The sequence below is a fragment of the Cantharellus anzutake genome, assembly GCF_015039405.1.
Source record: "Cantharellus anzutake strain C23 chromosome Unknown EI90scaffold_131, whole genome shotgun sequence".
Taxonomy (NCBI): domain Eukaryota; kingdom Fungi; phylum Basidiomycota; class Agaricomycetes; order Cantharellales; family Hydnaceae; genus Cantharellus; species Cantharellus anzutake.
Window position 1 is genome coordinate 147,503 of NW_024067081.1, and position 72,089 is coordinate 219,591.

Consider the following 72,089-nt stretch of genomic DNA (forward strand, 5'->3'; position numbering starts at 1 on the left):
TCCAATAAAAATCCATCCTCACTCTCGGACTCCTCACCCTCCTCACCCCCCTCCAGCCTAGTCAGCCATCTAATGACGGCCTATAGAGGGGGGGCCATTTAGCCTTCAAATGGGCCTAAAAGGGGGTATTTACTAGTGGATGTCCTGGGATGATTCTATAATTCAATCAAATGCTTCACTAATAAATAATCCCTAAGGGTCATCTACAAGATCTGATTGGCTCAGTTTACCCTGAAGCCAGGTTTCGAACCGTTTTGATTGGCTGCTCTATCTTACCTAATCCTGCTGAGGGTTCTAACTTGCTTGCGTCTCAGTTTTCTCCTTCTCTCCTCAAGCCTTTTATATGCCCCAGTGTATCTTACATCATCCTATCACCCTGGCAGCATCATTGATGCCATTACTCCATTGACAACTTCATCTCAACTTTGACTGGTGATGTTCAGTGCTTCACTGGTTGACTGGTGAATTGGCTCCCTGGTGCATTGTAGTCATATTTCACCTCATTTGCTGGCTTTATCATGGTCTTAGACAGGTTTCTGTTGTAATGACATCGCTCCGGAATCAGTACTCCAGATCAGACATGATGTGGCTTGCATACCACACATGGCCAACAAACTTCTGCAGGCATCTCAGCCCCAGTCTTCACCTGCCAATCATTTCCACATTTGAATAGGCACTTTCATTCACACCACATTGGTGGCATTCTCGCCCTGCAACCACAACAGCCTCATCTTGAGCACTGCAGACTTCCTCTTGACATTGCTCTGATGTCATGTTGAAAGTCAACAGCTACAGGAAATCCAGCAACAGCATGAGAAATCCCACACTCACCTAAAACCCAGCTGCTTTCAGAGTGCCTTCGCTCACCTCACATTGGTGGCATCTACCACTTCGGCAAGTGGCACACCCCCTCACTGTCATTTTAACCCAGGTGACAACTAACCACTTTCTGGCTATATCTGACAAACACCCTCCGATGTCATCAATGACAGAGCTTTAATTCCGTCTCTTTATGTATAAGTACCAACTCATTAGTTTACATGCTGTGTCACCCCTTTGTCTGACTCTTTGCTTTCACCGATGCTGCCTGACTTCTCACTGGGCTTTGACTTCATGCTCTCATTGGTTGATTTCACGACTTTCGGATTCTCCAGCAACTTTCACATTGTCTCCGTTCGCCTTGCTCAGGCAGTATATATGTACACAAGAATCACTCATCTTCAGCGCTGCGGATTTGGCTTGTGAGCAAGAGACTGCACAGCAATGTCCATTGGACATGCAGATGGCCTTAAACCCTGATGTGCACCTCAACGATGACTGAGATGGAGCAAAAGGGAGTGGCAGTGCCTGTTCCCAGTGCATATCTGAATTCATTTCCATGTTTTTAGATACAATCTCACTCTGAGGGAATTTCATCACCCTTGCCTTTGCCCATATCCAATTGGGAACAAAGAAACAATGAAAGAAATATGAATGAATGGGGAATATATGATAGCGGATCTGAAATGGGAATTGTGAAAGTTAACTCCGCAACACTTCGCCACAGAGCCCGCCTATCCTCCCGTCAGCAACCTCCTCGTCTCCAGCTTTTCAACGAACCCTTATTTGTCCCAATTGGTGCAGTAGTTCTTGAGATGTGGCCATTGACAGGTGCTGTCAAGACCATGTGAGACTCTACTCTGTGCTGAACCATCCAAGTATGGGGTTGCCATTCTGGGAAATACTCCATGGGTGAAGAAGGAAGGTAGAGCATCACTAATGGGTAGAAAAACGGCTGGGTTGTATGTGTGGTTATGGAGGTCTGGAGAGGGGGTGAAATTGGCAGCATGGTTGGGTGTGGGAATTTGGCTTGGGGCTGTCAGGAATGATGGGAAAAATATAGAAAAAATAAGGAATGGGTGTATGGTGTGTTGGATAGTGATAGAATGATTATTGGAAGTGTCAGTGGGTATGTAGCGTGTGTTGGTGGGCAAATTCCACAGAATCCGACTTTTTGCGGTGCATGGAGTTGTCCCCACAACAATGGACAAACTGAATGGATGAACCAGACGCTTGAGCAGTACCTGCACATCTATAGTAACTATTAGCAGGATAATTGGTCTGAACTCCTACGTTCGCATACAATAACGCTCCAAATGCCACCACAGGTGTCTCTCCATTCTCCACCAATATGGGCTACCATCCGAACATCACTGTTCATCTGGAGCAAGACTTGACATCAGTATGTGCCCAAGAGTACTTGGTGGATCTTGACTCCCTCCATCACTTCCTTCATGAAGAAATGCACCACGCACAGATCTGTTACCAGGGCCTGGCAGACTCCTGCAGGAGCCCTGCCCCAGCTTTCAAGGTAGGAACTTCGGTCTATGTGAAGACCAAGTACTTCTGCTCTACCTGACCTTCCAAGAAGCTCTCTGAGAAAAATCTTGGCCCTTTCGAGATCATCGCCCACATTGGAACCCACTCCCTCACTCTCCACCTCCCAGAAAACATGCAAGCCATCCACCCAGTATTCCATGTCTTGCAGATCGAACCCTCTGTCCCAAATGTCATCCTGAACCATCACCAACCACCCCCACCTCCAATAGAAATCAAAGGTGAAATGGAGTTCGAGATTGAGGAGATCCTTGACTCCAAGATCAACCGATGTAGATGCAACAAGTTGCTCTACTTGATCAAGTGGTTAGGTTATGAAGGGACCAACGAGGAGATGCAATGGCTCCTTGCTGGTGAACTCAATCATGCCTCTGACTTCGTTGAGGCATTCCACTCTTGGTACCCAGACAAGCCTGGACCCGAAGCTCCTTAGGAATCCTGACCCCTCTCCCATTTCTCCTTTCTCTCCACTCCTCATTTCCATTTTAATTTTTTTCTGTAAGTACAGCTCCCCTCCCCTTACTGGTTCTGGGCCTTCAAGGGTTCAGGCCTAAGAAGGGGATACTGTCATATCCATCCACAGCCATCACCCTCCACCACCTCTGATCCTTCTGGATTACCTCTGCTCCTTTATCACTAACCTTGGAGCCTCTGTATTCCACAATCCCCTCCGACACCCCCAATGGTCATCACCCCCTCAATTCAATATATTACCTACACCTCCCTAAGTACAGAGCCCTGAAGGCCTCCAGACAGCTCCAATGTCTGCTAGTGCACCCCCACCTCTGCTGGGAAATTTAGTTGCCTGCCCTGCAAGTCTACCTTCGGGCCCATCCCTCCTTTCTGTTTCTGGGTTATAGCCTGTCACTCCACTAACCCTGTAACCTGACTCATCAGTATATTCAGTCAGCTAACCTGTAACTCCATTGAGTAACATTTGAAAGTGTAATATCTCCCATGGGCTCCATGGATTTCCATGGGTTTCCATGGACTTTCATGGGCTTTTGTGGGCTTTTGTGGGCTTCCATGGATTTTCATGGGGAGCCATGAATGCCCATGAACACCCATGGAAGCCCATGTACAACATTATCTTCAAATTTCCATGGAATTCCATGGGTATCATGAATGCCCATGGATACCCATGAATACCCATGGGAGCTCACACAAGTGTTATTAGAAGGGTCCATGAATGTCAATGAATGTTCATGGATGGGAGGTCCACAGAAGTCCATGACAGTGCATGAACAACAACATACTTGTCAGGACTCACTCAGGGGCAGCCTGACCTCAGAGTTGGGTATGTGCAGTGTTCTGGGCAGTGGGTGTTGGAGTGACAGCAACTGATTGGGCCACGTGATTCTGGACTGGCAGACATCCGGAACATGCTGTTGCATTCTTTTCTTTTTTCCTCAGTTCAAAATAGTTGGGAACTGAGGTCTGTCCTTTCCCTTCACTCTTTCTTATCATTTAATTCACTGTATATCTACCTAGTCTGACCTATCTTTTAGACTTCACCCAGTGGCTATTATGTTAGTGGGGAGTGAGTTGAGAAGAAGGGTGAGTTTCCCTATTCCTGCTAAGCTACTCTAAAAGGAGGTGGACTGTGCCAGTTTATAGCCTGACTGCAGGCAGAAGCCAGGTGCATTCCCACAGGTCCATATGTGGGCTCCTGGCTGTAAATACACATGGAAAAATAGGGAAAAATGGGGAGAGACTGGGGGGAGGGGTTTCAGGGTTGTATGGTCAGGTGAGGTACCCTGACAATACTATAGTAAGTGAAAATATCAGTTGAAATTGCAGGACTCCATAAAATATAGAGACCCATGGGGACCCAACCAAAAGCCTTTATATGTCTTCCCAGGAGTCTGTATAAATGTTATAACTATGGGGCTGAATTGATCCATTTCCATAGGTTTTGGGTGCAGGATAGGGATGATTCTACAGATAATGTGGCAGAGGTTGTGAGAGCTTGGTTTACAATAACATGGTTGGGTCAGGTTTTGTGTGATGATAGTTTGTTGGATAATAACTATCTACATGGCATGGGATACTGTACTCCACAGAGCCCATAAGAGGCTAAAAATGGGAAAATCCCATTTCTATAATTGTTAGAGACTGGATGCGAGACAATGGATACGTTTCCATGGCAGAGGGCTTTGGCCTCAGTGACTCAGACCAGGAGCGCTGTGCCAAGTTACACGTCTGTGCCCTAATTTACTTGCTGGCAGTGAGAACTAAAAGGGGGATTAACTCTAGTCGATTTTATCACTAGGGTGCAACCTATCTACAAGTTATGTATATATAGTTACAGCGAGGGCGGGCCCATGAATGGCAGGACCAAGTGGAACGGAGTTAACGGAGTTAAATGTTAGCCAACTGAATATTACCAACGAGTCAGGTTACGGGGTTAGCGGAATGGTGGGCTATAACCCAGAAACGGAAAGGAGGGATAGGCCCAAAGGTAGACTTGCAGGGCAAGCAAGTGAATTGCCCAGCAGGGGCGGGAGTGCGCTAGCGGACGTTGGAGCTGTCTGGAGGCCTTCAGGGTTCTGTATTTAGGGAGGCATAGGTAATATATTGAATTGAGGGGGTGGTGACCATTGGGGGGGTCGGAGGTAGTTGTGGAATCTGGAGGCTCTGAGGTTAGTGACGAAGGAGCGGGGGTGATCTGGAAGGACCGGTGGTGGGAAGCGATGGCCATGGATGGATATGGCAATAATAATAAATATGAACTTTGATTTTTGTGCCACAACTGTGAGTGCCCACCAAATATGTTAGTGTGCTTGTTTAAGCACTGGTGTAGCCTCACACTCCCAGTCCATCAGTACATACCATAATGAGGCTACATATATATATTATTAATGAGGGGATTAAGGTTAAGGGTGGGGAATACAATCCTTACAAGTGCATCATACATGTGAGGAGCCCAGGGAAAAACATGCATACATCTCCATCAGTTTTGATCACAGCAAAATTTATGTAGGTGGTATTGGCGAATATAGACATGTCAGTGCTGCCTGTCTTTAGTAACTTTCATCATTAATTATGGCAATATTTGCTTCACACTTGATTGAAAAATGGAGATCCCCCCCTCTGCTCTGCCCATCTGCACATCACTGTGGCAGCATTGAGTGTCAAATCCTTGTAACAGAGCAAGATACCAAGCACATAGAAGCTGTTATGGCCTCTGGGAGTTCATGAGCATCCATGGGTGTTGTCATATCCATACAATACCCAATCCCGATCTGACTTCCGGACCTTCCTCTCCACCACCTCCAGAGTCCTACCTTACCCCTGTCCGCTCTGACACCCACCTTCAGACGTGACGCCACTCCTTACCTCCTCACCTCCCACTCCTCTCCTCACCTCCTCTCACTCCTCTCACCCCTCACCTTCTGTCCCTCTCTTACCCTACCTCCATCCGCTCTGATACCCACCTTCAGATGTGACCCCACTCCTCTCATCATTCCTCTCATCACTCTCCTCCCTCCTCCCCTCTTCCGCCAACCTCTGCCAAAGTTATGACCTTCCACCACAGTCCCATATCCCATACTCAGACACCGCTTGTACCTTCGCTCTGAGATCCTGTCATGGTTCCGACCTCGGACTTTGACTCCACCTCAGCTTAAGTCCATTGCATTGGTGACCTCATAAACACCATTGCCAATATTCCTTGGACTTTCAACCCTGCCTCCACAACCTCCATAAGCTCCGCAACCTCCAAGCTTCACGGACCATACTCAGCACTTTCACCGCTGCAAGAGGGCCTGTGGCTCTCGATGCCAACTAAGCTCGTGGGGGACAACTCTCCCTAAACTCCTACTTTCTCTCTTGACTTCACTTATGTAACTCAATCCTTAACTCCATGGTGGGTTCTCCAGGATTCCTCAAGGTCCGGGCTCAGTGTCCACTACTCACTTGTTGTGAGCTAGATCACTGCCCTTATTCCTACTGTTGGAATTCCACTCACTCACTGTCAGGGGCTGCGTGTCAGTTCACGACGATGAGGGTGTTCCCGAGAATCCTAGTCGTTGTTAACGCTGAGTGTCATATCCATCCCTGGCCATCGACTTCCAATCCCTCCGATCCCTCCAGTCTACTTCCGCTCCTTCTCCACTAACCTCGGAGCTCCTGTATTCCGCAACCCCCTCAGTACCCCTCGATGGTCACCACCCCCTCCTTTCAATTTATTACCTATGCCTCCCTAAGTACGGAGCCCCGAAGGCTTCCGGACAGCTCCGACGTCCACTAGCGCACTCCCGCCTCCGCTGGACAATACACTCACTTGCCCTGAAAAGCCCACCTTTGGGCCTATCCCTCCTTTCTGTTTCTGGGTTATCGCCTGCCTTTCCGCTAACCCTGTAACCCGACTCGTCGGTAATATTCAATCGGCTAATGTCTAAACCCTGTTAGCTCCGCTCCACTCGGCTCCACCATTTGCGGACCCGCCCTCACTGTAACTATATATATACTTAACTTGTACATAGGTTACACTCCAGTAATAAAATCGACTAGAGTTTACCCTCTTCAGTTCTGGTTGCCAGTTAGTAAGTTAGGGCACAGACGTGTTTACTTGGCACAGCGCTCCTGGCATAAGTCGCTGAGGCTGAAGCCCTCCGTCACGGAGACACTCCCTCGTCTTGACCTGGTCTCTGACACTGAGGTGCCACCCTCAGTGGAGATAGGAGTTATATACATGGGTACCGCTACCCACTAGAGTGCGGCTACAACAAGATAGAAGATAACCGATAGAATGACGACATGAAAAGATAGCTATTCATTCGGATAATCATAAGCGAGGTGTGGGAAAGGGGTGACATGTGGATGGAAGATAGGAAGTGGGAGCTAAGCAAGAGCTAAGTGAGATTACCTGTGTTCTTCAGATCACTCCGGATCGTCTTACGGCAACTCCCTTCCGGCATAGGGAGTCAGGGTAGCTGGTTAGGCCATGCCCTGACACTCACACCCACTCTAGCACATCCTAGCACCTTAGAGAATTTGGGGGAGGGGAGGACTTCTTTTCCAGAATCCCACTAAATATTGACCCGTTTGACCACCTTCATCCCCATGAGAACCAATTCAATTGTGGGGTATGCATGTCCCCAAAATGGGCTCTCGGCCAAAGCCAGGCCAGCCGTTTCATTCACAAACCGTGAACATTGTTGTAGGTAAGGCATGTTGATTGACGTCCTCAACATCAGGATAACCATACGTTACACTACAGACCCGTCCTCTATTCCTTGGGTGTTCTACTTCCTATATATTTCCATAAGTGGCATATTTGGTAAGCTCAAAATCCATTGTTGGCATCATTCCCAGCCCTGCACCTAACAGAACGCACTACGTTCGCCTCCAATCTCGTTATAGATATCATTAAAAAGGACCACTCTTTGTATTTAACTGAAATCCACTGGAGGCGCTTAGCGCATTGCTAGTGCACCACGGTTAACGACAGGGATCCCCCCAATCAACCCAGCCCTCTGAGTACACCGTCTACATAGAGTAACGGTTTCTCCAGGCCGTTCTGTATATTCTGCGCGAAGATTTGGGGCTTATCCATGGAGACACCTGCAGAGGGCCAGAGGTTGCACCTAGCACCGCTGGTACTCGTGGTTGTGTGGTTCGTCTGGGCCACCCGCCGCAAAAACCGATCCCCCACCCCGATTCCGTGCCATACATTGACAGCTAACACCTTCCTAGGCCCCCATCAAAATCTTTTACCCAAACGGTCGCACCGACATGCAATTCCCCTCCCTGCTTGCTTGCACACCAACCCTCAGATCTCGCTGTCTGCGCTCATACACCCTAAAACACTCTGTGTGTCATCTTTTGTTATCAAATGGGTGCAAAAGATCTCAGCGAGCAGAACCATTGGGTGTTTGCCACGATCCTCTACACCCTCATATTACACACTATCCTGTTGTCCAATCCATATCAGTGGGAATTCGCTGTCCGCTGTCCAGTCATATCATACACACACCTTCCTAGGCCCCCATCAGAACATCTTACCCAAACAGTGTATTGCATTATGCACCGACACACGATTCCCCTCCCTACTGTTAGAACTGGGCGAGGGCAGACGATTCCGGAGGGGAACCGGAGACTTAGCAAGGAGGGATCTTGGCCTCAGTGACTCAAGCGGAGCGCTGTGCCATTGCTGTTTGTCCATTTGGTCCTTAATTTCATAGGCAGTGAGCAGGAAGTCTCTAGGGGGCATTTCAGGTCGATTTTAGACTAAAGGCCTAAAATGAGTATGTACAAGCGCCGATATATATAATGGAGAGGGCAAAGGCACAAGGGAACAAAGGGGGTCCGAATCGGAACGAAGGCATCCAAACAGGAACAAAGGGATGACAGAAGCGGAGTGGTACCAAAGGTCATAGGGCAGAACCTGTGGTACATCTGAAAGGAGGTAAGGAGGGAGAAGCCCAGAGGGGCAGGAGGATGAGGGGAAGTGGGGATGATGACTAACTGGCTAGAATGGGAAGAAGCAGCAGTCCAAATAGGGATGAGGGGGAAATGCGAAAGATACATTACAAGTGGCAAAAGTGTTAGAATGGGGCGGATTCGGACGACTCTGGAATGGAATCGGAGACTTAGCGTGGAAGGACCTTGGCCTCAGCGACTCAGGCGGAGCGCTGTGCCATTGCTGGTTGTCCTAGGGGTCCCTAATTTCGGATCTAGCAGAGGGAAGGTCTCTTGGGGGAATTCATGTCGATTTCGGACTGAGGTTACAAGTTACTAGGTACATTGTATATAAGGAGGGGTCCGGAATCAAAAGGAACAAGGGTAGGACGAAAGGAGACAAAGGGAGATGGAAGAGGAAAAACTCCGAGGGTCAAGTGTTTGACTCAATGGTGTTTCCCAAAGGAGGAATGAAGGGCCAAGGCCCAAGAAGGAAGGAAGGAGGATGGGAGTTGGGAATGGCTAGCTGACTGAATAGAAAGGAAGCAGCAGCCCAAATAGGAATGAGGGAGAATAGCGGAATTGAAATGGACAATGCAATAGTTGCAAGGTCCGGAGTAAGTCCGGAAAGTCCGAACTCGGAGGTTAAACTCCGGAATATTGGCAAAGGTAATTAAATGGAATGAGCTAACCAATACAATGGGTATAAGCGGAGGTGGGGTCAAAGTCCGAGGTCGGAGCTAAGACCGGAGGTTCCGGAGACGAGACGTGAACGGGATACCGGAGCGGAGGTCCGGAGTCGGGAGCATAGGGTTTGCGTACTCATCTGGAAGGTGTCGAGGTTGGGGTCGGACCCGGAATGTTCCGGAGTCGGACCGAAGGTGGTGTTGGAGCCGGAGGTGGGATAACCTCTTGGGAGTCGGCAAGGAGAGAGTGATGGAAGGGAAGTAGGGCTCCGGAAGTCGGAGTTCGGAGTTCCAGGAGCCCGGAGCAGAGGTCGGGATTGTATGGATATGACAGAAAGTGCCAAAGATGATCCATGGAGCTCAGAGGTTGTGGAGCTTACAGTGGTTATGGAGGTGGGGTTGAAAGTCCGAGGAATATTGGCAATGGTGTTTACGTAGTATGAGGTCACCAATGCAATGGACTAAAGCCGAGGTGGAGTCAAAGTCCGAGGTAGGGACTATGACGGAGTCTCGGAGCGAAGGTACGAGCGGTGTCCGAGTATGGGGTATGGGACAGCGGTGAAAGGTCATAGCTTGGCGGAGGGTCAGTGGAAGAGGGTCAGAGGCAGGAGAGAGGAGAGAGGAAAGGGGTGAGGAGTGGGGGAGAGGAAAGGTGTCAGGTCCGAAGGTGAGTGTCGGAGCGGATGGGAGAAGGGTAGGAGAGTGATGGAAGGGTGGAGGTGTCGTGAGGAGGAGTGGGAGGAGTGATGTTTGGTCCGAGATGAGTATCGGAGCAAACGGAGATAGGGTAGGAGAAGGACAGGAGGGTGGAGGTGGCATGAGGGGTGAGGGGAGGTGTGGGGGAGGTGTGGTGTCAGGTGTGGTGTCAGGTGTGGTGTCAGGTGTGGTGTCAGGACCGAAGGTGAATATCGGAACAGACAGCGGTAGGGTAGGACTCCGGAGGTGGTGAAGATGGAGGTCCGGGAGTCGGTTCGTGTCAGGGATGCATCCAGGGTAGAGGGGGTCCGGATGTATTGCCCGGCAGAAGGGCCCTCACAGGGTGCAAACCGGGCGTGCGTACTGGCAGGTCTGAGAAGGGACAGCAGTCCCTGGCCACTTAGACTGAAGTGGAGAATGTGTTATTGTTATTAAAAGGGAAAACTATACTACTTACCTGAAGTGGAGGATGTGAGAAGAAGGTTACTTCTTCGGTTCCCACTTCAGGTACATTTATGTACATGCGGCTTGAGTCACATTGTCATATCCATACAATCCCGACCTCTGCTCCGGGCTCCCGGAACTCCGAACCTGACTTCCGGAGCCCTACTTCCCTTCTGTCACCTTCTCCTTGCCGACTCCCAAGAGGTTATCCCACCTCCGGCTCCAACACCACCTTCGGTCCGACTCCGGAACATTCCGGGTCCGACCCCAACCTCAACACCTTCCAGATGAGTATGCAACACCTATGCTCCCGACTCCGGACCTCCGCTCCGGAATCCCGTTTGCGTCTCTGTCTCCGGAACCTCCGCTTATACCCATTGTATTGGTTAGCTCATTCCATTTAGTTATGTTTGCCAATATTCCGGAGTTTAACCTCTGAGTTCGGACTTTCCGGACTTACTCCGGACCTTGCAACTATTGCATTGTCCATTTCAATTCCGCTATTCTCCCTCATTCCTATTTGGGCTGCTGCTTCCTTCTATTCAGTCAGCTAGCCATTCCCGACTCCCATCCTCCTTCCTTCCTTCTTGGGCCTTGGCCCTTCATTCCTCCTTTGGGAAACACCATTGAGTCAAACACTTGACCCTCGGTGTTGTTCCTCTTTCCATCTCCCTTTGTCTCCTTTCGTCCTACCCTTGTTCCTTTTGATTCCGGACCCCTCCTTATATACAATGTACCTAGTAACTTGTAACCTCAGTCCGAAATCGACTTGAATCCCCCCAAGAGACTTTCCCTCTGCTAGATCCGAAATTAGGGACCCCCAGGACAACCAGCAATGGCACAGCGCTCTGCCTGAGTTGCTGAGGCCGAGGTCCTTCCATGCTAAGTCTCCGATTCCACTCCGGAGTCATCCGAATCCGACAGTTCTAACACACATGATGAGTGCCATGTCACCCTCGGAGACAGCCGCAGGCATCTGGGTATCCCCATGGGGGATCCCGAGAGCGTCCGCTGCATGCGCGCGTGCTGGGCACAGCGGGAAGCCGTCTGGGGTGTGTGGGCCGGACGGGTCAATAGTACATTGATACAAAGGAAGGTGGTCCGTGTAGATAGAAGGAAATAAACAAGAAAAGGAAGATGAGAGGAATGAGATAAAGAAAGGGGAAGAAAGAGAGAAAGGAAAGGGGAGGAGAGGGAGGAAGGAGGAGGGAGAGGGTTGGACAGCGGGGAGCGGGTGTGGTGTGGCTGGGTGGGTCCGGGTGGACCCGGGTCAGGCGGGTGTGCCCTGACATCACCCCCTCCTTAAGCCGCTTTGCCTCGAAGCGGTCAGGTGGTTCTCTCTCTCTCTCCCCGGGGCTAGGGGATGCGTCCTGTGGAATTCCTCGATCCGGTCAGGGGCATGGGCTAAGTGGTCCCGCTGGAGCCACTGGTTCTCTGAGCTTGGCCAACCAACAAATTTTACCAGATACCAGAGTTTCTGGTGTAGCCACTTGGAGTCCAATACCTTCTCGACCTCGTACTCTTCTTCCCCATCTACGAGTTCCGGGCCTGGGCGGGGGTCAGTGGGTCAGTGGGTCGTTCTGCGATATCATCCAGGCAGTGTGGCCTGATGTTCGTTACGGATACAACCAGGTGAACTCCCTTCTGTTGTGCGGTGAGTTGGAGTTTGATGGCAGCTAGGGAAACGACTTTGACGATCTTGAAGGGGCCAAGCCATTTGTGGTCCAGCTTTTTGGTTGGACGGTCGGTCATGTAGTTCTGGGTGCTGAGCCAGACTTGGTCACCTTCTCGATATTCTGGGGCCGCCTCATGGTCTCGGTTGTAGTAGCGGGCCATCTCGTCTGCTGTGTGTTCCAGTGTGGCCTTCGCCTCCTCCTGCATTTTCATCATCCTTGATGAAAACGCGTCAGTGGCTTCCACTTCGGATGTACGTGTGGGTTCCATCCCCATTCTGGGGTGCTGGCCGGTATCGAGTTCGAAAGGGGTTCAGTGGGTGGATGAGTGGATGTGGTTGTTGTAGGAAAATTCCGCTAGCGGGAGCCAATCTGCCCAGTCATCCTGTCAATGGTTGACAAACACCCGGAGGTAGGCTTCGATCTCTTGGTTGACTCGCTCGGTCTGTCCGTCTGTCTGGGGGTGGTAGGGCATTGAGGGGGTTAATTTTATGCCTAGGAGGTCTGCGAGCTCCCTTGAGAAGTGGGAGACGAAGGCGCTTCCTCTGTCGCTGAGGATCTCCTCAGGGAGCCTGTGATGCTTCCAGACGTGCTCTAGGAAGAGCTGCGTGATACCCTCCAAGTCTACGGTTGTCACAGTGGGGACCGCGTGGATACGTTTGGACAGGCGGTCCACCACCACCAGGATGGCGTTATATCCCTTGGACTCTGGGAGCTCTCCCACCATATCCACTGAAATTACCTGCCAACGACGGGTAGGGACTTTGTTCGGGGTAAGCTTCCCAACCTTTCGTGAGGGGAAGGATTTGATACGGTTACAGGTGTCGCACCCACGTACATATCGCCCAACATACTCTGCCATCCAGGGCCACCAGTAGTCGCGGGAGACAAGTTCCAGGGTTTTCCACCGCCCTGGGTGCCCTGTCGCCTGCACGTTGTGGTGTAGCCTCACTAGGTCGTGGCGGAGTTGGGGGTCTTTTGGGACATATACCCTCCCCCAGTACAAGACCAATTCGCCTTGCCTTTCCCATTCATCTGACCTTAGCGTTCCCTCCCCTAGCTCTCGCATGGCTTTTACTACTCTTTCATCATGGTCCTTTGCCCTGCGTATCCGATCTAAGATGCCTACCTCCTCACCTTCCACCGAGAATGCCTCTGTTGCACGGGCCTCAAACCAGGCTGGTTGGAGGAGGGTCAACCCTTCGTTGTCGTCTTTCCCTTTTGGGTGGTCAGCATGACGGGAGAGGGCATCCGGTTTTCCCATGAGCTTCCCAGGACGATGGACAAGGGTGAAGTGGAAGTGGGAGAGGAAGAGGGACCATCGGGCCTGGCAGCGATTTAGCCTCTGGGCCATCCGGAAGTACCCCAGGTTGCGGTGATCGGTGTAGACCTCGACCTTCTCTTCAGCACCCTCTAGGAAGTGTCACCATTCCTCAAGAGCTTGGACGATCGCGAGCATCTCTTTGTCATACACTTTGTAGTTACGTTCCACATCCGTAAAGCTCTTGGACATGAATGCCACCGGGTGGAACTCCCCATCGGGTTGGAGCTGGGAGAGGACCGCACCGGTTGCGAAATTGGAGGCATTGCATTCGAGTTTGAAGTGGCCGGAGTCAGAGGGGAAGGAGGGAACTGGGGCAGTGGTGACAGCTTCTTTGAGGGTATGGAAGGTGTCGTCTTCGTTCGTGCCCCAGTTCCAGGTTTGGGCCTTTCGGGTCAGCTTGTGGAGCGGGCGTGCCTTCTCAGAGAAGTCTTTGATGAACCGGTGATAGAAGTTCACAAACCCCAGGAAGGACTGCACTTCCTTCACTTTGGTTGGGGTTGGCCAGTCAAGGACTCCACGGACCTTTACAGGGTCCATGGCAACACTGCCCTCCGAGATGACGAGGCCGAGGTACTCGATCCGGGTCCACTCAAACTTGCATTTTTCTGGCTTCAGGAAGAGCCTCCTCTTTCGCAGCATCTCCAGGACTTCTCGGACGACCTTCCGATGCTCCTCCAGGGTGGCCATGAAGATGAGAATGTCGTCCATGTAGCAGATAACGACTTCCCAGTCAATGAAATCCCTAAGGATCATCATGGTTTGGAAAGTCACGGGGGAGTTACACAGCCCAAAGAACATTACCATAGGCTCGAACAGCCCTCGGTTGGTCGCAAATGCTGCCTTCCACTCGTCCCCATCCTTGATCCAGACATTGTTAAACCCCCAGCGCAAGTCCAGGGCAGAGAAGTATTTGGCATTCCGGAGGCAGGCGAGGATGTCCAAGATGAGTGGGAGTGGGTATGAGTTCTTTATGGTGATCTCGTTCAGCTTCCGGTAGTCCTGTACCAGGTGCAGTGATCCGTCCTTCTTTTTGACAAAGAAGACTGGTGCACCCATCGGAGACTTAGACGGTCGTATCTGCCCGTTCTGCAGGTTCTCGTGCAGGAACTCGTCCAGTTCTTTCTGCTCCAGGCGTGAGAGGGGGAAGGTCTTCCCTCTGGGCAGTTTGGCATCTGGTACCAGATCTATAGCGTGATCCCAGGGCTTCCGGGGGGGCAACTGGTCGAAGGCTTCTTTCGAGAACATGTCCCGGAAGTCCTGGTAGTGCTCTGGCACCAGCGTCTTGAACGATGCGGGCTCTGCATCCGGGTCACGGGCCTCCTGGGCCATCCACTGGGAGGGGGTTGTGGTGGCCCTCAGGTCGTGGCCCCAGCCGGGGGGGATGATTGCAGCGTAGATCCCATCCCCCGGCTCTAGTGCAGGGTCCTGGTCATCTCGTGCTCGCGGCTGTCTACAGGCGGACAGGCAGCGGGACATGACGACTTTCTGTCATGCCCAGTCTACCTCTGGGTTGTGGTGTAGCAGCCATGAGTGCCCTATGATGAGGGACTGTCGTCCCAGGTTTGCAACCACGAAGCGGGCACACTCTGTGTGCCGCCTGAACGTCAGGAGGGCTTCCAGCTCTTCGGTTATGGCTCCATTCTCATTTGGGGTTCCGTCAACGTTACGGACAGGAATGGGTTGCGGGAGAGGGGTTGTCTCGAGCTTGTGCTTCCGGATGAACTCAGGGCTTACGGAGTTCCCGGTGGCTCCTGAATCTAGGAGGGCCGATACTGACACTGACGCGAGGGAGGTCAGGGCAGTTAGTTTCACTGTAAGGTTGAGGGATCTGGGGGATTGCTTGGAGAGGACATAGATGGCTGGCAGGGATACTGCCACTTCGGGTGCCGTCTCTATGGTTCTCTTACTCTCACGGGTTGAGGATGCGTTTTTTCTCCTCTTCTTTGCAATAACTCGGTGAAGTTTTGGCATTGGCGTTGACTCACGCGCGCTGCAGTATTTACACGAGCTATCTTCTACGGGCACCCGGGACGCATCCCTCACCGGTCGCCTTCCTGAAAATCCCTCTGAGCCTCCGTCTCTGGCTCTGTCCCTTCTGTCTCTGGCTCTTCAGTCAGCTGCCTCTTCAGCCCTTCCATCAATGCCTGAAGGTCCTCAGGGTCCCAAAGACCTTTATAAGACCAGTGCTGTCATATCCATACAATCCCGACCTCCGCTCCGGGCTCCCGGAACTCCGAACTCCGACTTCCGGAGCCCTACTTCCCTTCCATCACCTTCTCCTTGCCGACTCCCAAGAGGTTACCCCACCTCCGGCTTGGACACCACCTTCGGTCCGACTCCGGAACATTCCGGGTCCGACCCCAACCTCAACACCTTCCAGACGAGTACGCAAAACCTATGCTCCTGACTCCGGACCTCCGCTCCGGAATCCCGTTCGCGTCTCCGTCTCCGGAACCTCCGGTCTTAGCTCCGACCTCGGACTTTGACCCCACCCCCGCTTATACCCATTGTATTGGTTAGCTCATTCCATTTAATTATGTTTGCCAATATTCCGGAGTTTAACCTCCGAGTTCGGACTTTCCGGACTTACTCCGGACCTTGCAACTATTGCATTGTCCATTTCAATTCCGCTATTCTCCCTCATTCCTATTTGGGCTGCTGCTTCCTTCTATTCAGTCAGCTAGCCATTCCCGACTCCCATCCTCTTTCCTTCCTCCTTGGGCCTTGGCCCTTCATTCCTCCTTTGGGAAACACCATTGAGTCAAACACTTGACCCTCGGTGTTGTTCCTCTTTCCATCTCCCTTTGTCTCCTTTCGTCTTACCCTTGTTCCTTTTGATTCCGGACCCCTCCTTATATACAATGTACCTAGTAACTTGTAACCTCAGTCCGAAATCGACTTGAATTCCCCCCAAGAGACTTTCCCTCTGCTAGATCCGAAATTAGGGACCCCTAGGACAACCAGCAATGGCACAGCGCTCCGCCTGAGTCGCTGAGGCTGAGGTCCTTCCACGCTAAGTCTCCGATTCCATTCCGGAGTCGTCCGAATCCGCACATTCTAACAAGTGCCTGTGCTATACATATATTCCTCAGTGCCGAGCAAGCACCAGTAATCGCCCTTCTTCACCGCAAATCGTCCTGTTTGGTGTCCATTCCTATTGGTATGTACTACAGCTACACACATGAATATGCAGCTGAGTGCATGTCTCTCTTACAGGTCGGCTACTGGCATAACTCGGCCAATATACCCACACTTGTTGGGGGAGACCTATCCCGTTCTGCTCCTTTGACCTGAACCCATTAGTTTCTTTAGCAGCTACTCCCATGCCAAGGCATAAGCCTGTAATTCCACCCCTTACTACTTTGCCTGTGAAAAAATATCAGCCATATAATTTAAAAAAAAGGACATAAGCACGTCCCAGCCACTGAAGTCCCTATTTCCCAGCCATCATGATGCATTGAGATAGCAAATGCCAGTGGCACCATGATGATGCAACGCTGGGGGCCTGGCATTGAGCCTACACATTGGTGGCAGGTTCCAAATCACCATGATCATGTAGGAAATGCAATGTCAGCGGATGCCAGCAATGTTTCAACTCCCCCTTCAATGCCAGCTCTAAAAAAGGAATCACCAATATGGGAAGCATCCCCTCAGGGTTGGCTGGAAAATATCGCAGAGCCCACTCCTTCGGGCCCAGACACTGCTCTGTCCCCTGCACTGTTGCGGTCAGCTTCCCGAAAGCGGGCCAAGAGAGCATTACAAAATCCGCAAAAGCAAGTTGCATGGCTCCATTGGCACCGCAATGTAATACACAAAGCAGTGGAAATCTATCTAGGTCTAGAGGCAAAGAAGGCAGGACATGTGCCCCTTGCCACCCCCAGCGAGACGTTGTATGATAGAAACGGAAAACTGCAAACACCAGCAGCATCGCTGTGCTCCCACTGCAATACATCTTTCCAGTTTCATTCACTCATGACGATCGCATTCTCAGGTACGTTTGTGTTCTGACCTCGCTTAGCAGTGTCCCAATGACCCCGAGCCAGGTGCCATGGGGCAGATGTTCGAATATTGCAAATGTCCATCCAATACTCTCCCGCTTAGCATCATCCAGTCTGGCTACTTTCCAGGGTCACCTGTAACGCCCCAAGTTGCCTTTCATTTTGATGTCCTTTCGCTGTATTCAGCTTTGCATGTGGACTTGTACACCCCAATTGCCTCCTTTCATGCCGCTTTGTTTGCCATGTTACGAGAGAACTGTTACGAATTCACCCACAACATAAGATCTATTTGTTGCATGTCGGGAGTTGGCACCTTCATGATCTGGCGCGCATATAGGACCCCTTTCTGCAGTCATTTAGCGAGGCGATAACATGGTTTCAAGCCCTATGTGACTCAGTAGAGGTTGAAACAGAGAGAGAGTTTCTCCTACCCACATCCCCTGTGGCACCTGATGCACCGCTATGTCGTTCCACACTGGTTGAGTCCACTGTGTTTACCCTTGTCGCTCCTGCCCACAACGGCGATCCATCAGTCACTGCATCCCATGGCGTGATGACCGTTAACCACAGCATCCCAACCTCCATAGGGATGTCACCGGACCTTCCATTGATGGTCCATGAGCGAACAAAGCTGATTCGCAACTCGTCTGACAGCAGCGCAAGTCCATACCTCCATGTGATGTTAGAACAGGCGGATTCAGACGACTCCGGAGTGGAATCGGAGACTTAGTGTGGAAGGACCTCGGCCTCAGCGACTCAAGCGGAGCGCTGTGCCATTGCTGTTTGTCCATTTGGTCCTCAATTTCACAGTAGGCGAGCAGGAAGTCTCTAGGGGGCATTTCAGGTCGATTTCGGACTGAGGCTCCTACGAGTATGTACAAGTGCCGATATATATAATGAAGGGGGCGAAAGCACAAGGAAAGGGGAACCGAATCGGAATGAAGGCGTTCGAATGGGAACAAAGGGATGACAGAAGCGGAGCGGTACCAAAGGTCATAAGGCAGAACCTGTGATACGTCCGAAAAGAGGTAAGGAGGGCGAGGCCCAGAGGGGCAGGAGGATGAGGGGAAGTGGGGATGATGACTAACTGGCTAGAATGGGAAGAAGCAGCAGTCCAAATAGGGATGAGGGGAAAACACGAGAGATACATTACAAGCGGCGAAAGTGCCGAAGATGATCCATGAAGCTCAGAGGTTGTGGAGCTTACGGAGGCGGGGTTGAAAGTCCGAGGAATATTGGCAATGGTGTTTACATAGTATGAGGTCACCAATGCAATGGACTAAGACTGAGGTGGAGTCAAAGTCCGAGGTAGGAACTATGACGGAGGCTCAGAGCAAAGGTACAAGCGGTGCCCAAGTATGAAGTATGGGTCAGTGGTGGAAGGTCGTAACTTGGCAGGAGGTCGGCAGAAGAGGACCAGAGGGAAGGGAGAGGAGAGAGGGAAGAGGGAAGGAGTGGTGGAAGGGAGAGTTGTCAGGTCCGAAGGTGAGTATCAGAGCGGATGGGAGAAGAGTAGGAGGATGACGGAAGGGTGGAGGTGTTTGGGAGGAGGGAGCGGAGGAGTGGGAGGAGTAGTAGGAGGGTGGCGAGAGGGGTGGTGTTCGGTCCGAAGGTGGTTATCGGAGCGGACGGAGATAGGACAGGAGAGTGATGGAGGAGTGGAGGTGGCATGGGAGGTGAAGGGTGGTGTGGTGCCAGGACCGAAGGTGAATATTGGAACGGACAGCGGTAGGGTAGGACTCCGGAGGTGGGGAAGGAGGAGGTCCGGAAGTCGGGTCGGGATCGGGTATGCATGGATATGACATGTGAGATGCCTGCAATGTTTTGGAGGCTCGATGTGGGGCAATTCAGCCAACAAGTTAGTCCTCTCATACATATGCTTTGGGAACAGGTATACTAAGCGATGTCATCATCGCCATGGATGGTAATATGCAACATAAGCAATACATGTTCATTGGAGGAGAGATGATTCTTCCCTGGAATGAAAAATGTATGATGTTGGGTGTGTTCTTGATCGATCGATTGCCAAGGTATGGCCTCGCATGGTCTGCAACTACAACCTCTGATATTTGAACAAAGTACAATCTTATCCCCGAAATCGCTCCTAGATTGAGCATCGCCATTTCAGTCTTCCATGCCTACACACATCAATTCTGTTGTCAAATCGCATTTCACCCCTGGAAACGAAATGGGTTCAGAAGGTCAAACAGGGAAGGAAATGAGCGATTATGGTCCTTGATTGTTGATACAATTGCACCTGAACGCATAATGAGTGTGAGTCCCAACACTGTTTGGTCGACAACCCTCTCTTATGCAATGTTGTCCCAAAACTCGCCAGCAAAATCACAACTATCGACAACAAAATCAAGATGATCGTGTGCTGTGGCCGAGACCGCCCCACTTCATTGGCTAGATCCAAATTGGCCACCATTGTTCATGAGGAGGCACTTCTAATCGACCTCCTGCAAGATTTGAAGAGTAAGAGGGGATTCACAACTCCTTTCCTTCAATGCCAGTGGGAAGAGCAAAAGTCTTTGCAGCTCTCCGTTCGAGCCTGTATGCCCATTCCTGATCTCATGTTCGGCATTGACTTATGCTGTTATGCCTGTCATATCCATCCCCAGCCATCGACTTCCGATCCCTCCGATCCCTCCAGTCCATCTCCGCTCCTTCTTCACTAACCTCGGAGCTTCCGTATTCTGCAATCCCCTCGGTACCCCTCGATGGTCACCACCCCCTCCTTTCAATTTATTACATACACCTCCCTAAGTACGGAGCCCCAAAGGCTTCCGGACAGCTCCGACATCCGCTAGCACACTCCTGCCTCCGCTGGGCAATACACTCGCTTGCCCTGCAGAGCCCACCTTCGGGCCTATCCCTCCTTTCCGTTTCTGGGTTATCTCCTGCCTTTCCGTTAACCCCATAACCCGACTTGTCGGTAATATTCAATCAGCTAATGTTTAACCCCGTTAGCTCGGCTCCGCCATTTGCGGACCTGCCTTCGCTGTAACTATATATACCCAACTTGTACATAGGTTACACTTCAGTAATAAAATTGACTAGAGTTTATCCCCCTTCAGTTCTGGTTGCCAGTTTAGTAAGTTAGGGCACGGACATGTTACTTGGCACAGCGCTCCTGGCATAAGTCGCTGAGGCCGAAGCCCTCTGCCATGGAGACACTCCTTCATCTCGACCTGGTCTCTGACAGTATTTTATTACTCCCTGACTAGTACACATCTTGTATGGCACCAAAGGCCCCTCGCACTCGTTCGCAACTATGCACATTGGTTCCAAACTCTGCCTCACCGTCCCCAGAACCCTCACAGCCTGGTCCTAGTCGATTGGCAAGGAACCCAGTTGAGTTTAGAAGCTTTTCTAACCTTGAAACCCCTCTCCCATCGACTCCGATCATGCATCCCGTTAGGAATCGATCACCAGTTGCAGATTCCGACTTCGGAGACACCACGGAACAACCCATAGACCCCGTTCACTTCTTTGGACTCGGTTCCAAGGTCCCCGACTTCGTCGACCCTCCTCCTGCTGATCCTCCCATCCCCACTGTCCCAACTGCTGACGACACCGAACCCACCTCCAACGTGGCTATTGCACAATTAGCCCAAGCCATTGCCAGCTTGGCTTGTCACACCGGTCGTCCACCACCTCCACCATCCTCTGCTCTCCGGACCAAGGTTTGTGAGCCCGAACAGTTCGACGGGAAAGATCCCTGCGAACTCCGAGTATTCCTGGTCCAATGTGAACTCAATTTCCAGGACTGTCCCCTCGCTTTTGCTAGTGACTGTGCTAAGGTCATCTTTGCACAGTCCTACCTCAAGGGAATGGCCCTCGATTGGTTCGAGCCGGATCTATTATTCGACCAAAATTCTACACTTTGTCCGCAATGGATGAATAACTATCAAGAGTTCGTCAACGAACTCCAAACCAACTTCGGTCCTCACGATCCTGTGGGCGACGCCGAGGTTCAACTAATGACCCTGGACATGAAGGATGGGCACCACATCAATAAGTACGTTGTCGAGTTTAACCGACACGCCTCTCAACTTCATGGTTACGGAGAAGCCGCGCTTCGTCGTTTTTTCTATAATGGATTGCCAGAACGTATCAAGGACAATATTGCCAGAGTAGGTAAACCTTCTACTCTTTCAGAACTTCACACCTTGTCACAAACTCTCGATGTGTGCTATTGGGAGCGTAAATCTGAAGTTACACGTCACGCGAAACCCTCCTCCTCTAACATTTTCGACAAGTCCAACGCCGCTTCTCGTTCCGACCCCGACCCTTCTTCCTCCTCTTTCAACTCCGCTTCCGGTAGTAAGCCTCCGAAGGACAATAAGAAGCCTGAGGCTAGCTCCGTTAAACCGGACCTTTCATCTAAACTCGAGACAACAGCAAGCTCACGCCACAAGAGCATAAGCGCCATCTTGACGAAAGACTTTGTATGTTCTGCGGTCAGTCTGGCCACATGGTCAAGGACTGTCCCAAGTCTTCTTCTCGCGCGTCTAAGGCCCGTTCGGCCCAGACCGAGGAGCAAGGATCCGCTTCCGCAGAAGCAAAAAATTAGTCCGCACCCCTGTGGACTCCGCACGGACCGGGGGTTGCGATCCTTCCTTCCGTGCGCTCAAAGAAGTGCGTTTAAACACATCTTCCATCTCCGACTTATCCTCCCTCCATATTCCCGTTTCTTTTTCTCTTTCAAATGGTCTATTTTCTCCTCTCAATGTTGACCCTTCGGTTAATGTTCTACCTGTTGTAGATAGTGTTGCTGATGTACCACTCTCTCCTCTGCCCCCTCCAACTACTTCCGTAGATCGATCCACCTCTCTCCATTTCTCTTCTTTCTCTTCTCCTGTTCCTTCTCCTGTTCCTTCTCCTCCATCCAATGATAGGACACAAAATAAACTTTTCCGCTCCTATGAGAACGTCCCCACACTCATAGACTCTGGGTCTTTGGACTGCTTCATCGACGACATGTTCGTAAAGAAGTTGGCCTTGAAGACATACCAGATTAAACCCCTACAACTACGCCTGTTCGGCGGTAGCACCAACTCAATCATAACCCGTGCCATCGATATTCCCCTCCACTTCGCTTCCGGAAACATCACCCCCACGACTTTCTTTGTCACATCGCTGGATGGATCATGTTCCTTAGTCCTAGGACACAACTGGCTTACCTGCTACAATCCGTTGATTGACTGGGTCTCAAGCAGTATTACATTCTGAACTTCCGAACCTACCAAGACAGTTACTCCGAGCTCTCCCCCATCGTCTCCAGCACCACTGCCGTCGTCCGACATCCAACCATCTGATGTTTCGCCAGCACCTCAGTCACAGGCTCCCACTCCTCCGTTACCATCTATCGAGTTCGTCAGCTGTTCCGCATTCGCAAAGGCTTGTCGACTTGAAGGATTGGTATCCTTCAGCCTAACCATCCCTTCTGAGGAAAGCCGCTTGAGGGCTGCCTCATCCCACACCGATTCCATTGACCTCTCGGCCGTTCCGAAGGAGTATCACGAGTTTGCGGATGTGTTCAGTAAGAGCAAAGCCTCGATGCTGGCACCGCACCGTGAGCACGACCTAAAGATCGACCTTGAGGAAGGCACTTCTCCACCCTTGGGTACTATGTACTCTCTCTCTACTTCGGAACTCGAGGCCCTCTGGGCGTTCTTAGATGAACACCTAGCCTCCGGGTTCATTCATCCCGCTACTTCCGCTCACACGGCACCGGTCCTCTTCGTCCGCAAGAAGGACGGATCCCTCCATCTTTGCGTTGACTTCCGAGGGCTGAACAAGATCACCAAAAAGGATCGCTACCCACTTCCCCGCATCTCTGACCTCCTTGACGCACCTAGCTGTGCCACAGTCTACACCAGACTCGACCTCCGGCATGCTTACCACCTGGTTCGCATTGCAGCAGGCAATGAATGGAAGACTTCCTTCCACATGCGCTATGGTTCCTATGAGTGGCTTGTCATGCCATTCGGTCTCACAAATGCACCTGTGGCCTTCAGCGATTTGTCAACACGATCTTTGCCGACCTCTTGGACGTTTCTGTGGTAGTCTACCTAGACAACATCCTTACCTACTCGGAAGACATGGCTTCACATCAGGAGCATGTCCGAGAAGTTTTTAGGAGACTCCACAAACACGGCCTATACGCCAACCCGAAGAAATGCGAATTTCATACAGACACTATGGAATATCTCAGATACTGCCTCTCTCCCTCCGGACTCACCATGTCCATTGAGAAGGTCAAAGCCGTCCAAGATTGGCCCAAGCCCCATAAAGTCAAGGATGTCCAATCCTTCCTTGGCTTCGCTAACTTCTACCGGCGTTTCATCCACCAATACTCCGACATTGTGGTCCCCTTGACGTGCCTTACATGTAAAGGAGCCCCCTGGTTATTCTCTGACGACTGTCGCTCTGCTTTCAACACCTTGAAAGAAGCCTTCACTTCTGCTCCTATCCTCACACATTGGCTACCCGACGCCCCCCTCATTGTAGAAACCGACACCTCCGACTACGCAATCTCTGGAATCCTGTCCATCTGCTGTGATGACAGAGAGATTCGCCCCATTGCTTTCTGCTCGAGACCACTCTCAGCACTGGAGCTCAATTACGACACCCATGATAAGGAACTGCTCACCATCCATGATGCATTCCGATCGTGGTGTCATTACCTTGAAGGTTCAGGAACCCCAATCGACGTCATCACCGACCACAAGAACCTCGAGTATTTCTCCACCACCAAACTCTTGACCTGGCGGCAAGCCCGCTGGTCGGAGTTCCTCTCCCAGTTCCACATGACTGTCCGATTCCGTCCCGGAAGACTCGGAGTAAAACCAGATGCGTTGACTAGACGCTGGGACGTCTATCCCAAAGAAGGGGATATGGACTATGCTCGCGTCAATCCGCAGAACTTCCGACCGGTCTTCACTTCGGAGCAGCTCACTGCGTCCTTATGGGCTACGTTCCTAGCTGCCACAGTAATCCGAGCAGCTGTACTCGTCGACACAGAGGCTCTCCATCGAGACATTCTAGCCTCCCTCTCCTCCGACACCACAATCTCTTCTCATCTCGCTTCCCCCAACCTCCCCAATTCCTGCTGGTCCGTTGATGCTGAAGGCCTGTTAAGGCTGGACAACTGCATTTACGTTCCGGATTCTAATGATCTCCGTCTCCGCATTTTGCGAGACAAACACGACCACCAACTTTCCGGACACTTCGGTCAAAACCGGACTCTGGATCTAGTACGTCGTGAGTATACCTGGCCAGGCATCTGTAACTTCATCAAGAGTTATGTATCCTCCTGCACTTCTTGTGCCTGTGCCAAAGTCCCTCGTCATAAGCCTTACGGCTTGCTCAAACAACTCCCCATCCCCAAACGCCCTTGGAACTCCATCTCCATGGATTTCATCGAACAGCTACCCTCCTCTTCTGGATTCACTTCCATCTCGGTCGTCATGGACTGCCTGTCCAAACAGTGCATTTTCATCCCTACCCACGACACCATCACCTCTCCGGAACTGGCCAAGCTCTTCCTCCTCCATGTGTTCTCCAAGCACGGAGTCCCTTCCCATGTCACCTCCGACTGGGGTCCGGAGTTTGTCTCTCATTTTTTCCGTTCACTTGGTAAGGCCCTCAACATCTGCCTCCACTTCACCTCCGGTTATCATCCGGAAGGAGACAGTCAGACCGAACAGATGAACCAGATGCTCGAGCAGTACCTGCGCATCTACAGTAACTACCAGCAGGACAATTGGTCCAAACTCCTGCCTCTTGCGGAGTTCGCCTACAACAACGCTCCGAATGCCACCACAGGGGTCTCTCCATTCTTCACCAACAAAGGCTACCACCCGAACATTACCATTCACCCAGAGTGAGACCTAACATCAGTACGTGCCCAAGAGTACTCCGTAGATCTTGACTCCCTCCATCACTTCCTTCGCGAGGAAATGCATCTTGCTCAGATCCGTTATCAGGGCCCTGCAGACTCCCGTCAGAGTCCTGCCCCAGCTTTCGAAGTAGGAACCTCGGTCTATGTAAAGGCCAAGTATTTCCGCTCCACTGTCAGGGCACACCCGCCTGACCCGGGCCCACCCGGACCCACCCGGCCACACCACACCCGCTCCCCGCTGTCTATCCCCCTCCCCCCTCCTTCCTCCCTCTCTGTCAGGGCACACCCGCCTGACCCGGCTCCACCCGGCCCAACCTGACCCGGTACCCCGCCAGTCCACCCTTCCTTACCCCCTCCCCCTTTCCCTTCTTCCCCCTCATCCTCCCCTCCTCAGTTTCTCCTTATCTTACTTCCCCTTTATTCTCTCTTTATTCTACATGGACGACTTTCTCTGTATCAATGTACAACTGACCCATCTGCAGCGCGCCCACCATGTACCCGGCCTGGGCACCTCGGGCGACTTCCCGCTGTGCCCAGCACGCGCGCCTGCACCGGATACCCTCGGGATCTCCCATGGAGACACCCAGGTGGTTACGGCTGTGTGCGAGGGTGACGTGGCATCCGTCATGTGATCCAAGCCGCATGTATATAAACGAACCTGAAGTGGGAACCGAAGAAGTAGCCTTCTTCTCAACTTTCCACTTCAGGTAAGTAGTACAATATTTCTCCTTTAATAATAATAACAACTTTCCACTTCAGTCTAAGTGGCCAGGGACTACTGTCCCACATCGGGCCTGTCAGTACGCACGCCCGATCCACCCCCGCCAGGCTCTCGGTCCCGGACGCTATACCCGGACCCCCTCGACCCCGGACGAGTCCCTGACACTCTCCTCCCCTTTCTTTTCCCTCTTCTTTCCCCTTTCTTTATTTCATTCTTCTCATCTTCCTCTCCCTGTTTATTTCTTTCTATCTACACGGACCACCTTCCTTTGTATCGATGTACTATTGACCCGTCCGGCCCACACACCCCGGACGGCTTCCCGCTGTGCCCAGCACGCGCGCATGCAGCGGACGCTCTCGGGATCCCCCACAGGGACACCCGGATGCCTGCGGCTGCCTCCGAGGATGATGTGGCACCTGTCATGTGACTCAAGCCGCATGTACATAAATGTACCTGAAGTGGGAACCGAAGAAGTAACCTTCTTCTCACATTCTCCACTTCAGTCTGAGTGGCCAGGGACCACTGTCCCGGATCGGGCCCGCCAGTACGCACGCCCGCTCCACACCCCACGACGGCCTCAGTGCCGGATATTACCCCCGGGCCCTCTCGACCCCGGACACGTCCCTGACATCCACCCGACCTTCCAAAAAGCTCTCCGAGAAGAACCTCAGTGTCATATCCATACAATCCCGACCTCCACTCCGGGCTCCTGGAACTCCGAACTCCGACTTCCGGAGCCCTACTTCCCTTCCATCACTTTCTCCTTGCCGACTCCCAAGAGGTTATCCCACCTCCGGCTCGGACACCACCTTCGGTCCGACTCCAGAACATTCCGGGTCCGACCTCATCCTCGACACCTTCCAGACGAGCATGCAACACCTATGTTCCCAACTCCGGACCTCCACTCCGGAATCCTGTTTGCGTCTCCGTCTCTGGAACCTCCGGTCTTAGCTCCGACCTCGGACTTTGACCCCACCTCCGCTTATACCCATTGTATTGGTTAGCTCATTCCATTTAATTACCTTTGCCAATATTCCGGAGTTTAACCTCCGAGTTCGGACTTTCCGGACTTACTCCGGACCTTGTGTCAGGGCACACCCGCCTGACCCGGCCCCACCCGGCCCCACTTCACCCGGTACCCCGCCACCCAGTCTTCCCCTACCTCCTCCCCCCCTTCTTCTTTCTTTCTTCCTCCATTCCACTCTCTCTTTACTTATCTCACCTTCTCTTTATTTTCTCTTTATTCTACACAGACGACCTTTCCTTGTATCAATGTACCATTGACCCACCTGCAGCACGCTCACGACATGCCCAGCCCAGGCGCCTCGGGCGACCCCCGCTATGTCCAGCTCGCGCGTTCACAGCGGACGCCCTCGGGATCCCCCACGGGGACACCCGGGTGACTACGGCTGTATGCGAGGATGACATGGCACCTGTCATGTGACCTAAGCCGCATGTATATAAACATACCTGAAGTGGGAACCGAAGAAGTAGCCTTCTTCTCACCCTTTTCCACTTCAGTCTAAGTGGCCAGGGACTGCCTCCTGAGCCGGGCCTGCCAGTACGCACGCCCGCTCCACACCCCGCAAGGCTTCTAGTGTCAGGCATCTCACCCGGGCCTCCTCTACCCCGGACGCGTCCCTGACACCTTGCAACTATTGCATTGTCCATTTCAATTCCGCTATTCTCCCTCATTCCTATTTGGGCTGCTGCTTCCTTTCTATTCAGTCAGCTAGCCATTCCCGACTCCCATCCTCCTTCCTTCCTTCTTGGGCCTTGGCCCTTCATTCCTCCTTTGGGAAACACCATTGAGTCAAACACTTGACCCTCGGTGTTGTTCCTCTTTCCATCTCCCTTTGTCTCCTTTCATCCTACCCTTGTTCCTTTTGATTCCGGACCCCTCCTTATATACAATGTACCTAGTAACTTGTAACCTCAGTCCGAAATCGACATGAATTCCCCCCCAAGAGACTTTCCCTCTGCTAGATCCGAAATTAGGGACCCCTAGGACAACCAGCAATGGCACAGCGCTCCGCCTGAGTTGCTGAGGCCAAGGTCCTTCCACGCTAAGTCTCCGATTCCACTCCGGAGTCGTCCAAATCCGCAAGTTCTAACACTCAGCCCATTCGAGATCATCACCCGCGTTGGAACTCACTCCCTCACTCTACGCCTGCCGGAAAACATGCGAGCCATTCACCCGGTATTCCATGTCTCGCAGATCGAACCCTCCGTCCCAAACATCATTCCGAACCACCACCAGCCACCTCCGCCTCCCATAGAAATCGAAGGCGAGATGGAGTTCAAGATTGAGGAGATACTCGACTCCAAGATTGACCAACGTAGATGCAACAAGTTGCTCTACCTGGTCAAGTGGCTAGGCTATGAAGGGACTGACGAGGAGACACAATGGCTCCTTGCTGGCGAACTCGATCATGCCTCCAACCTCGTCGAAGCGTTCCACTCTCGGTACCCAGATAAGCCTGGACCCGAAGCTCCCTAGGAACCCCGACTCCTCTCCCATCTCTCCTTTTCTCTCCACTCCTCACTTCCGTTTTCATTTTTTCTTTTCTGTAAGTACAGCTCCCCTCACCTTACTAATTCTGGGCCTTCAAGGGTTCAGGCCTAAGAAGGGGATACTGTCATATCCATTGTTAGAACCGGGCGGAAACGGACGACTCCGGAGTGGAATCGGAGACTTAGCGTGGAGGGACCTTGGCCTCAGCGACTCAAGCGGAGCGCTGTGCCATTGCTGTTTGTCCATTTGGTCCTTAATTTCACAGTAGGTGAGCAGGAAGTCTCTTGGGGGCATTTCAGGTCGATTTCGGACTGAAACCAAGACGAGTATGTACAAGCGCCGATATATATAATGGAAGGGGCAAAAGCACAAAGAGAACAAAGGGTGACCGAATCGGAACGAAGACGTCCGAATGGGAACAAAGGGTAGAGGGAGCGGAGCGGTACTGAAGGTCATAGGGCAAGACCTGTGATATGTCCGAAAGGAGGTAGAGAGGCCGAGGCCCAGAGGGGCAGGAGGATGAGGGGAAGTGGGGATGATGACTAACTGGCTAGAATAGAAAGAAGCAGTAGTCCAAATAGGGATGAGGGGAAAACACGAGAAATACATTACAAGCGGCGAGAGGGCCGAAGGTGATCCGTGAAGCTCGGGGGTTGCGGAGGTTACGGAGGTTACGGAGGCGGGGTTGAAAGTCCGAGGGATATTGGCAATGGTGTTTACGTAGTATGAGGTCACCAATGCAATGGACTAAGACCGAGGTGGAGTCAAAGTCCGAGGTAGGGACTATGACGGAGGCTCGGAGTAAGGTACGAGCGGTGTCCGAGTGCGAAGTACGGAACAACGGTGGAAGGTCGTAACTTGGTGGAAGGGTGGCGGAGGAGTAGCAGAGGGAGGAGAGAGGGGAAAGGTAAGGGAGAAGGAGTGGCAGAAGGAAGAGTAGTCAGGTCCGAAGGTGAGTATCGGAGCGGACGGAGATAGGGTCGGAGATGTAAGGAGGAGGTGTGTTGCCAGGACTGAGGGTGAGTATTGGAACGGCAGCGGTAGGTTATGACTCCGGAGGTGAAGAGGGTGGAGGTCCGGAAGTCGGGTCGGGGTCGGGGTCGGGTATGCACGGATATGACATCCATCCCCAGTGTCAGGGACCGGTCCGGGGTCGAGAGCGTCTGGGTATATCGCCCGGCACTGAGGGCCCGGTGGGGTGTGAAGCGGGCACGTACGGCAATGGGTCCGGTGCAGCCAGATGTCCCTGAAGTGGGAATGGTGAGAAGAAGACTGCTTCTCTGGTTCCCACCCCAGGTATGTTTATATACATGGTGCTCAGGTCACATGAGAGTTGCCACGTCGTCCCCATGCACAGCCCCAGCCACCTGGGTATTCCCATGGGGGATCCCGAAGGGATCCGCTGCAGGCGCGTGTGCTGGGCATACCTGGGGGTCGTCCAGAGCATCCGGGGCTGGGTGCGTCGTGCATGGGTCATGGGTGGGTTAGTAGTACATCGATCAAGGAAAGTTGTCTGTGTAAATAGAAATAGGAAGAATAGAGAATGAGACAGAGAAGAAATAAGAAGAGGGGGAAGTGGAGGGAGGAGGAGACAGGAAGGGGAAGAAGGGGGTAGTGGGTGGGGTGGAGCCGGGTGGAGCCGGGTGAGGCGGGTGTGCCCTGACACCCGGCCATCGACTTCCGATCCCTCCGATCCCTCCAGTCCATCTCCGCTCCTTCTTCACTAACCTCGGAGCTCCCATATTCCGCAATCCCCTCGGTACCCCTCAATGGTCACCACCCCCTCCTTTCAATTTATTACCTATGCCTCCCTAAGTACGGAGCCCCAAAGGCTTCCGGACAGCTCCGACGTCCGCTAGTGCACTCCTGCCTCCACTGGGCAATACACTCGCTTGCCCTGCAGAGCCCACCTTTGGGCCTATCCCTCCTTTCCGTTTCTGGGTTATCTCCTGCCTTTCCGTTAACCCTGTAACCCGACTCGTCGGTGATATTCAATCAGCTAATGTCTAACCCTGTTAGCTCCACTCCACCATTTGCGGACCTGCCTTCGCTGTAACTATATATACCCAACTTGTACATAGGTTACACTTCAGTAATAAAATCGACTAGAGTTTATCCCCCTTCAGTTCTGGTTGCCAGTTTAGTAAGTTAGGGCATGGACATGTTACTTGGCACAGCGCTCCTGGCATAAGTCGCTGAGGCCGAAGCCCTCCGCCACAGAGACACTCCTTCATCTCGACCTGGTCTCTGACAATGCCCTAGACAATGATCAAGCCGGAATGAAAAAGTTTGCCAAATTTTGGAAGCTGAACGATCAGCCCAGGCACATTCGGACGCATTGGATGCTGTAAAGAAGGAGCTGGACCGAATCAGCTTAGCACAAACACTGTCCCATGGTCCTATCGATCTCATGGAGCATTTCCAAGCCGCTCAGCATGTACAATTGTTGCATGATAAATCTCGAGAATGCCTATGCGATCTGACAGCTCAAATTGGCCTGTCCAATTTGAAACTTCTGCAAAATCCGTCTAGCACAGAAAGGGACTACATGGAGAAGTACATTCTGGCCTGATTCTGCAAACATGCCATCCTTATCCACTTAGCCAAGTACCAGGACAAGATTAACCCTATTCGGAGCTCACAATGGCATGGAGGACAGCTGGTTACAAAAGTCGGTAAGCATACCCCATTTGAGGCGAATTCTGATGTGCTCGAAAATTCATCCAGTACTTTGAGGATATTCAAAATGGTCTCAGTGTTCAGTAGCGCAAATGACCGTGCCCGTATTATTTCTGCCCATGTTGCACAATATAACAAGCTTGTCGACTGCCTCAAGTGTTCTGTTAGGCCATCCTGGGCTCCCGGACTCTTTGAAACACGCCAAAATGAATGTCAAGGAGCTGCTTAACATGGATCCCAGTGATGAACAGTGGACAAAGATGTGGGAGAGCCTGTGGGATTCCAACTGGAACTTGGATGAGAAACCACCAGCTTTTATCGTTGACCAACAGGTTTGCCATGGCATAGTAGCAGTGCTATCACTCGCTTGTATTGAGGAGGAAAAGCTTAGGCTCACTCGAGAGGAACTTAATGCACGCACCTGGATTGTCCAATCGGTAGACTTGTTGATTTGGATCACGGACGATATTCATCATATGTCCTACAAATTCCACGTTACTCAAATGCCGTGATACGATCGTGAACAGACTGTTTCCTCATGTCAATCTATGGCATGCATTGCCGCACTATCTGCTAGCAAATCTAGAATGTCCAGACTCCCAAGCTGCACTGAGTACTGCGGAGTATTCTTCTTTCCACCTTCCCCACCCCCCCCCCCCCTGGTTCTGCCACTCTGGCCTCAGGAACCAATGGCATAGACCCCAAAGATGATTCTCAAGTTAGAAATGAGCTAAGCACACTCGATGGACTTATCAGGATGAGCCCAGAGCTGGGTGTAGCTGATGACGATGAGCATGTTGAGCCCTACCTGTCTACCGACAGTGGCAGTGGCCCAGGCGATACTCTTGGCCCTGAGATGCCAGTAAACCCTCCAGATAGCGAACCTGAGACATGGCCAGATGAGACAATGGACCCCACAGACAATGTCGAAACACATGCTGAGCCTCTTACCGACTTGGTCCCTCCTAGTGGGTTTGGAGATGTGGATAGTCCCAGCTGTGATGAGGATATTGAGGAGAGGTTCTGGAATGAGAACCCTCGTCCCCAAAGCCTTCCTCCAATTAGAACAATCTTCAATGCCATCCACTCACCCACCCAGTCTACCCAACAACAAAAGCCAACAAAAATCTGGAAGGAAATAACAGAGTTGCATTTACCTCAAGAGACTGAAAAAGTAAGAATGTTTCCAAGTTCCCCTGTGAATGACAGCAGACCAGAGACAAAGCAAGATATTACAAACATATTGCGATCTTCCCTGATGCACTACCAACAGTCAATCACCGGCAGCTGATACACAGAGCAATAATCGATGCCTATGTTGAGATGCTGAAAGACCTTACAGATGAAAAGCTGTGGGACATACTCAAGACCATGCGTCCCTGTGTGATTATGTTTCCTACCCAGTGTGAAGGAATGAGACATTGTATGGCAGTTCACCTGTTAGATGTATGTGTGTGAGGTCTCAGTGGGTAGCTCAGCACACAGAGCTGTAAGTGATACAAAGATGTGTATTTTATGGTGTGTGTAAGCAGTTAACGGAAGTTACCGCTTACCCACATGACTATATGTATCTTGTAATTACATATGGCTCAGGGTTTGGGGCTATTGCCCTGACATTCTCCCCCCTTGCATTGCATTTGCGATGCATACAAGTTTAATGATGAAGAGAATAAAAAATGAGTTACATTGAGTTTGATATTATCAATGAGTGTTTTATTGTCGCCACTTTAAAGTGGACGATTTATACATGTCGGTGAGAGGAATTCAGGGAATAAATGAGTGTGGGGCTGTCACTTTGAAGTGAATGGCGATACATGGGTATCACAGAGGGGAAAGTGATGGAGAGAAGGAGTTTTTCGAAAATGAATTTCGATCCAAAGATTATATGTCTTTGGTGTTCCTCCTCACTTGTTCTGTGAGGATTTGTGTGTAAATGGTGTTTACACATGAGTGGTGGTGGATGTGGGTTTTGATGAAGTAGAGATTTCTGCAATTGTTACTTGTGGTTCCTCGCATACAATATTGTGTGTGGGGCCTTGAGTTGGGGGAAGGTGTTTTCACAGGCGCCTCAATGGTGTATTACTGTGTCACTTTCCCTTTCCTCAAGGGTAGAGTTATTGCCCCAGAGGAGGATTTTCCTCCGGGTTGTTCATCTGGACATCCGATTGCTGCATCGGATGCGATGATGTAGCCTGGGCTACATTGTCAAGCTGTGGGCTCGACGAAGTGGGCGCTCCTTGGGTGGGAGTGGGTTGTTGCGTTCCTGAGCTACTTGGCTCAGGTGTAGAGTACAGTAAGTTTACTGTTCTTCCTGTGGGGAAGGGTGGTCGCTGGCCTGTTTGTCCAGTGCAGAGACTTGCATCTCTTTCCCGGTATTTGGAAGCTTTCGCTTCCCACTCCGCAGTTCTTGTGGTGCATTCCTCAGGAGTCCCGAGTGGTTTGGACTGGGACTTTATATAGGCAGCTTTGCCTAGACTTTCCCAGGAGATTTTTCCCTTGTTCTCCAGGGAATTGTACTCCTCCACAAGTCTTGCAATACTTGGGAGTCCCAAGAAGTATTTCTCAGTTTCCTTGCTTTTTCGCAAAGGACTCTATGTACCTTGCCGCTTTTAAAGGCGGCTTCAGCCTGTTCGTACCAGTGTACAAATTCTTTCCCACTCACGCTTGTCCACCAAGCATATGCGGCATCGTGCGCCACTTCTGACCCCGCTATTCTCCTCATGGGGAAGTTGGGGTCGATTGTTATGTTGACTGGAGCTTCGACTTTACTGAACTCGTTGAGTTCAGCAGTCTCGTATAGCATGTGGACACTTCCCTGCAGGGTAGCTTGCCCATAGGGTGCTGAGGTACTCAGTGGCCCGCCACCTCTGGCAGTGGTCCCTGTTTTGGGGTCTGCCATCATGTTAGAACTGGGCAAGGGTGGACAATTCCAGAGGGGAACCAGAGACTTAGCAAGGAGGGACCTTGGCCTCAGCAACTCAAGTGGAGGGCTGTGCCATTGCTGTTTGTCCAGGTCCTTAATTTCATAGGAGGCGAGCAGGAAGTCTCTAGGGGGCATTTCAGGTCGATTTTAGACTAAGGACTAAAACGAGTATGTACAAGCGCCGATATATATAATGGAGAGGGCGAAAGCACAAGGGAACAAAGGGGATCCGAATCAGAACGAAGGTGTCCAAACAGGAACAAAGGGATGACAGAAGCGGAGCGGTACCAAAGGTCATAAGGCAGAACCTGTGGTACGTCCGAAAGGAGGTAAGGAGGGCGAGGCCCAGAGGGGCAGGAGGATGAGGGGAAGTGGGGATGATGACTAACTGGCTAGAATGGGAAGAAGCAGCAGTCCAAATAGGGATGAGGGGAAAACGCAAGAGATACATTACAAGCGGTGAAAGAGCCGAAGATGATCCGTGGAGCTCGGAGGTTATGGAGCTTACAGAGGTTACAGAGGTGGGGTTGAAAGTCCAAGGAATATTGGCAATGGTGTTTACGTAGTATGAGGTCACCAATGCAATGGACTAAGGCCAAGGTGGAGTCAAAGTCTGAGGTAGGAGCTATGATGGAGGCTCGGAGCAAAGGTATGAGCGGTGTCTGAGTACGAAGTACGGGACAGTGGCAGAAGGTCGTAACTTGGCAGGGGATCGACGGAAGAGGGCCAGAGGGAAGAGAGAGGAAGGAGGAAGGAGGAAAGGTGTGGAGGAGGGGAAAGGTGTCAGGTCCGAAGGTGAGTATCGGAGCGGACGGGAGAAGAGTAGGAGGGTGACAGAAGGGTGGAGGTGTTGTGGGGAGGAAGCGGAGGAGTGGGAGGAGGAGTAGTAGGAGGGTGGCAAGAGGGGTGGTATTCGGTCCGAGGTGGGTATCGGAGCGGACGGAGATAGGACAGGAGAGGGACGGAGGAGTGGAGGTGGCATGGGAGGTGAGAGGAGGTGTGGTGCCAGGACCGAGGGTGAATATTGGAATGGACAGCGGTAGGGTAGGACTCCAGAGGTGGTGAAGAAGGATGTCCAGGAGTCGGGTTGGGATCTGATATGCACAGATATGACACATCAGTTGCCCACCACTCTCCCTCTTCCCCTCAACATGGGTTTGCCCTTCTGAGGGCGGGCCCTTATGCAACCTGGACAGGGTAGCCTGCCCACAGGGTGGCAGGATAGTCGATGCCCCAGCACCGTATCCCCTCCCCCTGACCTGGGAGGCCCCTGTTAGAACTTGCGGATTCAGACGACTCCGGAATGGAATCGGAGACTTAGCATGGAAGGACCTTGGCCTCAGCGACTCAGGCGGAGCGCTGTGCCATTGCTGGTTGTCCTAGGGGTCCCTAATTTCGGATCTAGCAGAGGGAAAGTCTCTTGGGGGGAATTCAAGTCGATTTCGGACTGAGGTTACAAGTTACTAGGTACATTGTATATAAGGAGGGGTCCGGAATCAAAAGGAACAAGGGTAGGACAAAAGGAGACAAAGGGAGATGGAAAGAGGAACAACACCGAGGGTCAAGTGTTTGACTCAATGGTGTTTCCCAAGGGAGGAATGAAGGGCCAAGGCCCAAGAAGGAAGGAAGGAGGATGGGAGTCGGGAATGGCTAGCTGACTGAATAGAAAGGAAGCAGCAGCCCAAATAGGAATGAGGGAGAATAGCGGAATTGAAATGGACAATGCAATAGTTGCAAGGTCCGGAGTAAGTCCGGAAAGTCCGAACTCGGAGGTTAAACTCCGGAATATTGGCAAACATAATTAAATGGAATGAGCTAACCAATACAATGGGTATAAGCGGAGGTGGGGTCAAAGTCCGAGGTCGGAGCTAAGACCGGAGGTTCCGGAGACGGAGACGCGAACGGGATTCCGGAGCAGAGGTCCGGAGTCGGGAGCATAGGTTTTGCGTACTCGTCTGGAAGGTGTCGAGGTTGGGGTCGGACCCAGAATGTTCTGGAGTCGGACCGAAGGTGGTGTCCGAGCCGGAGGTGGGATAACCTCTTGGGAGTCGGCAAGGAGAAGGTGACGGAAGGGAAGTAGGGCTCCGGAAGTCGGAGTTCGGAGTTCCAGGAGCCCGGAGCGGAGGTCGGGATTGTATGGATATGACAGCCCCCATCATGATGAGTTTGGCAGCAAGGTCTGCCAGTGCATGTGCCTCTTTGAGCTCGCATTTTAGTAATTCGATCTCCCTCTTTTGGAGACCGACTTCTCTCTTTGTGTCTTTCAGAGAGGTGAAGATGCCCCCAGCACCCCTCGTGCTCTATTGTACTCGCACCTCCAATGGGTGCAATTATCGCAGGCATCATCTGATGCCCTCGAGTTATCAGACCATGCCCGTTTGGATGGCCTGGACAAGGAGCCGCTGTTGCTCCCTCATCTCCCTCCTACGAGGGACTTCATCTCTTTCAGCTCCTGATGGAGTTGGCCTGTCTGAGCAGCTACCGCTGATGCAATAGCTGATTCCCAGCCTGCATTTGGCTGAGGTGTTGTTGGACCTTGGCCGAATTGGCCGACCCAGGGGGTGATTTGGCCAGGGAAGTTCCCTGGGGAGTATGCCTGGGGCTGCAGCAGCAAATGCTGCTCCTGGAATGGCGCTTGTTGCACCATCGGTGCAGTTTGCACTGCGTATGGTTGGAAGCTCCTTTGAGGAGGCTGGGGGTATGCGGTGCCTGTTGGCATCGTGGATGGTTGTTGGTTTGCAGCACTCATTTGTGCTGTGTGCATTGTGTAGTCCATGGCGCTTATCTGTGCCTGGTGTTGTTGTTGTTCTGGGTGTCAGAGACCAGATCGAGATGAAGGAATTGTCTCCATGGCAGAGGGCTTCAGCCTCAGTGACTCAGGCCAGGAGCGCTGTGCCAAGTTACACGTCCATGCCCTAATTTACTTACTGGCAACAAGAACTAAAGGGGGATCAACTCTAGTCGATTTTATCACTGAGGTGTAACCTATGTACAAGTTAAGTATATATAGTTACAGTGAGGGCAGGCCCGTGAATGATGGGGTCAAGCGGAGTGGAGCTAATGGAGTTAAACATTAGCCGATTGAATATTACCGACAAGTTGGGTTATGGGGTTAGTGGAATGGCAGGCAATAACCCAGAAACAGAAAGGAGGGATAGGCCTGAAGGTGGACTTGCAGGGCAAGCAAGTGAATTGCCCAGTGGAGGTGGGAGTGCACTAGCAGACATTGGAGCTGTCCGGAAGCCTTCAGGGCTCCGTACTTAGGGAGGTGTAGGTAATATATTGAAAAGAGGGGGTGGTGACCATCAAGGGAGGCAGAGGTGATTGTGGAATACAGGAGCTCCAAGGTTAGTGAAGAAGGAGCAGAGGTAGACCAGAAGGGTCGGAGGTGGTGGAAGACGATGGCCATGGATGGATATGACACAGTTGCAAAGTTAGAGGTGTCGCACTCAAGTTTGAAGCGACCTGTATCAGTGGGGAAGGCAAGGACTGGGGTGGAGGTGATGGTGTCTTTGAGGGTGTGGAAAGCACAGTCTTCACCTGGCCCCCAGGCCCGTGCTTTGGTTTTGCAGGTCAGTGCATGGAGGGGGCAGGCTGTCTCGGAGAAGTCCTTGATAAACCGGTGATAGAAGTTGACAAACCCCAAGAAGGACTGTACTTCTTGGACCTTGGTTGGGGTTGGCCAGTTGAGAACTCTGCGGACTTCCATGGGATCCATCGCAATGCTTCCCTTGGAGATGATGAGGCCGAGGTACTCAATCCGCTTCTGCTTGAACTTACACTTCTCCGGCTTCAAGAAGAGCCTCCACTTCCGCAGCATCTCTAGGACCTCTCAGACGACCCTCCGGTGCTCCTCTAGGGTGGCTGTGAAGATCAAGATGTCATCCATGTAGCAGATGACAACCTCTTGATCAATGAAGTCTCGGAGAATGTCGTTCATCATTGTCTGGAATGTTGCCGGGGAGTTACACAGGCTGAAGAACATAACGGTAGGCTTGCACAGTCCCTGGTTGGTCGAAAATGCTGCTTTCCACTCATCGCTGTCCTTGATGCACGTTGTTAAATCCCCAGCGCAGGTCTAGCATCGAGAAGTATTTGGTGTTTTGGAGGCATGCAAGGACATCCGAAATGAGTGGGAGGGGGTACAAGTTTTTGACTGTGATCTCGTTGAGGTTTCGGTAATCTTGGACTAGGCACAATGATCTGTCCTTCTTCTTGATGAAGAAGACCAGCGCTCCCATCGGGGATTTGGATGCCCATATGCACCTGTTCTGCAGGTTCTCATGCAGGAACTCATCTAGTTCTTTCTGCTCTGGTTGCAACAGGGGGAAGGTCCTCCCTCTCGGGAGCTTGGCATCTGGCACTAGGTCTATTGCGTGGTCCCAGGGCTTCTGTGGAGGCAGCTGGTCGAAGGTCTCCTTCAAGAATACATCTCTGAAGTCCTGGTACTGTTCTAGGACTAGTGCCTCGAACAGTGCAGGCTCCACCTCTGGTTTGCAGGCCTCCTGGGCCATCTGCTGGGACAGCGTGGTCGCTCTCAGTTCGTGTCCCCACCCCAGAGGGATAATAGTGGCGTTGTTGTGGGGACAAGTCCGTGCAGGTCAAACCAACCCTTAACACACATTTCACCCCCTACTGCATCAGGGACTAGGATTGGTGAGTCGTGGTAATAGTAGGAGTTGTAGCGACTGTGGAGATGGTTCTGACGAGTTCAAGATCGTCGGATTTGGTGGAGTGGTTGAGGAGATATGACTTGTTCTTTATTTTCCTTACTATTTTCATTCATTCACACATGTGACTTTCCTTTTATTTTTGTATCGGACTCTTCCATGACAACTGTACAGACAGTTAGTTAGAGGTTAGACAGAGAGTATCAGCACCGTACTCCGCAGGACCCACATCTACCTGACACTAGAGAGAGACCTACCCCCCCCCAGACCTGAGTTGCGAGTCTAGTTGGATAGACCCGTTACAGCGTAAATCCCATTGCCAGGTTCCACTACAGGTTCTGGGTCGGCCCATCCTTGCGTTGACTGGCAGGAGGATGGGCAGTGGGACATACTGACCTTTTGCTGTGTCCAGTCTACCTCTGGGTTGTGGTGGAGCAGCCACAAGTGTCCTATGATTGTCAGAGACCAGATTCGAGACGAAGGAATGTCTCCGTAGCGGAGGGCTTCGGCCTCAGCGACTTCTGCCAAGAGCACTGTGCCTAGTGACACGTCCGTGCCCTAACTTACTGACTGGCAATTAGAACCTAGGGGGGTAACTCTAGTTGATTTTTCTACTGGGGTGTAACCTATGTACAAGTGGTATATATATATGGTTACAGCGGAGATGGTTCCGCAATTGGCGGAGCCGAACGGAGTGGAGCTAACGGGGTTTAAACATTAGCCGACTGAATATTACCGACGAGTCAGTTCGCGGGGTTAACGGAAAGGCAGGCGATAACCCAGAAACGGAAAGGAGGGATAAGCCCGAAGGTGGGCTCTGCAGGGCAGGCGAGTGTATTGCCCAGCGGAGGTGGGGGTGCGCTAGCGGACGTCGGAGCTGTCCGGAAGTCTTCGGGGCTCCGTACTTAGGGAGGCATAGGTAATAAATTGAAATGAGGGGGTGGTGATGTCAGGGACTCGTCCGGGGTCGAGGGGGTCGAGGGGGTCCGGGTATAACGTCCGGGACCGAGAGCCTGGCGGGGGGCGGATCGGGCGTGCGTACTGACAGGCCCGATGTGGGACAGCGGTCCCTGGCCACTTAGACTGAAGTGGAAAGTTGTTATTATTATTAAAGGAGAAATATTGTACTACTTACCTGAAGTGGAAAGTTGAGAAGAAGGCTACTTCTTCGGTTCCCACTTCAGGTTCGTTTATATACATGCGGCTTGGATCACATGACGGGTGCCACGTCACCCTCGCACACAGCCGTAACCACCCGGGTGTCTCCGTGGGAGATCCCGAGGGTATCCGGTGCAGGCGCGCGTGCTGGGCACAGCGGGAAGTCGCCCGAGGTGCCCGGGCCGGGTACATGGTGGGCGCGCTGCAGATGGGTCAGTTGTACATTGATACAGAGAAAGTCGTCCGTGTAGAATAAAGAGAGAATAAAGGAGAAGTAAGATAAGGAGAAACTGAGGAGGGGAGGATGAGGGGGAAGAAGGGAAAGGGGGAGGAGGTAAGGAGGGGTGGACCGGCGGGGTACCGGGTCAGGTTGGGCCGGGTGGAGCCGGGTCAGGCGGGTGTGCCCTGACAGGTGACCATCGAGGGGTACCGAGAGGATTGCGGAATAATGGGGGCTCCGAGGTTCGTGAGGGAGGAGCGGAGTTGGAACGGAGGGATCGGAGGGACCGGAAGTCGATGGCCGGGGATGGATATGACAATGATGAGGGATTACCACCCAAGGTTCGCGACAGCGAAGCAGGCCCGCTCCATGTGCCGCCCAAACGTCAGGAGGGCCTCTAGTTCCTCAGTTATGGCTCCGTTCTCGTTTGGGGTTCTGTTGACGTTGCAGACAGGAATGGGTTGGGGGAGCGGGGTCGTCTCGAGCCCATGCTTCCTGACAAACTCGGGGCTTACAAAGTTCCTGGTGGCTCCCAAGTCTAGGAGCACTGACACAGAGACTGTGGCGAGGGAGGTCAAGGTGGTCAGCTCTACAGCCATGTTGAGGGATCTGGGGGGTTGCTTGGACAGCACATAGATGGCAGGTGGTGGGACTGCTACCTCCGGCGCCACACTTGGGGCTTCTCTGCCCTTGCTAATCGAGGACGCGATTTTCCTCTTTTTCTTGGCAATGACTCAGTGGAATTTGGACACCAGTGCTGGCTTAGGCACCTCACGGTATCTACATGAGCTAGTACTATTGCCTACAGGCAGCTGGGGCATGTCCCTCACTGGCCACCTTCCTGAAAATCCTCTTGGGCCTCTGCCTCTTGCCCCTCTCCTCCATCCATCTCTGGTTCATCCACCAACTGCCTTCTCAGCCCTTCCATGAGTGCCCTAAGGTCCTCTGGGTGCATCCATCTGGCTTGGCGGATTTTCGGTTGCAGGCAGTCTCACGCAATGTGCCCTGGTGTGTTGCAGTTATGGCACAGCCCATTCCGTCTTTGGTCTATCCTCGAGCGGTTGAGGTCCATGGGTTGTGGCCCTCCCCCCCGCCACAGGGTGGGCTGCGGGAGGCAGCGGTGCAGTGGCAGCTGGGGGGCACAGTGGTGGAGGGGCTGGGCGTACTTGCGGGAAGGTAGTAGGGAGTGGAGGTCTCACAGGTGGGAGTTGGGGTCTGACTGGGGGAAAGTGGGGCTGCATTGCCTGGAAGTGCCACCACTGGTTGTCAAGGAGGGTGGCCTTGCGCTTCCACTCGGCCCAGGTTGTCAGCATGGGGTGGAGGCGGTAGATGCTCTCTCAGAGCCGGGAGTTGATCACCTGTTTGAAGCGATCTACCAGCCCTACATATCCTAGCCATGAGGCAGGGCCAAGGATCTCGAACTCTTGGATGACCTTGTCGGTGCCTACCAACACCCCATCCGCCCTTTCCACTGACAACTCTTCTGCCTCATCCTCTCCCTTGGGTTCATCAAACCATAACCACTGGAGGAAATTGCCTCGAGAAGAGAGAAGGTCCCATCCATATCCTGGCCAAAGAGAAGGATCAGTCTTGGGTCATTTGGGACAGGCTCATTGGCAAATGGGGAACGAAACCCATCGAACTCGGATGGACTCATGTCGCCCCGAACCTAGTCGATCCGACTACGACAGAGATGTGGATAGAAGGTGGTCTTCTCGACCTACATCTCGGGAATTGATTGCTCGAAGGGACAGCCGCCCTAACCCGAGAGACTCAAATCCCGATCCTTCCCCTTCTAGTATGGTACCGTATAGCACCAGAGGGCCACAGTCAATTCCGCAGACGCCAACTTTCGCAATGCCAGTTGGAAGTTCTGCAGATTGATGCAAGCATAGTCCATATCCCCTTCTCTGGGATAGACGTCCCAGCATCTAGTCAATGCATCTGGTTTCACTCCGAGTCTTCCCGGGCGGAATCAGACAGTCATGTGGAACTGGGAGAGGAACTCTGACCAGCAGGCTTGCTGCTGGGTCAAGAGTTTGGTGGTGGAGAAATACTCGAGGTTCTTGTGGTCAGTGATGATGTCGATTGGAGTTCCTGAACCTTCAAGGTAGTGATGCCATGATCGGAATGCATTGTGAATGGCGAGCAGTTCCTTATCATGGGTGTCGTAATTGAGCTCCGGCACCGAGAGTGTTCTAGAGCAGAAAGCGATGGGGCGAATCTCTCCGTCATCACAATGGATGGACAGGATTCCGGAGATCGCGTAATCAGAGGCGTCGGTTTCTACAATGAGGGGGGCATCAGGTACCCAATGTGTCAGGATGGGAGCGGAAGTGAAGGCTTCTTTCAAGGTGTTGAAAGCAGAGCGACAGTCATCAGAGAATAACCAGGGGGCTCCTTTACGTGTAAGGCATGTCAAGGGGACCACAATGTCAGAGCATTGGTGGATGAAATGCCAATAGAAGTTAGCGAAGCCAAGGAAGGACTGGACATCCTTGACTTTACAGGGCTCGGGCCAATCTTGGACAGCTTTGACCTTCTTGATGGACATGGTGAGTCCGGAGGGAGAAAGGCAGTATCCGAGATATTCCGTAGTGTCCATATGAAATTCGCATTTCTTTGGATTGGCATATAGGCCGTGTTTGTGGAGTCTCCTAAGAACTTCTCGGACATGCTCCTGATGTGAAGCCATGTCTTCCAAGTAAGTAAGGACGTCATCTAGGTAGACTACCACAGAAACGTCCAAGAGGTCAGCAAAGATCGTGTTAACGAATCGCTGGAAGGCCGCAGGTGCATTCATGAGACCGAATGGCATGACAAGCCACTTGTAGGAACCATAGCGCGTGCAGAAGGAAGTCTTCCATTCGTCACCTGCTGCAATGCGAACCAGGTGGTAAGTATGCTGGAGGTCGAGTCTGGTATAGACAGTGGCACAGCTAGGTGCATCAAGGAGGTCTGAAATGCAGGGAAGTGGGTAGCAATCCTTTTTGGTGATCTTGTTCAGCCCTCAGAAGTCAACGCAAAGATGGAGGGATCCATCCTTCTTGCGGACAAAGAGGACCGGTGCTGCGTGAGTGGAGGTAGCAGGACGAATGAACCCGGAGGCTAGGTGTTCATCTAAGAATGCCTGGAGAGCCTCGAGTTCCGAAGTAGAGAGGGAGTACATAGTACCCAAGGGTGGTGAGGTGCCTTCCTCAAGGTCGATCTTCAGGTCATGTTCACAGTGTGGTGCTAGCGTCGAGGCTTTGCTCTTACTGAACACATCTGCGAACTCGTGGTACTCCTTTGGAACGGCCAAGAGGTCAATGGAATCAGTGTGGAATGAGGCAGCCCTTAAGCGGCTGTCCTTGGAAGGGATGGTTAGGCTGAAGGATACCGATCCTTCAAGTTGACAAGCCTTTGCAAATGCAGAACGACTGACGAACTCGATAGATGGTAACGGAGGAATGGGAGCCTGGGGCTGAGGTGCTAGCGGAACATCAGATGGTTGGATGTTGGACGACAGCAGTGGTGCCAGAGACGACGGGGGAGAGCTTGGAGTAACTGTCTTGGCAGGTTCAGAAGTTCGGAATGTAATACTGCTTGAGACCCAGTCAATCAATGGATTGTAGCAGGTAGGCCAGTTGTGTCCTAGGACTAGAGAACATGATCCATCCAGCGATGTGACAAAGAAAGTCATGGGGGTGATGTTTCCGGAAGCGAAGTGGAGGGGAATATCAACGGTGCAGGTTATGATTGAGTTAGTGCTACCATTGAAAGGCATAGTTGTAGAGGTTTAATCTGATATGTCTTCAGGGCCAACTTCTTCATGAATGTGTCATCGATGAAGCAGTCCAAAGACCCAGAGTCTATGAGTGCGGGAACGCTCTCATAGGAGCGGAAGAGTTTATTGTTTGTCCTTACATTGGACAGAGAAGAAGGAACAGGAGAAGAGAGAGAAGAGAAGCGGAGAGAGGTGAAATGATCTATGGAAGTAGGAGGAGGGGGAGGAGGTGTCAGGGCACACACCCTGACTAGCCCGGACCCGGACCCGTGTCCGGACCCGCTTCCACCCGCCACGCTTCCCGCATGCATGCACACTCCACACGCCGCATGCTCCAGGCCCGGTTCCTACCCCTTCATGTGACTTCCGGGTATCCCCAGAAGTTTTGCTGATATTGTGGCCACTGTGGGAAGATGGGAAGTTAGCTTCCTTCTCATCTTCTTACCCACAGTAGGTTGTGCCCTGGATAGGGCTGGTTACACCAGTAGGCTGTGGACCATAGGGGAGGGTCATGGGGACCCGGGAGTCGTCCCCTGACAGGAGGAGAGAGTGGTACATCAGCAACACTATCTACAATGGGTAGAACATCAACCGAAGGGTCAACATTGAGAGGAGAAAATAGACCATTAGAAAGAGAAAACAAAATGGGAATATGGAGGGAGGATAAGTCGGAGATGGAAGACATGTTTAAGCGTACTTCTTTGAGTGCACAGAGGGAAGAATTGCAACCCCCGGTCTGTGCAGAGTCCACAGGGGTGCAGACTAATTTTTTGCTTCTGCAGAAGCGGATCCTTGCTCCTTGGTCTGGGCCGTACAGGCCTTAGATGCACGAGAAGAAGACTTGGGACAGTCCTTGACCATGTGGCCAGACTGACCGCAGAACATGCAAAGTTTCTCATCGAGACGACACTTACGCTCTTGTGGCGTGAGCTTGCCGTTGTCTCTGGGTTTTGACAAAAGATCCGGCTTAGCAGAGCTGGCCTCGGACTTTTTGTTGTCCTTCAGAGGCTTGCTACTGGAAGCGGAGTTGAACGAGGAGGAGCAAGGAATGGGGTCGGAGCAAGAAGCAGTAGTGGACTTGTTGAAGACATTGGAGGAGGGTTTCGCATGATGTGTCACTTCGGATTTACGCTCCCAATAGCGCGCATCAAAAGTTTGTGACAAGGTGCAAAGTTCTGAAAGTGTAGAAGGTTTACCTACTCTGGCAATGTCATCCTTGATACGTTCCAGCAATCCGTTATAGAAAAAACGACGGAGCACGGCTTCTCCATATCCATGAAGTTGAGAGGCATGTCGATTGAACTCAACGACATACTTATTGATGTGGTGCCCGTTGAAGGAGAGAACGAAGGAAGGTCAGTTGGGAGGTTCAAATGAGACCACCACCAAGCTGTTCCCTGGTTCTTTAGTTAGGATGGGGAAGTGTACTAGTATTATTTGTTGTAAATATAGTACCAATCCGAGTGTTTTGGCTAATTCTATTTTTATGGGTTAGTCTAAAGTTTCTGGGAATTGACTTACAGATAAACCGAGCCCTGCGGAGCTGTTCCTTTATTGAAATTTCTTAATTTGTCTAGGTGTAATTCTGTGTAGCGTTGTTCAATTTGGAATTTAACTTGAATTAAATCTTCTACTTGGTGAAGTTTCAAAGATTCTACTCAGTTAATGGATTTGGATTGTGTCTGGAGTGTCCCTTGAGTTTGTTTTATTTTTGTCTTATTTTATTGCTTGTTTTAACAGTAGCAAAATAACTGTTTTGTGTTTACACTTTGAAATCTGGAGTGTTAACCAGCTCTCCTGTTGAAATATCTACTTAATATTTCTCTCCTTAATTGCTGCCTTTTACTACAGTGGCAATCTTAACTGTATATCACTTTTTCGCACTGGAGTGACAACCAGAAATGCTTGAGAAAAATAATACTCTATTTTCTTACTTCTCTGAGGGGGGCAAAAAGTCACAGAAAGGGTCTCCCTTTTATACTCCTTGGGTCGCTGTCAGGGGACGTCTCCTGGGTCCCCATGACCCTCCCCTATGGTCCACAGTCCTAGGTGTAACTAGCCCTGTCCAGGGCACAACCTACTGTGGGTCAGAGATGAGAAGGAAGTTAACTTCTCATCTTCCCACAGTGGCCACCATACATCGAAAACTTCTGGAGATATCTGGAAGTCACATGAGACCTGAGACCCGAGGTCCGGGCCATCCAGCCACACTGAGCATCCGGCACAGGGCGCGCGTGGGGAGCGCAACAGCTGGGTGCAGTCGCGGGTGCGGGTGCGAGTGTGGGTGTGGATGCGGGTATGGGCTAGGTCAGGGTGTATGCCCTGACAGTTGCCTTCCTTTTTCACGCTCTACCTCGTATTTACAGGATTTATTTACAGTGTATTTTTCTCAAACTGAATAAAGAATGAAATTTTCACACTATAGTTCTACTGCGGTCAGAGCACCTAGAATCCTTATTGTCCTTCCTTGCCTAAGCTATTTTAATGGTTAATTAAAACTTGACTGCACTGCATTTGTTGCAGTTTCCTATTTCAAATTCCTCATATTTACCATTAAATTTGCTATGACTCGGTGATTCTGAATTCAAACTTCGCATTACTATGCATATGGCTGTGCTGAGACCTTCAGCTGATTTATTCCATTTTTATTCAGCGACATTTAGTTAAAATGAGACTTGAAATGGTAAATGAGTGAATTATTCAGGTTTAAAACCGAAAGAAAAAGTTGCTAGTGGTCAAGAATTACTCAAACGAATGTATTATAGCTCTCCACTTCATTAGAATATTGTTCCCTAAAATTCCCGCCATGGTCCGTCGTAGTTGTCAGGGCCCGGCCTCGGACTCGGAGGCTCCCTGACCTCAGCCCCCATCTAACCTGTCCTCACACTATGCGGGGCATGAGATGTATAGTAAAAGAAAGGGAATATATACACTTGCCTATGCGGGGCATGAGATGAGAAGAAGGGTAGAGGTCTCATCTCCCCGCATGGTTGCTATATAAAGGAATGGGTCACATGCCCACAACTATACAGCTCCTAGAGTTGTGTAGTGTGACCCGGAGGGAACATCCAGGTGGGAGTGCCCAGTAAGCGTGGGAACGTTCTGGGCGAGTTGCTCGCCCAGAACTGTGGCTGTGACCCGTGGGAACATTCTGGGCGAGCTGCTCGCTCAGAAAGTTCCCACGCTATCCCGTGCGCGCGTGTACACAACACACAAAGGCAACAACAAGGCAACAGTCAAAGAATAAAAGGGGGTAAAGTAGGTGGGGAGTCCGGGGCACCCTAAGGCAGGGTGCTGAACCCTGACAGTAGTTTAGTGGTTTTCGTGGATTTCGTTCATCTTCCCTGATTCCCCTTTGTATTATCACATCCTAATCCTCCATATGTATTGTTCGTTGTTATAGTAGGTCGTCCTCGAAGATATCATATTTCTATGTATTTTATTTAGGGCTCTGGACCTCTTGAAGCTGTCTTCCCACGCGTTTTCAGGTTTCTAACTTCATGTCCTTGTATCTCATTCATTTCTGGATGGTTTCTCACGTTCTTAGTATCATAAATTTTTATTTATTCCCACCTTTCCAATGGTACTAAAGTTGTGTTCTATTTCCTGGTATTCGTCGAGTTAGCAAAAGTTTGCATGCACATTCAGTAATCACATGCATTGTTCCCGTAGTCGTTTGTATGCGGGCGCCATTTCTGTTTAATTGTTCGGGATTTATGGTATGCGCGGGTGTTTATATCCTTCATATGGGCTTCCGTGATTTATTTCAGATTTTTCCCTCATTTGCACTTTCCATGCTTTGTTTTGACCGGGCTCTTCCTTATTTGGATGGAAATTGGTCTTCACGATCTGCGGAAGTGCGGATCTCAGTTCTGACAGCCGGTTCCCTTCACATTGCCACCCTCATGTGTCATTAAACATGATGCAGATTTCTATATTCCCGTCATGGGTATAACTTCACAACGGCTGGACCGTTTGGGCTGAAAATTTGCATAACTATAGTTCCCTATTTTTTATAATTTCCGTGTAAATTTCGTTGTATGTTTTAATTATGGATCCTTCGTAAACATCGTCTTTTCCCTGAGTCCGGACTTTTGATGTCGCTATTCCCATTATTGGATATCTCATTAATGCGTGATCCTTTTATCATGAAAATTTGGGTGGATTAAGATTAGATCCCTTCCTTTCTAATGGGCTATCAAGCTCGTCTCGGTCGTTACTGGTTGTTCTTCGCGCTTGCTTTTAAAACATTGTCCTCATTTTCCGGGAGTTTTAGTCATATCTCCGTTGTTTATGGGTAGTTTTCCCTGTAATTACTTTCATTGAGTCCGTTTGGGGGACATCTACATTTCCTATTATAAACACGACTTTGAATTTTGCATTAGTTCCTGAGGAATCCTTGTTCCATGGTACTTCCATCCTTGGCTACGTGTGTGGACGTGGGAAAGTAGTTTCTGTGGAGGTTCTCTGATTGTTTTTAGAGTCAAATCTTGGTCGATTGTCCTAATTCTTTGTTTAATATTTGCTATAAATTCCCCCGAGAATTCCGTCTTGTTGATGCTAAGCTTGAAGTATTTTTGCTAATTTTCTTTCTTTCAATTTATTGCGTATAGTCTGTCATATCTGTACAATCCCGACCTCCGTTCTGGGCTCCCGGAACTCTGAACCTGACTTCCAGAGTCCTGCTTCCCTTCTGCCACCTCCTCCTTGCCAACTTCCAAGAGGTTATCCCACCTCCAGCTCCAACACCACCTTTGGTTCGACTCCGGAACATTCCGGGTCCGACCCCAAACCTCAACACCTTCCAGACAAGTACACAACACCTATGCTCCCAACTCCGGACCTCCGCTCCGGAATCCTGTTTGCATCTCCGTCTCCGGAACCTCCGGTCTTAGCTCCGACCTCGGACTTTGACCCTACCTTCACTTATACCCATTGTATTGGTTAGCTCATTCCATTTAATTACCTTTGCCAATATTCCGGAGTTTAACCTCTGAGTTCGGACTTTCCGGACTTACTCCGGACCTTGCAACTATTGCATTGTCCATTTCAATTCCGCTATTCTCCCTCATTCCTATTTGGGCTGCTGCTTCCTTCTATTCAGTCAGCTAGCCATTCCCAACTCCCATCCCCCTTCCTTCCTCCTTGGGCCTTGGCCCTTCATTCCTCCTTTGGGAAACACCATTGAGTCAAACACTTGACCCTCGGTGTTGTTCCTCTTTCCATCTCCCTTTGTCTCCTTTTGTCCTACCCTTGTTCCTTTTGATTCCGGACCCCTCCTTATATACAATGTACCTAGTAACTTGTAACCTCAGTCCGAAATCGACCTGAATTCCCCCCAAGAGACTTTCCCTCTGCTAGATCCGAAATTAGGGACCCCCAGGACAACCAGCAATGGCACAGCGCTCCACCTGAGTCGCTGAGGCCAAGGTCCTTCCATGCTAAGTCTCCGATTCCACTCCGGAGTCGTCCGAATCCACAAGTTCTAACATAGTCTGTTATGGAAATGGAGATTCCTATGGACCATGCACACAGGTAAGACAATTCCTTCCCTCCACTTTGTTCTTTGCCAAACCCCATGCCAAGCTTTCCCACTGGGTTTTGGTGCTGGCTGGGGGATTTGTTGATTTCCAAGGGACTTCCCTTGGCCATTACAACCTTTGTATTAGATAGACACAAGTCATATGACATGTATGGCAAATGCCGAGATGTTTTCTCATTATCAAATACATAACCCACAAACCTTGTACTGCGATTGTAACATCCTCACCATTGTGTCACCACTGTAAACTCAACCTGTAACCCTGGAACCATGTCCACCTCCCTATTCCTCCTCTCCATGACAAAACCGCAATGAGGAGGGCATTCCCATGCCCAACCTCCTGCTGCCCACTCCCACCAGTCCACCAGGTGGTCGAGTGGTTACTCCCATCCAACCAGAAGTTCCCTATCAGGAACTGTAGCCTATCCCACCTCCTCAGGAGAAGGATATGGTCCAGGCAGCTCCAGGATGCCTGGCCATGCACCCGCGGGTCCCACTTCCCATGGTCACCCACTACCGTGCACTGGTCCACCAGCCCACTTTCCCCAACAACTCCCACTACCGGTACGCTCCCATGAGCGCCAAGTCACCGATAGCCACCAACTGGGTGACTCCCTTTGGGAGTCCCAGTATCCCTCACTACCGGTACGCTCCATTGAGCACCAAGTCACCGCTAGCCAAACACTCCCAGCACACCCACTACCGGCACGCTCCCAGGAGCACCAAGTCCCCATTAGCAGACAGCCAGGTGGCTCCCTCAAGGAGCCCACATCATACTCGCTACCAGTACACTCCCAGGAGCGCCAAGTTACCATTGGCCAACACACAGGTTGTACTTCCATACACTCATCCTATTCTGCTCTCCCTCCGATGGCTACGCAGCCACCTCCATTAGTGAGCCGAACAGCTCAGGTTGGGTTCCCCGGAACCCATTCCTGTAACATAGTCTGTCAGAGACCTGATCAAGATGAGGGAGTGTCTCCGTGACGGAGGGCTTCGGCCTCAGCGACTTATGCCAGGAGCGCTGTGCCAAGTAAACACGTCCGTGCCCTAACTTACTAACTGGCCACCAGAACTGAAGAGGGTAAACTCTAGTCAATTTTATTACTGGAGTGCAACCTATGTACAAGTTACGTATATATAGTTACAGCGAGGGCGGGTCTGCAAATGGCAGAGCCGAGCGGAGTGGAGCTAACAGGGTTTAGACATTAGCCGATTGAATATTACCGACGAGTCGGGTTACGGGGTTAACGGAAAGGCAGGCGATAACCCAGAAATGGAAGGAGGGATAGGCCCGAAGGTGGGCTTTGCAGGGCAAGCGAGTGTATTGTCCAGCGGAGGTGGGAGTGCGCTAGCGGACGTCGGAGCTGTCCAGAAGCCTTCAGGGCTCCGTACTTAGGGAGGCGTAGGTAATAAATTGAAAGGAGGGGGTGGTGACCATCGAGGGGTACTGAGGGGATTGCGGAATACGGGAGCTCTGAAGTTAGTGAAGAAGGAGCGGAAGTAGACCGGAGGGATTGGAGGGATCGGAAGTCGATGGCCAGGGATGGATATGACATAGTCATAATAATTCGTTAAAATTCGTTAAAATTCATTAAAATTCAGGTCCTTCTATTTTCTCATATCTACTTGTTGTATGAGGTTTTGTGATTTATCTGGCATATTTCCATAATGGGTTTCCATAGTGTGACCGTTATTTCTCCTACACCGTCCTTCATATCCAGGGTCATTAGTTGGACTTTGGCATCACCCACAGGATCATGAGGATTGAAGTTCGTTGACAAACTCTTGATAGTTATTCATCCATTGCGGATGAAGTGTAGAATTTTGATCGAATAATAGATCCAGCTCGAACCAATCGAGGGCCATTCCCTTGAGGTAGGACTGCACAAAGATGACCTTGGTGCAGTCGCTAGCAAAAGCAAGGGGGCAGTCCTGGAAATTCAGTTTGCATTTGACCAGAAATACTCGGAGTTCTCAGGGATCTTTTCGAACTGTTCAGGCTCACGGACCTTGGTCCGGAGAGTGGAGGATGGTGGAGGAGGTGGACGTCCGGTGTGACGAGCCAAACTGGCGATGGCTTGGGCTAGCTGTGTAATAGCCACATTGGGGATGGGTTCGGCATCGTTGGCAGTTGGGACAGTAGGGATGGGAGGATCAGCAGGAGGAGGGCCGACAAAATCGGGGACCTCGGAACCGAGTCCAAAGAAGTGAACTGGATCTATGGGCTGTTCCATGGTGTCTCCGAAGTCGGAATCTGCAACTGGTGATCGATTTCTAACGGGATGCATGATCGGAGTCGACGGGAGAGGGGTTTCTAGATTAGAGAAGCTGCGAAACTCAACTGGGTTTCTCGCCAGACGACTAGGACCAGGCTGCGAGGGTTCAGGGGATGGTGAGGCAGAGTTGGGGACTAATGTGCATAGTTGCAAATGAGTGCGAGGGGCTTTGGGTGCCATACAAGACATGTACTAGTCAGGGAGTGATAAAATACTGTCAGAGACCGGATCGAGACAAAGGATTTGTCTCCGTGGCGGAGGGCTTTGGCCTCAGCAACTCAAGCCAGGAGCGCTGTGCCAAGTTACACGTCCGTGCCCTAATTTACTTACTGGCAACGAGAACTAAAGGGGGATCAACTCTAGTCGATTTTATCACTGAGGTGTAACCTATGTACAAGTTAAGTATATATAGTTACAGTGAGGGCAGGCCCGTGAATGGCAGGGCCGAGCGGAGCAGAGCTAACAGAGTTAAACATTAGCCGATTGAATATTACTGACAAGTCAGGTTACGGGGTTAGCGGAATGGCAGGCAATAACCCAGAAACGGAAAGGAGGGATAGGCCCAAAGGTGGGCTTGCAGGGCAAGCAAGTGAATTGCCCAGTGGAGGCAGGAGTGCACTAGCAGACATTGGAGCTGTCCAGAAGCCTTCAGGGCTCTGCACTTAGGGAGGCATAGGTAATATATTGAAAAGAGGGGGTGGTGACCATCGAGGGATGCAGAAGTGATTGCAGAATACAGGAGCTCCAAGGTTAGTGAAGAAGGAGCAGAGGTAGTCCGGAAAGATCAGAGGTAGTGGAAGTCAATGGCTGTGGATGGATATGACATCTCCCACATGCTCCAGCCACTCCTGATGCTCCGGAGCATAACGGACTTTTGCTGATGCAGGACCCTTTATAACCTAGGTTCCTCTTTTCCCAATATGACAATCACTTCCACTGTGGTACCACCGCGATATCAATTGAGGATATCGTATATACCTTTTTGTCTTGATGTCCTCTTCATTGCTGGTTATAGCAGGCAGTCGCTATAAGCGATATTAGCGCTAGGTGTATAAAACACACTGTGCGCGGAAATTTTTCACACCCCCTCAGTTCTCTTGTTCGAGACTGAGGTGATATCCTTTTTCTTTTACTTTATTCCTTGTATGCGAGTTCTGACTGTATTTACAGACCGCGCGTATAGGTAAAGGAACAATAAACTTAGTTCTCTTGTTCAAGACTGAGACCGCGCGTATAGCTTATTTACTTTAATAAGACAAATCACTTGACCTGTTAGCTCAGACTTCAGACACCCAGTCAGCTCCCTATGAGTACGAGTTTGACTAACACTGCACATTCCTCTTCTCCACTCATTATTCCAATCTCAGTTTGAAACGTGACTCTTTCTGCACACACTATGGCTTCCTCTAACTCCATTTGCATCACTTCTGATTCAACCTCTAAACCGTGCACACAGGTTTGTGGTCATACTCATTTTTGAGTGTGCCTCGGACCTCGATCCATCCACCATCACTAATTACACATACTGTACTCACACGACCAACAACCGGTTCCCACGGCCTCCGGGAATTGCCGGAGGCACCCAATCAATTCAATTGTGTTAATTTTTAATTCAATCCAAGACCTTCGCGTGACGCGTGACCGGTTGTTGGTCGTGTTAGTACAGTACCTCCATGATTTATATTTTGCCTTGTTAACGGCGCAATGCCCTGCATTCTTTTAATCGGATAAAGCTAGTGGAATAGAGAGCGTTGGGAAAGCTAACTGGTGTTAGGTAATAACTAATATAGTATATATGCTCATGGCGGACAAAAAGAGGGGAAAGAACACCCACGACAGCTCAATAAAAGTTGTGCGATGGTAGAAAGAACCTCAGCATAATGGTGCAGAAAGACCCGATGGTTAACCTCACATGCAGAAGGCTTATCACAAGGGCTGCACGGCAGCCATTTCTAGTTATGTAATCGCGCTTCACAAGTAGACTGGTCCTCTATTAATGGTTATTATAGCCCTGCTCGCTCCCACATGCTGAGCTGATGTACTTCTCTGTACCCGCACGCCACAACTTTATCGCTGGATCTTCTGCCCTCCGTTCCAATTGCACTGTTTGCCCCTCACTTCTTCAATCACTCCTCAAATGTGGACAACCCAGCTGGGGCCCAAGCTCCGTGGCCTTGTTCTGCCGTCTAGAATAAATTAACAATTCACGGCCTCGCTTCGTCTGAGTTCGTGGGTTATAAAGGTCTGGTGACCAATGCCTTCAGACTCAGTCTCTATACTGTGTCCTATATGCCTCCTGAAAACCTCTCCCCTTGCAACGCTACCGCCCTTGCGAGCTCCAACCTGCCACCGTGTGAGTCACATTATATTATTACAATGGCCGGAGGTTTGGGTGCGCTCAGATTCTGGGTTACAATCCACCGCTCTGTGCCTTTGCAAGCGGCTCTGGATTCCCCTGCGTCGAAGGGGAGGGGATTATTTAAAGCCAGGCATTATCCACACCTCGGTGGGATCTTGCGAGCCGTCGGCGCGCACGGACAATACATTGGTCAGCGCTTTCATGGCTAAACACCATGAAATTCAGCCATACACTCCATACTGACATCGGGAGGACATACCCATCGAGAGGGGGTTTCTATTATTGTATTAGGGTGTCATTCGTCCCGCTCACACTCACGGAGGGAAGTGCTGCAAATGTTGATCCGAAAGGGGCTACAGGCAGGAGCGTACTGATCATCAATGATCCAAATTCCTTCGTCAACTAGACAGGGATGTTTGTTGGCAAATGTGAGGTTTCCGTCAACTGGGCCGGTGAACCTATCCCTGGGGATTAATGCAGGCACTGGTGACCTTTCCGGGCGCCTCGTTCAAATGTTTAACAACACAGGTTCATATATGCCTTACCCTCAGCAGTTAAACCCGGACCAGTGGGGGGTGAAGTCGGGCCAGGTGCACGCATGCCAGCGGAGACCAAGTGGCCCAGTAATAAGGATTTATCGCGCATGACTACTGGGAAAATGATGTGACTAGCTCGACCGCCGGGATCAAGTCTGGTGATTCCCGGGTGGTGCGTGTTTGATTTGGGCCCACAAGAAAGTGCAACAATATATGCCCTTGGAATCCCAGGTCGTCATGCAGCAGTGACGCTGGGAGTTATCTTACGCGCATGGGATGAAAGGTTGAAACGGAGTCTCAACATCCCGCTGAGGCTTTAAAGCTCAATATGAAAACTATATATAGTCTACTGTGCATGGTGCTCACTCGGATGGAAATTCCGTACCTTGCATGGATTCCATGAGCTCGTGGAACAAATTAGCACAGTCATCCCGGCCAGCTGCTGAGAAATTTCCTGGTAGGAGCTATGACTATTCAGATACGAACACACCCACTTGGAAATTCATTCAGGCGGCGCCGGTATTTGAGCCCAGGATGGCTCACAATCCCTACTCCGATCGATCTACACCCACGAATAGATGCTCACTGGGGACAAAACATCCAATGAAAGAGCATCGCGACGGTAAGTGGCACAAATCTCTGAATTTTTGCGCAGCATGGCCAGTGCCAGTCAACCACAGAATTCACAAAATCCCTAAGGGCCATGGGTTGGTATTAGTGATTGGGTACTACCCGATATATGCAGTCTCAATCATATCATATGCAAGTCACCGGGCCATTACAATTCGTCGATGGCGCTATCTCTTACGGGGATGGCGCCATCGTCAATTCCGCTGGGCGCGAAGGTTTGGGAGACTGACATGGATGAATCGAAGATGAGTGGACCTGATTTTCTTTTAGCATCTTGTCAACTTCCTCCGACTCAAGATCCAATCACGAAAAAAGCGATATCTTGGGCGGGCGAGACTTCGGTTCCAGTACTGGAAGCCGTCTCGGGGGCAATTGCAATAGCAAATAGTCGGAAGTAATTATCTGTGACGCCATCTTGGACAATGCCAGGTGCAGAGTAGCGCAGAGGTAAAGATATGCCTCGAGCCCTCAGGCATATAGGACTTCGGAATGATTGTATATTAGCGATGCTCACTGATCAGGAGCACGAAGGGGAACCCCGTTAGATTCCCAGAGAAGATCAAGGATGTGGAGAAATATGTCGCTGGTAACCTGCCCGTGCCGATGCGTGGGAAATCAAAGACGCGACGATGTCGTGCTCAACCAATATGGCCACAGTTAAAATGGCCGTATCCCACTCATTTATCAGCCAGTCCACCATCATAAATCTCGCACCGTGTCATGGCAAACATACCTCATGGTGGTGTCCTGAAAGACCTCATAGTCCGTGATCGTCACCTACATGATCAACTGCAACAAGAATCGGGCTCGCTGCCATCGTTTACCCTTACTGAGCGCCAGTTATGTGATCTTGAGCTTATCATGAATGGCGGGTTTAGTCCCCTGGAGGGTTTCTTAAACCAAAAAGACTATGAATCGTAAGCACGCATAAAACTGCTCTTCGATCTTGCTGCGATGCATACATGGCGTAGTGTCGTAGAAAACCTTCGTCTTTCTGATGGACTTCTGTGGCCGATACCTGTCGTACTTGATATTTCGGACACAGAAATTGAACATCTTGGCATCAAACAAGGCTCCCGTTTAGTTCTTCTCGATAGACGGGATGATGCGGCACTCGCCATTCTAACCGGTTAGTTATTCGAAGCAGTGTTCCTGCTCGTAGTAACTCTGAATTCTGACAACCGCTTGACTACAGTCGAGGACATTTATGCTCCGGATCTTACCAAGGAAGCCATCCATGTCCTAGGAGATGATGATATTGCCCATCCCTCGGTAGCCTATCTCCATCACCGAGTACAAAATAGGTATATAGGAGGGAAAGTCCAGGCCATCCAACTACCCACTCATTATGATTATGTTGACTTGCGATGTGTGTTTCGTCTTGAGCCATATTTAGCGATCTTCGCACTGAGATCCTTCCCTTTTAGACACACCGTCCGAACTCAGGGCACGATTCGCTAAATTGGCGTGGAAAAAGGTCACTGCCTTCCAAACTCGTAACCCTATGCACAGGGCCCATCGGGAACTTGTCGTTCGTGCCGCTCGTGAAAGCCGGACCAATGTTCTTATCCACCCTGTTGTTGGCTTGACCAAGCCCGGCGATGTGGACCATTACACGTAAGCACGGAACATGATCTTCTATTATTCCGGCTGAAACGACACGTCTTTTAGACGTGTTCGTGCGTACCAAGCGCTCCTTCCATCTCTGCCGCCAGGGCTGGCCGTCCTATCGCTTCTTCCGCTCGCGATGCGCATGGGGGGTCCACGAGAGGCTCTGTGGCATTCAATCATCCGCAAGAACTTTGGCTGCACCCAGTTCATCATCGGGCGCGATCACGCCGGCCCTGGGAAAAACTCCAACGGCCAAGACTTTTATGGTCCGTACGACGCGCAGATCCTCGTGAGCAAATATTCGGAGGAGCTAGGTATCCAAATGGTCCCATTCAAGATGATGACTTATTTGCCGGACGGGGACGAATACATGCCCGTTGACGAAGGTGGAATGAAAAGTCTCTCGAACGGATAAACAACTCACCATTGTGGTAGTTCCGGAGGGCGCCCAGACACTTAACATTTCTGGTACTGAGCTGAGGAGGCGATTGCGCACAGGAGCCGTAAGTTCTATCTCGAAGAATGGAACCGAGGTTGACATTTCTGGGATTGATTAACAGTCGATTCCAGAATGGTTTAGCTACCCGTAAGTCGTAGCAATTGGTCAACCATCCCCTTGTAGTCATGCTACGCTGTCCCCAAGTGCTGTGGTGAACGTACTTCGCGCAAGCTACCCTCCACGCACGAAGCAAGGATTCGTCCGTGAGTGCGGCTCGTTGGTTCGAATATCCGATCGCCTCACCCGTCGATGTAGTGCTCCTAACTGGCTTGCACAACTCGGGACGCGATACTGTCGGTCGAGCTCTTCAAACCATTCTTAACCAGCATGGTGCCAGGAGCGTCAGTCTACTCCTTGGCGAGACAGTCCGCTCCGAGCTTAGTTCAGGTTCATATGCTTCACCTTCTTTTCCTTATGCTCGCTGACCGGCTGATGATGTGTCTAGAACTCGGCTTCTTGCCCAGCGACCGACACCGTAACATTCAACGCATCGCTTTCGTTTCCGCAGAGCTGGCTCGGGCAGGCGCAGCCGTTATCGCGGCACCTATTGCGCCGTATGCGCACTCGCGAGCGGCCGCTAAGCAAACTATCGTTACGAATGGTGGCTCGGGGGGTAATTTTTTCCTCGTTTATGTGGCCACACCGCTAGAATATTGCGAGAAAACTGATAGAAAAGGAACATACAAGAAGGCTAGAGCTGGAGAGATTCAAGGCTTCACTGGAATTGGTAAGGCACCTCTTCCATATATTTATAACTGCTGGCCCTAATTGAAAATATCTAGACGATGTTTATGAACCACCGACCAATGCAGACATCGTTGTAAATGTAGAGACTCAATCTATCCCGGAGATAGTTCATTGTAAGTGTCAGTGACTTATCCTTGTATCGAAATGGACTAATTGTGCACTTTGCAGCAATTGTGTTGATGCTCGAGGCCACGGGGTTGTTGTAGACCCAACTAGCGAGTCATGTGGTCGTATTTTGCCGGCTCGGCGTGGATAAAAGTAGGGATCAAAACTATGACACAACCCAACATTGAGCACGGTCCTCCACCTCCAAGTAGTCTGACAACCGTAACGACCTCATCTCTCCCTTCAGGGAACAACAAATCCAGGTTACTAGTTCTGCCGTTGAGAATGGGATGGTTGATTGGAGGCTAGGAGACATGTTTGGGATTTCAGACTGAGACTGTTGCTGCTGTTGCAAATTGTCGCTAAACGTATGCGAAACGAAGTCAAATCGAATCACCTAATAAATTCGGCCAACCCCGGCGCTAGTACATAGATTTAGTGTACGCCACAGGCACATGCATGCACTATTCAAAGGATAATTTGAATCCATCTATATGCCAAGTAACTTGGCTGATATAAACGACTCATGGATGGGCTGCTGAGATAGGGACGGCAGAGGATCGATACCTGCACTGTTCGTGATGCTGTGCAGGGGATGCTCGACGCATGGGGCAGCAAGCACCTCCTGCGATTGCGTCATAGCCCTGAGGAACACTTATCAACGACTGGGTACGAGTCTGCACTTATCGGGGACTATGACGTAAATAAATGTAAACACACGATCTTTGGGCCGGTTTCTAGCAACTACGGGGGTTCCGCCGCTTGCACGCGTTCTGTACGCGCGGGCAGCTTTCTATTAATATTATCGGCTGTGCAAGGAGCCTCGGCCCTTGGAAATAGTCGCATACATATAAGAGGCCAGGTCGTCTCGCAACAGTGCAATCATTTCACACCCTCACATCAATCAAACTGTGCGGCTTCCGTAGAGACAAAGGCTCAGGCAATAAGCAAAGCCCCCATCCACGCGAAGCCATGGCCGCCTATCCCACTCACTTCCGGGATGTCGTGGAACACCTGCTCCAGAATCTGAGATCAGAGAAAGACTCAGAGGCACATAGGGTGTGAATCATGCTTTGCCATTATGAACGTTATCGCTGACGAAGCGGCGTTATAATTTTGTGTCGCTAACTCCCTGCAGATCTTCCGTTCACACCCTGGACACAAGTCTAAGCACATAATCCCAGAAACTGTCAACCCTAATGAAGAGACTGTTCCAGGGGTGCAACACCCAGGATCGACAGGCGTTATATATTGCACTGACCGTGCTATGGCCAATGGTTTTACATACGGAGACCCGCAATGGGTATGGCCTTTCGGATCTCCCTACTTGATAGGTGGAAGGTGTTATTAACATGTCCGCTATCAGGCCAATCTCGGTCAAGGTGCACCAGAAGTAGGGGAAATACCCGATGCACCACCTCGCATCACTAGTTTCCAAATACCAGTGGAAGCACTGGAGTACGGTCCCACCACAGGCGTGAAAGCATTCCGTCAAGCTGTCGCCAATCTGTACAATATACAGTATCGCCAAGGGAAAGTACGTTATGACAATCGTACCTATTTTCATAGCGTCACTAATCGTGGCTTCCAACCCACAGGAAAGCAAGTATACGTATGAGAACGTATGTATCGTCCCTGGTGGGCGTGCTGGCATGAGCCGCGTGGCTGCAGTTGTCGGCGATGTGTATTGTGGATATCAAGTTCCAGAGTACACAACTTATAGTGAGGTACGCCAACAGGGGGGGTGCGGGGTTGATGTCACTGAGTGAATTCATCATAGGTCCTGTCCGTGTTCAAACGCCTGGTTCCTGTCCCCACTGCGTGAGTGCTCTTCCGTTCATGGTTGCCAAATGTTACAAGCTCTCTCTTTCCGAAATTCCAGGCTGAAACCTGAGGTCTGTCGAGTTTCACCACCACTCGCCACCCATTGACTAATCAACCACCACAGAACGAATATCGAATCGACGTCGAACAGTTGAAGGTAAGTCTCTGGAAACAGCGTGAGGTGAAACCAAATTCATACCGATCCCTGCATAGGGAGATATCAGGACGCAGGGTCTCCAGGTTATCGTTGCTTCTAACCCCAGGAACCCCACAGGCCAGGTAATCAGAGGCGAGGATCTCAAAGCATTAATCAAAGTTTGCATACCACATACAACTCTCGTTTTGGATGAGGTAATTTTCTCAGAGCATCATCTCACCTAACTCTAATACTGGCCTCTACAGTTCTATTCATGGTACATCTATCCCAAGGAAGGCGAGGATTATGGCCAGTCTGTCAGCGGCGCCGCTTTCGTGGAGGGTAGGCGCTTTTGCTCTATTTCGGTGCATCGGTCTTGAATGTCTCCCACTCTAAGACGTCAACGAGGACCCTGTCGTTCTCATCGATGGTCTTACAAAGAATTTCCGTCTTCCGGGTTGGCGCACCTGCTGGGTAATTGGCCCCAAAAACCTCATCAGCGCTCTATCTCAGAGTGGTTCTTTTCTTGATGGAGGTGCCAACCATCCGTACGTCTCTGCTGTCTCCAGTTTATTAGCCACTACTTGCTCACGGGGGTTAGGCTGCAAATTGCTGGATTGCCATTACTCGATCCTGATCGCGTGATTCAGGAGAAACTCGCTCTGCAGAAACACTTCCACAAGAAGCGTGACCATGTATTGAAGAGGCTTGCCGAGATTGGGTTGCCCGTGAAGGTGATTCCTCATGCGACGTTCTATATCTGGTTAGACCTGTCCAGTTTGCCTCATCCGTTGGATGATGGCTTGGTAAGCAACAAAATTCAGTGCGCCGTGAGATGGCAATATTGACGGCCACCTATAGACATTTTTCGAAGAGCTTCTGAGGGAAAAGACTATTGTCATCCCAGGGATCTTCTTTGAGATCAATCCCGCTCACAGACGCGATCTCTTTGCTTCTCCTTGCCACCACTTCATCCGTATCTCATTTGGTCCTCCGTTATCTGAACTTGATAAAGGTGAGGGTTTCAAGTGATGTTGGGAGGGATGCAATATAACGTTATGCATTCATTCAATTAGGACTCGATGCCATTGCCAGGGTCCTAGAGCGTGTCAGAAGGGAAGGGGCGAAAGACTTTGGCCACAGCTACAAACACTCTGGAGGGGAGAGTGCTGTTCACCAGTGAAGAATAACGGCCCGTCCAGCGACTCTAAAGATCGTTTGTTCGTAAATGTATGTTTGTCATCTACGTGAGATATTGTACTCGTACCCGCGTTGATACGTGGCAATGCGGCTATCCCAGCACATGAGGGGATCGTCAATACATGACTGGTTGATGTCGTCGAGTCCTCTGGCTCGTGTTGTTTATAGTTGTTGACGTGTCACGAAAGCAAAGTCACTCCATTGTGTCGTCATAGTCCTATTGCGTATGATTCACTCTTATGGTCAAGAATATAAAGAGTCACGCCAGTCAGGTTAGTTGCGCTCTTTCAAACCACGGGCTGACGATAAAGAACGTTGGACGTAGACAACGTGAAAGACGGGCCACAACAACAATGCTAAAGGCTCAAAGAATGCTAGCTTTGGGGTTTGGGATGAAGTCGCAGCTAAGTTCGGTGACACGAGGTGCGATATCGTGTGCGTACTTTCTGGAACTGTGGTGCTTATCTCTCGATCTTTCCATGTTGCGCAACCCACTTGCATCACGCGCACACAGCTTATTCAATGCACCCCAAGCTTTCCATCGCACCAATGCGTACCTTGCATATTCAGCAACAATGGATCAGGCCACGTTTGACAGCTCCTACCCTCCTTCAAGTCCGCTTCGCTACAAGTGGACCTGTCCCTCGGGATGCCAACTCAGTTATTCAAAATGCAGCTGAGGAGATGAAGAATATGTCTAGTGATCTTGCGAAGACAATCGCGGGGAATAGGATCGATACGACCTCTAAGGACCCTTCGGTTGTGAAGAGAGAGGCGGTTTCAGGGAAAGCCCGTGTAGTTCAAGACTTTGTGAGCTTGCGATTGGAGTAACAAGCCCTACATACATCAAATGATTCATATTCCATTTTTTCAACTCAGGTCGGCATCACTGCAGCGATCGCTTCGGAAGTCCCTAAGCACATTTTATATGCTGGTCTCGCTGGTACACTTCCATATTTGGGAACGACGTTCTCCACGCTGTATTGTGCTCGAACGGCTGGCCTCGTTCCAGATCAAGTAACCATCGCTTTGTTGGAATCTTCGACACACATTCAGGTCACGTATGGTGCAGTTATCCTCAGTTTCCTTGGTGCCTTGCATTGGGGAATGGAATTTGCTGGTTACGGGGGGTACATGGGATATAAGCGTCTAGTTTTTGGAGTCACACCGTTGCTTGCCGCATGGCCTACGCTTGCGATGGAACCACACACGGCTCTTGTCGTTCAGTGGTTCACCTTCACGACTCTTGTGAGTGAATGTCCTCCAGCTGAGCCGAAAGTTTGAATGGATATTCATCTTGATATTTAGTGGTACGCTGATATGAAAGCAACCGAAGTCGGTTGGGCGCCACGTTGGTATTCTCAATACAGATTTTACCTTTCTATCCTCGTTGGATCCTGCATCATCGCCACTCTCCTTGGAATCAACTACTTTGGCCCTACCACACAAGATATCATCGAGCATAACCTACCTGACTTGGGTGGTGTCGGGAGCGCCGTTGCGTTGATAAATCGTGACACAGTCAGCAAGCGAAGAGCCTATGAAATTCAGGAGTTCACGATTGGTCCTGATGTCCCTGTTACAGTGGAGGATGGTACCGCATCGGATGCTGACGCATACCTTATTGTTAAAGCTGGGGAGAAAGAGGAAATCTTGACTGGGGACAATGAAGAGAGTGGTGCGCCGGAGGAGAATACCCAGAATCAACAAGAATCGGAGTAGACCAAAAATAGCGGGAATCGAGATCCGGAAGTCGACAGATGACGGGATGATGTCACAAGAGTACAGGTCAGGAGGGAACGGCCTCTGCCAAGCAGCGATTTTTCTTGAGCATCATGACCTCATTTCAGGTCAGTCGCCGCATGGTTTGATCTCGAGGCGCATTTGCTGTACTAGTAGGCCACTGGTATCTTCATCGTGTACATTTTGATAAAATATTACAGTATATGGATAAACAAGCCGGGATAAACTGGTGCTTCAGCATAGTCCCTCATCTCCAAGCAGTCTGATAACCATAGCGGTCTCGTCCCTGCCTTCAAGGGGTGGCCCTAATATCTGCCAACACATCCGACATACGAGAGTGATGGGCTCGCCAGTTCGCACGTCTCCGACGATAGATAGTTCTGCGGGGAGTCTGTTGCAACTCCTGCATAGAGGCTTCCTGCTCGTTATGCTGGCAGGGGACAGTTGGATTGTCAGAGGATAATTCGCGGGGGGGTCAGTGGGTGTCGGCAATCTAAACAAAGCACATTAGGGAGCAGTTGACGGGGGGGGGGGGGGGGGGGGCATTATCAAAGAACACCTTATTTGACTGAAAACGATGAAGTGTTCGCAGTCTCCTTGGTGCAGAAGATAATAAGGTTGATGTAGTCGGAAAGCCAGGTTTGCAAGTACGACGCTGTGAATTCCAGCTCCCAGGTGGACAAAACCAGGACCTCTCTTGTTGATATACGTCTTCAGTTTTCTGTGGGGGAGTGCGTGAATATAATAAATAGGTAAGACTGGGGTGATCCTGATCGCTTACTCGCCATAATCATGCGCACCTAATCCATCACCATGCACAACACCCTCCACACATATAACAACTCCTTTGCCTTCTTCGACATGATCTTCGTAGCCCACAAGAGTTTTCCCATCATCGCTTAAAATTTCTTGTGGGAGGAATTTCTCCAGGCACGGCATGTTGTCGTACACATCTCCCAGAGTCTGAGTGGAAAGAGCAACATGCGTAGAGGATCGATGGAAATGGTGAGGGAAAGAAAACCCGCGGGAGAAAATTGCGTATGTGATGAGCGCAATGGGACTGCCGCTTCCAAAGATACCACTGATCGAACATAAGGCGGAACCATCCTTGCTTGGAACCGAGCTGTATTTCTGGGAAGAAAGTGGGGGGTCAGCTCTAGAAGGTGTAGTTGACCGAGGTCAGCACAATATTGCTTAAACTATTTATGTCCTCATTACGCCGCAATCGGGAATAAAGGTTGGCTTCCGCAGACACGCTGTCACGTTCGTGAGGGATGAGGATGACATTGGCTTGACTTTGGGACTTACTTCCAACACTCCAATGGGATATCCCGAATAGTCTTCTCGAAATGAGTGAGGTCGGGCTCTGTCAGACGATTTCAGCAAATTTACGCGAAAGTTCGGTAGGAATACTGTCTACCATCACTTGCAGTGCTTGAACGACCCAAACGCACGGATGAAATTTCACCGCGCAAGCCAGCGTGTCCTTTCCGCCTTTTCATTGCACCATTTTCACCAAATTCTTCATTCAGCTGAAGGTCATGGAAGCTTCGCAAAATCGCTTCTTTTTTAGGATTTCCTAGGTTGTTCCTTATGTCTTCCGCGATGTCATCAACTCTGCCCAGTTTATATACGGCTAAAATATCTGAAAATCTATAGTACACGCACCAACATACCTACATTCTTGCTCTATTTTGTCGTGCGTGACGTCGTCAACGCGATTCCACTTCAATGAATCCTCGGAACTTGGGCTATCCCTCCCCAATGAGACGTCACGGTTGAGTGATGTAGCTTCCTCTATAAATTTGACGATCGATATTGGATGAGATGGAGGACCGAATGTCGCATTCTCGTCCCAGCGATGGCTGGGTTGCATCAGGGCTCACGTTCACATCACGTTACATATACTTTGTCCGTCGTAGCGGCGCTTTCCGCCAAATCGTCCATCAAATATTGGCAATATTAGGCAAGACCCCATAGTGGAATATAGAAGATAGGTTGGCAATATCTTTTTGCCGTCGCGCAGACTGTCGCGTACCTTTATTTTTTTCCCCTCCACCTATATACTGCTGTACTCTAGTGCTTCACCAGAGTAATTTTCTTTGCCCTGCTACGCATGAAAGCACTGGACACAACAGGAGGTTCAAAAGAAAAAACCGCGACGGGAAAACATGGGCTTGAGGTGGGGGGAAGCTATATCAAGTTATTCTAATTAACCTGCCAAGGGGAAGCAACCACGGGAAGAAGTGCAAATTGAGAAGAAAGGTAAAAGATGGGCCGGAAAGATCCGTTGCGACGCCTGGTTCGGCATTGCCTACGTGTTGAGCCGCACCATCGCACGGATCATTGCTTCGCAGTCTTCACCCTTACTGACGCCATGCGCCCACTGAGACGACTTGACGTCTTGCCCGCATTCCTTCTATCTCTCATCTATTCCTGGATAGCGAATGGCGAATTCATCCGCCCGCGGCCAAATCCTTTGAAGCAGGTCCTGGAGCATACGCCAGTGAATCAGCCCTCCGAAACTTGCGCTAAGGTGTGATACTACATAGAGGATTTCCTGGCGACTTGGATTGAACCACCTCACAAGCTCCGATTGAAAGGACCTATAGAAACCACACATTGTGATTATGAGACTGTGGAAAGCGTGAATGACGAACTGGTATCGAATCTAAGCGCTCTGGTTCGGAAACCATTCTTCAGATACTATAAGGCATGTCCTTCCCCCCTCTCCCTCCCTCCCTTAACAAATTTAGTTGCTGTCCCAGGTTGATTTATATCGGGAATGCCCGTTTTGGCGAGAAAATGGCTTTTGCATGCATCGCACTTGTGGAGTGACGTCCATAGATGAAGTAAGGCAGGTAATGGGTATTGAGGTCGCTTTCTAATTACTCTTTGCATAGAGTCAAGTACCAAGGGAGTGGAGAGCTGAAGCACTTAGCCAAGTACGAGGAGCCCAAGAAGGCATTGTGGTGCGTCTACTGTTCCATCGCTCCGTCCATGATCTGAACATGAATTACCATTCAGAGACTTCCGGGATGCTTTTATAAAAATTCGGATTTCTGTTTCCTCGACGATAACGAAGGTACGTGAGGGTCGGTAGCGCCATTCAAGTGGTACATTCACATGTTCATCCAGGAGGAGAGTATGTCGACCTTACTGAAAACCCCGAAGGTTTTACTGGATACGCTGGCGCATCTGCTCATCGAATATGGGGCTCGATTTATAACGAAAATTGCTTTGGCTTATCAGAAGCGACCCTTCTCCAACGTGCTGAAATGTCGCGATTTGATCGGTCCCCTGCCAGCATACTCGGACTGAGTCGTTTACCGGCAACAGCAGATGAAGGGTGTCTGGAGAAGCGAGTATACTACCGCATCATATCTGGTCTGTGGATCTGCACAGTTAATATGCTCCCAACACTCTATTCACCATACTCTCTAGGCATGCATGCATCAATATCAATTCACATTTGTCACCGGTGGTTCAATCAGACTACGGGAGTATGGGTATGTCGTCAGGCTTGCGGTATTTACGTCCCTCTAATCAATTGATAGGGCCCAAATCTGCAATGCTTCGCTAATCGTATAGCACTGCACCCTGAACGTCTTCAACACCTTTACTTCAACAACGTTCTCCTTTTGCGTGCTGTTTCTCGTGTTGGTCCATACCTATCCGCTTATAGTCTAGATGATGAAGAGAAAGGCGCAGATGAGCTCCTCGATAATGTGTTAAATATAGCCAAATCAGCGGGGGCTTTTGACGAAACTGCATTGTTCCGGGGCAACGATGCTAAGGTAAGTTCAGAATGTCAATTGATTTGATTCTGGGCTGAGCTATGGCTTGGTAGATACTAAAGGAGGAGTTTAAAGACCATTTCCGCAACGTGTCTCTAATCATGGATTGCGTCGGATGTGACAAGTGTAGGCTTTGGGGGAAGATTCAGGTGACAGGCATTGCTGCTGCTCTGAAGATTCTCTTCGAAATGGATGAGAATGCCCTTGAGTAAGTTGCATCTGCTTTCTATATTTGGATCTCAGTAATGTTCTCCCTTTGCTAGCCCTCAGCTGAATCGCAATCTGCTCACGCGCTGGGAAGTGGTGGCTTTAATCAATACACTGCGTCTCTTCAGTGAAAGTCTGAAGATAACAGAGGATTTCCGTGCACTTTGGCATGAGACACACGATGCTGAGAGGATAATATCTGAAGCAGAAACAGAAGCACTTATCACTGCGAAAGTACGTACATCATGGGGTGCTCATGTGTTGTTGGTTCTTATCCCCATAGGTAGGCAGGCCAAGCCTCAACTATTCCTCGGCCGTCACCGGCATCTCTGATGCCTCCTCAACGGCCGGAATATCGTGTTCCGTCGTATCGATTTGAGGTGTTCGGAGAAAAGGTAATCGATGTGTGCAGGCGAGGGAGGGGCTGTGTGGCAGCTGTCATGAGAGAGATAACACGGCTTACACAGGCTGCCGCAAGGATATTACGGACTATATTTGCCTTGTCTAGAAAGGACCACACAAACGATCTATAGACTAAGCACCTCGACCTAATCAGTATATACTATGTATATTCATTGTTTGTAGTTATATCCTATTTGCGTCATCTAATCACTTGAACATCCGCATTAAATATAGTGCATCCCTATCCTCGCATCTTGGAACTAGGTTAGAGTGAGCTGCGAGTCAATTGAATGAATTTCCCACGACTCTCCGAAACTCGAAATCCGTCTACGCCCATTTTTGTGGCGGCCATTCAACATGCCAAATATCCACCTCTCACCTCGAGCTGAAGCCCTGAAGCTGGAGGCCAACCGTTTATTTCAAAATCAGGACTGGAGTATGGCCTTCATAACATACTCCGCAGCCATCTCCGTAGAACCTAGGAGTGCAGTGCTTTATGGCAATCGAAGCGCCACATCCATGAAGATGAACAGATACCATCAAGCCCTTAGTGATGCAAAGAAGGCTATTGAGGTAAGATCCCTCGTCCAATCTTCATAATCAGGGCGATCTGCAATCGATTCCACTCTCGAAGCTAGACCATGGTTGGGACAAAGCTCACGCGCGTGCCGCCGCAGCTCATGAAGCTTTGAGTTCAGTCCATCATGAGTGTGGCGATATAAAAGCTTAGGGTCATTCGAACTTTATAGATGAGCTCACGAGCGCCCATCTTAAATATTTGGAAGCGGCTAAATTCGCTACGAAGCCGGCAAGCAAAGACGAATATGAGAGACTTGCAAGGCTTGTGATCGAGAAGGCGCAACGGGCTTCCGAGGCTACAGTGGCCCAATCTTACGTTCAGCTGAAGAATCCAACCGACAAATTCATGCAGATGGTCGAGCAGGGACACATTTTCCCTCTCGACTCCGCCGTCGTACGGAACGTAAACACTGTTGATAGCGTCCTAAAAGCATGGAAGGTGGTTAACCATACCCATCCATACGGACAATAACAGAGTCGCTGAGCCTCGTTCGTCAGGATATTTTGGGTCTCGCAATCACGAAGACTGATGCCAATGGCAAGCCATTGCCCCAAGCTCAACATACGGCCAAAGTCAAAGTAGGGGCAGTTTCAGACTTCGTCTCCTGCGTACTACAGGATCCGATGAATAGTTTCGCGGTTACGAGTTCCACAGAGTGGAACAATCCAGTTGACTTGATCCAGCATCAGATCCAGTGGGAGGCAGTGAGTACGCATCTATATATTACCTTGGACATTCAAACTCTAGCCGCGTACTTCATTAGGCAATCTCAAAACTTCCGTCGGTGTGTTCTCTAACCTTGGTGACTTATTTCCATGCTTATCGGTAGCACAACACTTTCAGTTCGAAAATACACAGAACTTCGTAAGATGATAATTACTATTGCGTGCGATGCTTTAATGTCAATATCATAATAGATTCAGTATTTTGAGAGTATAGTATCTGCTCATGGCTGGGATCATGTCCACGGAGGACCTCAAAGGCGAGTTTACAGTGTTCGGCGAATAGTGCGCCTTCTTGACCCAAACTACAGCTGCTTCAGGGTGCGGGATAGCCTATCACTTGCCATTCGCATTCCTATACTTGCCGGAATGGTCTACGAGCTCATCGCCGGCCATTATGGGACAGCGGCGCAAAAGTATGAACAAAGTCTAGCATATATTGACGCCATTCGAGCCAGATGGCCTGATTTGGGCCCCGAGATCGTCGGAACTAGCATCAAGGAAACGTTCAGTAAGGAAAAAAGTAATACTGTGCGACTGGCTCAACAAAACTACGATTTCATAATAGGGAGAGCCGTTCAAGCCAGGTACTTAATGTGTCTTGAGCAGCGAGCATCAGCTCGTCCGAAACCTCTTTCGTCGGAGTTCGAGGAGATCAAAAAGGTGGCAAATGAGCTGCTGGAGTCGTGTAGAGCGCACCCCGTTCACCTTGGCCCAGGTGCATCCCCATCGGATATAATTCATTGGGTTGCGTTCGACAAGAGTATTCGTGCTGAGGTTAGTGCTTCATTACTTTAGGATTTCCGACAAGTAGTTGAATATACTAGGCACACATGGCGCTAGCCTATGCGTACCGAAACACCAGAGATGATCCCGAAGATGGAGTAAAGTGCTTACAGAAGTACGTGCCTTGTTCCAAGTCGAAGCTTTGGGACGCCGCTCATTGATAGACGACAGTTATCTTCTAGCCGCTGCTTGGTTTCCGCTAGGTGAGTCAGTTAATCCTGTTTATCATTCGGCAAATCTTCAATTCTCTTTTAGATGATTATCGCTGTGCTATGAATTTGTGGTATGCACTCAATATCTCCATGAGAGAAGGTGGTATCTCCTTAGAAGGTATGAGAGACTATTGCGGATTTTGGCGGGGGATAATGGCTGTTGCAGATATTGACGCAATGATAGCAAAGGCTCAGGCTGCTGAGAAAGCTTCACAACTATTTTTCGATAAACGAGAAGATCCCCAATGGTATGACCGGAATTCATGCTTCAGCCCCATTTTAATCAGGTATCGTTCATCAGTCGTCAATGGGTATTAGATTGCAGGGACGAGCTCAAGAAGTGGGCATCAAAAATGAGAAAGGCGAACCCTCGCAATGTTTTCTTAGGACCAGTGATAGGACAAGCCGACCGGATTGTCTCAGGCAGGATCCACGGTTTGGATTTGTCTCAGCTCCGGGGAAATGGTTCGGGTCGAATTGGTATTTTTGCTGAAGTCCATGTGGTGGAGACTTACAAGGCGGCGAAGGAAGAGGCAAAGCAGGAATCCGAGGGAGTGCTGGTTCTCTCGGTTGATTAGTCGACATTCGGAATTACCTCTTCTCATCATTTGTTGCCAGTAACACAGCGCTGGCTGATACGAATCTCCTTTCTTGGATATGTAGAATTGAATTGGATGGTGTTCGACACCAGCGAATGTGCGAGGTACAGTAATGTAAAATGCAGCGATACAGGCGATTGATAGATGGAAAGTAAAGGAGTGAACGCAATCATCTTAGTATGGGAGTAGTTGAGCCAGAAACGAAGCAAAGGGAAAATAAGTTGTGTCCAATAAGAATACCTTTGACCCCATGAGCAACGATCACACCCCTGCTATGTGCCGATTTGCCACGCAGATGGCCACTCATCAATTCCTTGAATGAGCGCCGAGTTTTCTCCGTCAAACACGAGGATTGACGTGGCTAGGTGTGATGCGACGTTTACCGTTCCTAACTTCGCACGCATACTATTGGGAAGATCGTTCCACGATGCTGTGCCATGTTGGGATTGCTGTGGGTCATCGTCATCCTGGGAAACCAAGACAGACCGCACATGTTTGTTCCCTGAGGGATCTTTTACGCCTGGAGCTTGGGAAACTTGTGCTATGGAGTCTTTAGCCATACAGTGGAAAGAACCTGCAACAAAGAGTGGAAAGGGGTTCAAATTGGTAACGAATGCACTGTGTGAAGCGTCGACCATTACCTTGAAATGAAGGTGGGACACGAGCCAATACTGGCGAGAGCTTCGTCTCAGCAGACATCTGAAGTGCGACAGGCGGATAAGAATATGGATAATCTACGATCACGGCAACCGGTGCATATGTGGTGCATGCGGATAGATGGATGGCATAGGGGTCGGTCGAACCGCTACGCCTCTTGGGGAGATTAACGGCTTTAACTATAGCATCGATCGGACTAATAACCAAAATTCAGACGCAATCAGTAAGGACCGTGAGACAGAGGGATAATTTGGAGGTGTACTAAATGTGACACATACGCATGATCGGAATGAAGAAGTACAGTGAAGGGCAAGCCCCTGTACACAAGGGTGATGTTGGCCATTATTTCAGCTGACCGGGCCTGGATACGCAAGTACTGAGACACTCGCATCAGCCCACGGATGGGAGCATATGTATCAATGCTGAAGTTTTTAACTTCGTTCTGCACACATCTCCCCGTAAGTAAATAAACGAGAGATTGCCCACAGATGCGTACCATTTGCATGGAGACGAGAGAAACAGGTCCTTCTAGTGAGAGGGATTCGATAGAGAGGGGGTGTTGTGAGTTTCTCCGTTGAAAACTGTGACTGAAACGGGGAAGGTAGGTGGAAAGACAGCGCAGCGACACATCTCTAGGGATGATTAGGCTGATGGTCACATCGAGAGGTATATTTCTTTCATTCCTCTGTTCTTGGTCATTCACTCAGTCTGGAGAAATATGAAGAGAAAATGACCACGCACGTTGCGTAT